Source organism: Macaca mulatta, chromosome 18 (assembly GCF_049350105.2).
Source record: "Macaca mulatta isolate MMU2019108-1 chromosome 18, T2T-MMU8v2.0, whole genome shotgun sequence".
NCBI lineage: Eukaryota > Metazoa > Chordata > Mammalia > Primates > Cercopithecidae > Macaca > Macaca mulatta.
In genome coordinates this window covers 13446005-13518093 of record NC_133423.1, presented here as the reverse complement: position 1 = coordinate 13518093, position 72089 = coordinate 13446005, and positions in this window count along the sequence as shown.

The window sequence follows — 72089 nt, the reverse complement described above, 5'->3', positions numbered from 1 at the left end:
ACTGGAACATAGACCTGGATGTGGTTTGTAACTCCAACACGTCTTTGGGCTGATTGTACTGGAATATTTTTTTCTCCCAAAGTGTGATCCGCAATCCAATAACACTGGCATCTCTTGGGATGCTGTTCAAAACACAGAATTCAACCTCTGTTTCATCACCACTGAGTCAGTATTAGCATTGTAATGAGCTTCTTGGGTGATTATTATTTACATTAAAGTTTGAAAAGACCTGCTGTATCCCATACATCAGGCTAACCTTCCAGGAACCATGAGCCACAGCCCACGCTGTCATAGAAACTCAGTCTACACTGCTTTTTTTCCACAGAAGAGCTACAGCAATTACACAAGCTCAATATTTGTGTGTCTGAAAAAGTTGTAAATCAACAAAAATGACTGAGGCAAGTCTCAATCATTTTTAGAACACTATTTTGACAGAGTGACGAACACACCTTGGAAAAAAGGACACATGAACACAGGGAACATTTCTGGTCCATGCTTTTCCCAAAGAGGACCTGGGGGCCTCAATATTTAAAGGGAAAAGAATGAACAGTAAGGGAAAGAGGAAAAGGAAAAAAAGAAGAGCAGATAAAAGAGGCAAGTGGTTGCATTCTTTTGAGCCTTTAGATTAGCTTCACTGAATCCGCATTTTTCACATGAAATGAGCTGACAGGCATAATCAATTATGCATTCGAGTGGCGCTCAGTGAATCTGCATTTTTACATAAGATAAAATAATCATAGATTATAAGAAGCAGTCAGATATGCATGTGTCTCAGCTGGACAGACGATGACTTTTAGTTACATCCTTTGTCCCGTACCTGTGAAGATAAGCTGTTAATGTACATTGTCGTGGTAAAATTCAACAGAGGCACTTTAGTGTAAAGATCTGGGAGCCCACAAAGAATTTCCTTGGAAGCAAAACGTAAGGGAGGTATTTATGAAAAAAATTTGTGGGAAAAATGAGAGGCAGGTTTCTGTTCCCTATTTTCCAGCTTGACTTTTCCTTTTTGCTTAGTGAGTTTTGGGGTTCCTTTCACAGAGTGGATGGTAAATGGATTTAGTTCTATTATGTGAACAGCAACAATACTTCTGGGAGGCCCCCGAGAATTTTCCCTATTTTCTTGAGAAAGACATTCAATCTGAGAGGGCAAAACGGGTTGGCCTCTTCATTCTAACACACCCCACCTTTCCTTATGCTAAAGATAGAGCTGAAATAATTATTAAAACATTGCTAGAAGCCCTATGTTCCAGGAGTGAAGATGGGGAAATGATAAAGAGATAATACAATAAACTTAATAGAAAGGAGATTGTCCTTAATTACAATTTGTGGAATTATCTCAAGTGGTTGGCTGGTATATTTTTTCCACCTTCTAACTGGCATAGCTCTTTACATTTTTTTTTTTTTTTTGAGACGGAGTCTCGCTCTGTCACCCAGGCTGGAGTGCAGTGGCCTGATCTCAGCTCACTGCAAGCTCCGCCTCCCAGCTTCACGCCATTCTCCCACCTCAGCCTCCCGAGTAGCTGGGACTATAGGCGCCGCCACCACGCCCGGCTCATTTTTTTGTATTTTTTAGTAGAGACGGGGTTTCACCATGTTAGCCAGGATGGTCTCGATCTCCTGACCTCGTGATCCGCCCGTCTCGGCCTCCCAAAGTGCTGGGATTACAGGCTTGAGCCACCGCACCCAGCCCCGCTCTTTACATTTTTTAATACAGTTTTAAAAATTTTCTAAACTAATTTTATTTCAATTAGTATGTTTGTACGTACATGTATGTGTTTGTGTGTATGTAAAGTTTGTGTTGTTTGCATTATATATGTGCCATTTTTATTACCTATTTAAATCTCTCTGGTCTTACTAAAAAAGTAAAAAGCTTAGGCGAGATTAGTTCTTAATCCTGGCTGCATATTACAAATATATTTTAATTTTTTTAAATATAGTAATGTCTGTGCCACAAGCAAAGCCAGTCAAATTTGAATGTCTATGGGCGGGAAACTGGATAAGAGTCTTATTATTTGTTTTTAACTTTTATTTTAGGCTTAGGGGTGCATGCAAAGCTTTGTTGCATAAGTAAACACGTATCACGGAGGTTTGTCATACATATTATTTTATCACCCGGGTATTCAGCCCAGAACCCAATAGTTATCTTTTCTGCTCCTCTCACTCCTGCCACCCTGGCCACCAAGTAGACCTCAGTGTCTCGTATCCTTCTTTGTCTTCGTTAAGTTCTTATCATTTAGCTCCCACGTATAAGTGAGACTTTCCTGGATGATTCCAATGCACAGCCAGATCGAGAACTACTGAGTCTGATCTATGCAAGTTTTCAAGCTTTGTTTGTTTCTTCAGTTTTTTCTTTTTTTTTTTTTTTTTGATATTTGCTATGATAATACTTTAATTAGAAAGAGGCATTTCTTTGGTTAAACCCAGGCAGAATTCTATCTTGTTTTCTTTACCGTACCCACACTTTACCCCCTACAGGACTTAACCCGCAGGGATCTACAGAGCTTGTTCAGAAATCCTGCTAGACTACCATGGATATTTTCTAAATTTAAAACTTCCATGATTTCAATCTACGTTAAAACGAAATAAATGATTAGAGAACATGTGAAAGACATATAATGTTCTAATCTTAAATTTAAAGTGAATTAAGGCAAACTATATCTCTTACACTTATTTCAATTTGTTTGACACAAATATTTTTCCGAATAATTTAAAGATCACAAGGAGTGGCCATCAGTTTTTTTATGTGCGTATGCAAGTTAGGTAGATTTCACTTGTCATTTAAGGGCACTCTAAGAAATATGTTAATACTCTAATGATGATAAATGCTTGGCAATGCCACTAATCTTCTGTTTTCTAATTCAGGTAAAACATCAGGCATAGGTACAACTTTGAGGAAGTCAGGCTGTTTATCACACACATTCCAAAGTACCAAGGCACACATTTTTCAACAAGGCGTAGTTCTCTGACTGCATCATTGTTAAATGACCATATTTTCCACTTATCCTCCTTACAGGAGAATATTTTTAAAATCTTTAAAAGTAAATCTGCTAATCTGATTCATTTTCAGAGTTTTCAAACTCAGAGTTGATTAAAGACATGAAAGGTTCTCCAACTAATAAGCTGTGTGATTTATGCACCTAAAAGATGAAAATAAAACCCAAACCCAACAGAAGTGTGATGACTAATTTGCCAGGAAATATTAAACATGATTCATCTTTCAAACATAGGGAAAATAATTATGAAATCAAACTTTTGAAAAAGACATAGGAGCTGATTCAAATGTTATTACTTTTACTTAATTAATTCAGGTCTCTATCTTCAAAAAAAAACATTTTAAGAGTGACACAAGTCAAAATTTTTTGATTGTTACGTAAGTTACAATTCCTCAAAGATTTCAAATGCTTATTTCTAAAAGTTTGCTTTTTGAGGTGGAGTGAGTTTATCAGAGTTTATCTCTAATTCAAATGTATTCCTTCTTTGAAAATTATAACCTCCTACTTAATAAATTGCCTGAATTAATTTAATCTTTTACATTCTAATAAACAGATATACTATTAAATCATTTATTGTTCAATTTAATATAAGACTACAAGAAACAAACAGATTGATCTACGTTGCCAACAGGTCATATTTGTTCAGAAAAAGAAATACGTTAAGGTGAGATGATCACTTGAGGTCAGGAGTTCAAGACCAGCCTAGGCAACATAACAAGACCTTATCTCTAGTTTTTTGTTTTTTTTTTTTTTTTTTTTTTAATTAGGCAGGTGTGGCAGCCTGTTCCTGTAGTCCCAGCTACTCTGGAGGATGAGACTGGAGGATGACTTGAGCCCAGGAGTTCAAGGCTGCAGTGAGTTCTCATCAGACCACTGCATTCCAGTCTGGGCAACACGGTAAGACCACATCCCTAAAAAAAATGTGAAAAAAAAAGAAAGAATAAAAGAAAGATGGATATTATAGCTCTGTTGAATGCATAGTTTATAAATATTTTATTCAATTCTGTTGGCTGTTTAATTTGCTGACAGTTTCTTTTGCTGTGCAGATGATCTTTAGTTTAATTCGATCGCACTTGTCAATTTTTGTTTTTGTTTTAATTGCTTTTTGTGTTTTCGTCATGAAGTCTTTGCCCAAGCTGATGTTCATAATAGTATGTCCTAGATTTTCTTCTAGGGATTTTAGTTTAAGGTTTTACGTTTAAGTCTTTAACACATCTTGAGTTGATTTTTGTATATCGTGAGAGGTAGGGGTCCAGTTTCAATCTGCTGCATATGGCTAGCCAGTTATCCCAGCATCATTGATTGAATAAGGAGCCTTTTCCTTATTGCTTGTTTTTCTCAGCTTTGTTAAAGATCAGATGGTCGTAGATGTGTAGCTTTATTTCTGAGTTCTTGGACGTGTTCCATTGGTCTATGTATCTGGTTTATATCAGTACCATGATGTTTTGGTTATTGTAGCATTGTAGTATAGTGTGAATCAGATAATATGATGCCTCCAGCTTTGTTCACTTTGTTTAGGATTGTTTTGGCCACTCAGGCTCTTTTGTGGTTCTAAATGAATTTTAGAATTTTTGTTTTTCTAATTCTGTGAAGAATGTTATTGGTAGTTTGATAAGAATAGCCTTAAATCTGTAAATTGCTTTGGGCAGTATGGCCATTTTAGGTCTAATATCAAGAAATCCAAACAAATCAACAAGGAAAAAACAAACAGATCCATTAAAAAAAATGTGCAAAAGATTTAAATAGACACTTCTCAAAAGGAGACATGCAAACACCTAACAAGCATGTGAGAAAACATTCAATACCACTAATCATTAGGGAAATACAAATCAAGACCACAATGAGATACCATCTCACACCAGCCAGAATGACTAGTATGAAAAAGTAAAAAATATAACAGATGCTGGCGAGGTTGCAGAGAAAAGGGAATGCTTATACACTGCTGGTGGGAATGTAAATTAGTTCAACAACTGTGGAAAGCAATCTGGAGATTTCTCAAAAGATTTAAAATAGAGCTACCATTAGACCCAGCAATCCCATTACTAAGTATGTCCTCAAAAGAATATAAATTGTTTACCACAAAGGCTCTTGCATTCATATGTTCATTGCAGCACTATTCATAATAGCAAAGACATGAAATCAACCTAGAGGCCCATCAGTGGTGGACTGGATAATGAAAATGTGGTACATCCACACCGTGAAAGACTACATAGATATAAGTGAGATCATGACCTTTGCAGCAACGTGGAAGGAGCTGGACCATAATTCTAGGCAAATTAATTCAGGAACGTAAAACCAAATACCACATATTCTCAATAGTGAAAGCTAATTATTAAGTACACATGAACACAAAGATGGGAATAATAGACACTGTGCCTCTTTGTGGGTGAAGGTGGGAGGAAGATGAGGCCTGAAAAACTGCCTATTGGGCATTTTGCTGGTTACTTGGGTGACAAAATTTTCTGTACACCAAACCCCCACTACATACAATTTACCCATGTAATAAACCTACACATGTACCACTTGAACCTAAAACAAAAGTTGGAAAGAAAAAAATAAAAATAAAAATTTATCACTGGCCTAAAAAGTATAAATAAGAATAAGGAAATATGGGAACAAGGGTAATGCACATGGTGTCTGAATTTCCTGATTTGATTGACTTCCCTGCCCCATTTCATGAGCTATTCCTGTAATTCTGTTTTATTAGTATTACACATGTTGCTATGGATGTTAACTTCTTAGGGAATAAAATAATTTTCTGGACTTATTATTTGGATGGTGCTTAGTTTTTAAACAAACTAAAGGTAAAATTATTTTCTTCTTTGGTAGAAAATCATTTCATCAAGACTATAAATGTACAATAGCATCTTTCTGAATTCAATTTCCTATTAAAACTTGGCATAAGTAGAATACCAAATAATATCATAGCTCTATATCAAATAGTAAACATAGATCACTTTCTGCTCCTCACATAATTAACTGTTACAAATTTGAAAGGTTGCAGATTCATTTAAATATATTCACAAACAAAAGAATGCACACATTCAGTTAATTTACATAATATGATGTGTCCATCTCCTATTCCCTAGAAGTGTTAAACCACTACAAGTGATAATAATCCACAGATAACATATATAACTGTTAATACTAACAAGAGCCTGGTGAAATAACCTTGGATGTTAAGACTGAATAAAAAGGCTTTTTTATTCTAGCAAAGTTCTTTGTTCAAGTAAAAGTTATTTGTTCTAATATTACCTCTTTAAAGTATTAGTATCAAAAAATAAATGTGAAATGAGGTAAAGTTATCAAATATTACACATTTCCCTTTATCTCACTTATGCATGCTATAAATTTCTTCTTCCAATTAGTTGTACACATCTTTTACTTCACCATTTAGAAATTTCCCAATGATTTAAGAAAAAAATAAAAACAAATGTGTGACTTTTAAATTGAGGTAATGTTGCTGAAATTTGAGGGTCACTTAAAAATAGTTGAATTGAAAAACTCACTTATAGAAATTTTGTTATAATTTGAATGCAATCGTTTCATACAACTTCTTATTTTTCTGAAAAACAGTTTAGCACTTTGATAATAAACATTTATTTTATACATAATTGTAAAATATAATCATTATTTATTAGAGGAATTACAAGGTATCAAACTGGTCTCAGAATTGGTAAAATATCATACGGTGTATGTTCAGTGTATTTCTGCTAAAATATCTCCTTCACAATGTCTTTCTGAATCTTCATATTTTCCCCATTCCATCCTTCTGTGTTATGTGTCCCTTCTATACAGTCTCATTAAAGTCCATCAAGCCTCCACCCAATAGCTGTGTGTTAATTTTTGGCTTAATTCTGTTGTTCCTCACAAAACTGACATCTCTTTGAAGTTAATGTCCATGCCTTTTTCATTCTTTATTTGCAGTGTACAGAAATGTGTCTGTTGCATAAAAAGGCATTTGTTGTATGAATGAATTAATAAAATATTCTAATTATTTAAAAATATATGTTCAGTTAGAATATCTGATTTTACACTTATCATGTTACTATTAAGTACTGAAATATAAACCACAGTGTATTTTTTAATGGAAAGGAACTATGTAAAACTTTACTTGACAAACCACAGATTCCCTTAAGGATTAATATCCATGATAGTCTCAGTAACAAAAAGCAAAAAAAAAAACTACTATAAAATGAGTAAAGAAATTAGTAATCAAGCCACAAAAAAAGTTGTTCAGACAAAAATGAAAATGCTTAAGAAAAATGGAAATTAAAATGTAATTTAGAGATTTCAATCTCCCTGCAAAAATAACAAAATTAACAATGTTGTCAATATCACATCAGCCTAAGTTGGGTAGAAAAGGTATGGGAACACTATTCTTACTCTTTTGGTGGCTATAAGATTTGATTAGGATCACTATAAAGGGCAACTTGCTGTTTTCTATCGAATTGTAAAATACACATATGCTTCAATTAATAACTACAATTCAGAGCATCTCTCTGACCAAATGTAAGTCTATCTGTAAGAATAAATATTAATATAAATATATATAGTAAAACATTGTTTAAAATGAGTTAAATAATTTGTCATCAACGTCATGTCCATTGATAGGTGATACTTAACATAAATCACAATATATTTCTTTATATATATAGAAAATTACATGTTTAAATAAAATATTAGTAATAAAATAGAAACTTCTTCATGATATATTTTAACTCAAGATTTCAAATCACATATATTACATATACTATAACTCAATTTATGTAAAAAAATATACATTCCCAAATTACTTGTGTGTGTGCATGTATATGTCTATTGAGATGTACTGAAAATGTTGGTAGAACACATTGCAAACTATTAAGTGTAATTATTTCTAACAGCGAGGTTGAATTGATGTGAGTATTAAATATCATTTTGTTTAAAAAAATTCCTTAAAAGTCTAAAAAGTAAGTGAAAAAAATAAAAATTCCCAAATTATTACTAAGAAAGAGATCGTGTCTTTCAATTTTCAGCAAAGAACATTTAAAAATTTTACCCTATACCTAGACAGAATATATCATTACTTTTTAAAGCCATTGTGGTTTCACAATTCCACACATGACAGCCCTGAAATAAGATAGGAAAATGCAATTAAAGCAACCATAAATATCCCTGCTATATTTCAACCCTAGTCTTTGCCATTTGACATATGTAAAGGCATGCATGGGTGGCCATGGTTATTTCCAAACAGGATGTTTATTGCTGACACAGTTTAAGTCAGTATGCCTTATATCTCCTACAGCAATATATTCTGGCATCATTAAGTCAAATGTATTTTATTCCATTCTAACAACACTAAGAAATATTACATATTACCTTTACATGTGCAAATTTTATTTCTCATAATTTCCTTAGTGTTAGCGTTTTCCTTTATTTATGTGATTCATTTAAATACCTTAAATGCAAAACTTCAGGGTGCTAAAAAATAAGATACCAGTAAAGAATATACATATATATATATTCTATATATACATTAGACATTCTGCAGCAATATTATTTAAATATAATACCTGAGACAAATAGTAGCAAAATTGTATCTCAGTGTGACTCCTCTGTATGTGATGTCCTGAGGTGATACATCTCACTCTCCACATATAAAAATATGTTAAAATGCCTAGATCATTGCAGTCATAAGTCAATATAAAATAATTCAATTCTGATTCTCATTTGACTCATGAAAATCTCAGCCAGTGAGTAGATAATAAGGTTTTCTTAAATCCTTGTGTCAATATCAGACAATAACATCTCTCACAGGTTATATGAAGGTGAAAGACCTACTGGGAGATAAAAAGATGAAGATATGATATGGGTCCAAGAGCTTGCAATCTAGGTGGAAATGGAAATAATATACAAATACATCTGTAAAATGTAAATGCAGATATGAAGTAAAAGGATCATTCAATTTAGTTTGGGAAAAGTCAAGAACAATAAATAGTATAGTTTGAGTAAAGGATACGTTTAAACCAGAAGCACAGTTTGATGCAAAATCAAAGTAATATTTGGATACAAGTTTAAAAGTTAGACTTTATTTGAACAGCAATAAAGATATAAGTGTACCTGAGTTCAGAAAATTTTATGTCAGAATGCAGGCAATGGAATGCAAAGAAATTGACAGATGAAATAAGGTTTTTTGAATGAGAATTGGCAAAAGTTGAAAACCACATTCACATTTACTGAAATTTCTCATCAATAATCTCTTTGCTATTTGTTGTAGAAACTCTGAGGAAAAAGGGGACACAAAAGAAGTGATACAATAGAAAAATATATATAAACAAAAGAGGACTAAGCAGAAGAGGTCTAGTTTCTTTATGTTGGGGTTTTTGGAACAGTTTTTGGTTCTTTTCTAATGATAGAATTCTCAAATAATAAAGCTATCTATCAAGATATTCATCTCTCGTCATGCTATTCAGATAAAGACACATGGAATGTAAAATAGAACATTTGATTGTTTTTACTTTGATCCAAGTTACAAAAGAGCTGATAAACTAGTAGCTAAAATCAATGGAAATGAAAAGTAGTTTTATTTTGGAAGGGATAACAGAAAGTTTATTTCTAGCTGGGCAGCAGCAGTCTGTGTGTCAACGTTGCTGAACAGATGTAGAGAATTTGTGAGTAGAGATGCTATGGAAGGGTGGTAGTTTGATTGTTTTATTTAAAATTTGTCAAAGAATTATGCGTGTCGCAAGGCTGTGAGATGTTTCTGACAAAGTATAAAATATTTCACTCTGCTTGAGAATGACGTAATGTGAACTGATCGAGTGCTGAATATATATAAAAAAGATTGAACAGAAAACATAGTATATTCAAGTTCAAGCAGAGTATAGCTGCTCAACATCCTTATCTTGTTATTATTTCCATTTTAATTGAATTGGTTGATTATGCTTCATATTGAATTGCATAGCAGAAATGAGGCAATTTTTGCATGTATGTGGGGAAGCAAACATACTCACTAATGTTACCTGATCAGGAGACATATATAATAATTTGACCCTTTTTTATCATTTTGGTCACATGTTTTTATTTCTTTTTATTTCCCAAGAATCAGAGCTTTGAACAGAAGTATTCACATATGTAACATGTCTTCTACCTTTATATAGTAGAAATACTGTACGCTTCAGCAGCATACAGAAAACCGTTATGTACAGAACACCTGTCTAAGTAATAAAGGAAAGTCGGATTAGAAAAAAAGGGATATTAAGAAGACTGCATAGCCTGAGTCTTAAAACCACCTAATAAACACCGGCTATACTGAAACGTTTGAGGCATGGTTGTTATTCTTATTGGAAGCTTTTTAGAATTCATAAAGATCTGTGCAACCTCAAGTTACTCATGAGGCAAAGAAGCGTCATAACATCAACATTACATGGTTGAGTGAGAATAAAATGAAGTACTGTGTGCATATGGTGTACATTCATTTCTTTCTTCTAATAAGGATATGCTATTGCAATAAAATTCATAATTTTTTAAATTAATGTATCTGACTAACATTTGCTTTGCCCTTCCTGTGGCTCTATTATAGTATCTATTGATATGGATATATTTTAAAAATCCTTGTGTTCATTAAAATGTTTGGGGTATTTTTGCTTGTTTGTTTTCATTCATTCTATATTTCAAATATGTTACAAGGTAGGCATTGACAACACAATGGAAAAAGAGAAAGATTTGGCAAAGAAAGTACCAACTCAGAAATATAAACTAGCTTAACTCCAGGGAGGTAGAAATGGTAAAAAAAAAAAAAAAAAAGAAAAAAAGAGAGAAAGAAAGAAAAAAAAAAAATGGAACAGCCTACAAGGAACAACCACCACCTCACTAGAGATTTGTCATTTAATGAATGAAATCAGAACACAACAGAACACTACCTCCTCTGGTTAGGAGGTAAATCAGGGAGGCTAGACATTTGTCATGTTCCAGTCTTGGAAACTCTCTTTGACTCAGTTTCTTCATCTGTGAAATATGGATACTATTAACTACTTCAAAGAACTGTTTTGTTGAGCTGATATTTGTTGATGTCAAATACTGACCTAAGAAACAGGCACGGTAATGTGTGGGTTGCGACTGCCCTGGACTCTCCTTGACAGCAGAAGACACTGTTTTCTTGTTAATAAACCAGCCATTGCCTCCGGGACTGAAATCATGCCTAGCCCGCAATAGGAATTCTATAAGCATTTGTTACATGAATGAAGAGATAAAGAGGAGTGACTGGTAATCTTTTCTCCCTAGGAAGACATTAAAACACCCAAGTAGAGTGAAGGAGCTTTAAAGAAAAAATAGAACTTTCAATATATTCTTGTGGTTATCTCTAGATTCCATAGCCTTAGGAGAAAGAAAACAACAACAAAAACGGCCATCACTTTTTCCATTTATCATTTGTCAGGTTCTCCAACTCAGGTTATCATGGTGAGTAGAGAAGCAAAGGTGCATTCTGTTTATTAATAAAGACGTACTACTGACTGGCTCTTCTCTCCATTGCAAACAAAAGTGTGACAGATTAAATACACAGTAAAAACTTAAATATTTAGTATAAAGCTTAAAATCTAAATGAATAATGTATTCAAGAAGAACAAAACATCAAATTTATATAAGTAATGTGCTATTGTGTGGACTAGAGATATATATAAATATAAACAGATATGTGCATATATTTTATATATGTGAGAAGAGAGATAAAGAAAGAGAGAGAAAGAAAGGAAGAGAGAGAAAGAAGAAGGATACGAAGAAAGGGAAGAGGAGGAGAAAAATAAAAGAAAGAAGAAAGACACAGTCCCATGTCTTCAAGAAATGCATTGCCCATCAGGGAAAGCAGACATGAATAGGCAAGCACAATAAAATATGATTAAAAGCAGAGTTTGCCTAGGGCCTGAGGAAAGGGGAAATTAACACTGCCGTGAGCATTTCATTTGTTAACCCACTTTTAAAGTTTATTTCCTGGTGAGTGATATTAAAAACACCATGCATCCTGGGTACAATTAAATCCAATTTAAAATGTATTAAGTGATACTTTCTGAAAAGTCCTTTACAAATAGCTCAGCTCTAGGGTACATAATGATCTTTAAGAAACAGCATTTATTCCGGAATTCTTGGCATATCATTAGCATAGACATCTTACACCTATAAGTATAGCACCAGGTATTAAAGAATGTTACCAGCAGTAACCTTTTTAGAAATTTAGACTGGGGGTACGACAATGTAATCTGGAGGAATTCCAGGAGCTGCATGTTGATCTGGGTGGTGAAGTGTGATATATGAACAGTATTTGTGTGGCCAATATGTTAATGGACATGCAAGGGTTGACCAGATAATCTGAGCTGCCCTCACGAGTGCCAGGGAAGATGTCTAATTCTGATATCCAGGGGGCATCATTGAGATGTGGTTTTTGTGTGATGGTGAATGTTTTTCAAGCTGTTCCCAATTTGAAAACTGCTTTCTGGCCAAAAGAGAGAGTGGGATGTAATTACTTCCAACTATCATCATTTAACACTGATGATCAGAGAGAAAGAACAATAGAGCACAGAACTGAGCAATGCGTAAGTAGAAGCCAGCTTGTTTGTTTCTTGTACTCTGAAAAATAAATGAAGAAGTGAGAAAGAATGCACAGAATGATGACAAATGTAATTGATATTTGCATGGATCTGTGCATAGCTGCTAGAAACATGGGAAGATAGTATTTTCTAATAGCTTATGTGGTTTACATCTTTTGTGGTTTGGAAAAGAAGATAGAATAAGGAACCATCCCTGAAATTAATAATCATGACCCTGAACCATGGCCATGGCACTAAGAGTAAAAGCAAGGCTACCTTTTAGCTATCAGAATTCTCTTTATTCCAAAAGTCATGAAGACTAGACTTGGAATGGATTGCAGAAGATTGAAATGGACTGAAATGAGAGAGCAATTACAGAATGTCCTAATTTTCAGTATTTCAAAGGCACTTGAAATAAGTCCAGGAGCCAGTCACATTTTTTATTGAAACAAGATGGACAAGAGTTGAAAAGAGCCAGGCTGACAGAGCACAGCTAGTTGGCTGACTTTCTGAAGAGATGCTACTGGGAGGCTCCAAGATTTTCACTCCAGTAGGTAGCTTTGTAATGTTCTCGCTGTGCCTTCTCCCTTTAATACATTAGCCTTTAGCAGATTCCAGTTATTGTTTTTTCAGCCTTTAATTTGAACTTCTATGTTACTCTAAAATTTGATTATTTTAGATTTTTAATTCAAATTCAAATTCATTTTACTTTCAAATACTGTTTGTATAATAACATACCAATATTACTCAAAATAAAGGGATAAGGGAACAACATTTAAAATATATTATACGTCAATTTCTGAATCATATAAATCTGGATGGTCATGTATCAATCTTAAGAGTATCATATAAGCGCCTACTTGAGTATATCCTCAGGAGAATCACAAAGTTCTGTACCAAGAGTGCAAACTTCAGACTCTTCCTTTCAAATAAGGATGAAATAAAGATCAAAGAAAATATTTGTCTAACTGAAAATTAGATGATGATGGAAAATAGCTTTTTTAATGTTGATAATCATACTTTCCATAAGTATAATATAGAGTGTTCTTCGATAAAAGATTTTGATTATACAACACATTCAATTACAATATAGCAGACATATGGAAATTTAACATTTTGTAGTGAAAATAAATCTCAACATGTTATCATAAAACATCAGCTCAATGCTCAGTGCTCAAGTAACCACTGCACTAAAAACAAATCTCATCTTCCCTAGAGACAATGCAGTTTTGTCAGTATGTGACACTAACAAGACAGTGTGGTTAATGAGAGAATTAATAGCTTTGAAAACTTTTATACAAGTTTAACAATAACAGCAGAAACAAATATTTGCTTTACCACGTAATAAATTACACTTCAGACACTTAGTATTTGGAAGATGAGAGTGAGCACTGGGAAGATATTACAAACTTCACAGAATCTGTGGCTTTACTGCCTGCTCCCCACTGCAGAATCCTCTGTTTGCGTGGTGGACTTGCAGGAACACTAGCCCCCAGTTTACTCACAGATCATAACAATGAAATCTCCTTCCTGAGGCCCATGCCAAACTCTACGGGCAAAGCCACAGCTCCCTCAGGAGGGTCCACAACCAATTCCCAGCTTTTATTAGGACAAGAACAACTACACATTCTCAGCGTTCTTTGCTTTTTTTTCCCTCTCAGAGTCAGTTAGAAGATGAAGAATAAAACTGAAATGAAATTCCAAACAACTGAAGTAATGAAATCCAAGAGAATGTCTTTGTAACCTAAGGTTAGGCAACAACTTTTCAGACAAATTTCCAGAAACATAACTATTAGTTCCACAATGAATAAATTAAATTACATCAAAATTTATGGTTTTTTTCTGCAAAAAAAAATCACATGGAAAAAGAAAACAGATAAGGAGAGGATATTTGCTCTACAAAATGCAACATATATCCTATAAAACACAATATGTAAAAATTCAAGGAGATTACTATCTACATTTTGGAATATATAAGAACTTTTGCAAAAAGTACACACATTCTGACTATGGCATTTCTATCAGAGAAAACTTGAAAGGCCAAAAAATATATGAGAACCTGCTCAAATTCATATTGTATTGAAAGATAAAGTAATATTTACCCCCTTCTTTCTCCATTCTTCCCTTCCTGTCTTCTTGCTTGCCTTTCTTTCCCTCTTATTTCCTTTCTTTTCCTATATTGACTTCCTTTCTGTCTTTCTAAAATATTCCATTCAGAAAATATTCCTTGAGGTTGAGCACAGCAGACATCTACATAGTAGCATTGGTCGGGGGAGAAGGGAGAGCAATGGCAGCTCTTTACGGGGTGCAGATCCTGGAAAAGGTAAGAAGGTCATTCATGCAAGTCAGATGTAATGACCACAAGCAGAAATATCAAGCCAGAAAAAGATAAGAAGCACATCTATGTAGAGGGGCCAGAGGCATTGGCCCGGAAAGAGGTGTCTGAGGTGGAAATGTATGTGACAGTGATAAAAAGGGAAATATGGTGAGGATAAGGGGAGCAGTTCCTTCACTGTGGGGGAAGAAAGTTACAAAGTTACAACAGAACAAAAGAGGGAAACTAGAATAAACACTTGTGCTTTGATTTGGAATTGGAAATATTCTTGTGGACTTGTGATATTTAGATAGACAGGCTGGCAAATAAAGAGATATAAATAGGTGTAAATGTCGCACTCTCTGGTTCTGTCCATGTAGAGGTCCTAAAGAAACAATGCCCCAATACCTATGAGCATATCTACTACTCATGCATTAAATTTAAATGTCATTCTCCCCTTCAGGGGACCAGGGATCCCCAGAGAAATGGCTGATTCCAGAGCCGAAGCAGGGAAAGTTTAAGATAAGCCTAGACCACCTGTTTTTCCAGGAAGACACATAGTGACAAATAATGCTGGGGAAGGATATATAAAACATACAAATAATACATAATGTATAAAAGGAACACAAAGGCTAGCTTGAAAGGATTCCTACTGTCCAAAAAAGGGGAACTTTGATAGATAACCAATATAGATAATGATAGTGGGAATTGACACCAACATAATTTACTCTACCTGTATTCAACAATATAAGGATTGCACGTACTTTTCTGTTAAACTATACCGAGATAATAAAATGCATGCATCTATACATACATAAAATAAGTAAAAAATGAGCAAAATGTTGCCTAATTTTTGAGACTAACAATTTGATATCAATACTCATTTCAAGATCTTCACGTCGTTGTGTTTATCAATCCAAAGCTATTTTTTCATAAACTTCCCCTAACCTTAACTATTTCTAGAAATTATAAAATATGTCTTCAAATTGCTGGATTTTGGTCATAAAAGGATATCAGTATTTTCTCCTGACTTTCTCTGTGTAATACTAAGACTTTGCCAATATGTCTTTCTCCCTTTTGTTGAAAGTTTACTAATTTTGGTATTGTTTGATAAATGATTTTCCTCAGTGGTCTGTTGGGTAATTATCAGCTCACAATATTAAATAATTAAAAGCCCTCAAATAAAATAGGAATCGCTGAATCCATAATGATCTAAATAAATTACAATGGAAAGTTTTTCTCTACAATACAATTTCAACTAATAAATGCAGATGAAGTAATGGAGAATAGGCCTAGTTAATACAGTAAGAAGATAAAATAAAATAAAAGGTATACATACTGAAAAAAACCACATTTTTTTCTGAATGATAAATTTTGAGGATTTTGTTTTATTTTTTTCTTTTACTTTTTATTCTTTTGACTTTTATTTGAGGAACGGTTGAACATATGCAGGCTTGTTATATGGGTAAATGGCATGTCATTGAAGCTTTGTATAAAAATGATCCCATCACCCAGGTAGTGAGCATAATATCCAATAGGTTTTCAACCCTCTCCCCCTCTTATACTCTGCAGTGTTTATGTTCTCATCTTTCTGGCCATGCATGTACAATGTTTAGCTCCCACTTATACGTTAGAATATGCCATATTTTGTTTTCTGTTCCTATATTAAGTTAATTCACCTAGGAGAATGGCCTCCAGCTGCATTCATGTTGTTGTAAAGGACATAATTGGGTTCATTTTTATGGCTGGGTAGTATGGTGTATATGTACCATACACCCATGGCGTGGTACATACACAAAACCATGGAATACGTTTTTCCAAGTGGTTTACTCTCTCTTCTTCTCTTTTAGGAATGCCAAGTCATAAGTTTGATCTCAGTATAATATCATATTTCTCAGAAGTTTTGTTAATTTTTCAAGTTATTTTGTGTTTGTTTTGTCTGTCTGCATCGATTCAAAGGAGTGGTTTTCAAGCTCTGGTATTCTTTCCTCAACTTGGGCTCATCTTCTGTTAATACTTCTGATTGAATTATGAAATTCTTGTAGTGAATTTTTCAGCTCTAGAATTTCAATTTTGTTCTTTCTTTAAATGGCTATGTCATCTTTCAACTCTTGGATGGTTTTGCTGGTTTTCTTCTGTTGGAAATCCTGTATCTCATTAGCTTCCTTGCCATTGGAATTCTAACTTTTACGGCTGTCATTTCAATTATTTCAATCTGGTTAAGAATCATTGCTGGGAAGCTAGTATGATCATTTGAACATAAAAGAATCTCTGGCTTTTAGAATTGCCAGAATTCTTGTGCTGGTTCCTTCTCATCTGTGAGGGCTGATGTTCCTTTATCCTTTGAAGTTGCTGTCCTTTAGAAGGAGCTTGTTATTTTTTATGTTCTTTTTTTCTCTAAAGGGTTTGAGTATGGTGTCAGTTGGGTTTAGTCGATTGACTCTGTTTCTTGATGCTTCAGAGGGATAAGTCTCAGCTTAGCACTCCTGAGCTGCGTGCTCTAATCCTGGGTTGGTAGCTTTGTCTCTGGCTCCCAGAGGTCAGGCACCAGCTGCACTGGGGACAAAGTGCTCCCAGGCTACAGGCAAAAGTTCTGTGCTAAGGGACACCAGAAAAGCACTCCAGCAAGGCAGCAGAGGCTGCTGCTAAAAGCTCTATTGCAATGATCGCTGCCAAAAGCACTCCAGAAGAGCAGTGAAAGCTGTGCTGTGTGCTGGCTCCCAAGGGTGTGGCCCAAGCAGGGACTCTAGAATAGGCTGGTAGACAAGGGGATGTGCAAATCAGACTCACTTTGGTCCTACTGGAAAGACAGCCCTGCTCTCTCTGACAGTTAACAAAGGTTAGAGTCTCTTAGAGGCATATGGAGAGCCTCTGCGGGGTAGGTACCTTGGTCCTTTGCAGCTGTCCCTGTGTCAAATGTCCGTGGGTTCCACGCAGACTCAGGCTCCATCTCTTCTGACTGGGCAATCACCTGTGTCAACTCAAATATTAATGGGGGTCGTGGGATCTTCTGCAGCTAGGATCCCAGAGGTTCATGGCAAGAGTGTGCCACTCCACAGTTATTTCACTCACCCCTTCCTTAGGGGTTGTTCAGGGCAAGGAACAAGTCCCAGAGCTCAGTAGCTCAGGCAGGGTTCTCAGGTTCCTTCTCCTTCATCCCTGGTGTCTGCGTCATTTCTCCATCCACTCTCAGGACATTCTCTTAGACGATCTGTTCAGAGTATGCTGGTCTATTCAATATTCTGGTCTCTTGTCCCATATTCAAAATTATTTTTATTCACAAATGACGTGATTGTTGATGTAGAAAATGGCAAAGCAGCAATAAAAGAAAACTTCCAGAACTAATAAGCAGTTATAGAAAATGACAAGATACAAGGTTAATATACAAGTCAAATGCTTTCTTATATTCCAGCAATAAACAATTTGAATTCAAAATAAAAAACAATACCTCCAACCTCTACAATATCATAAAAAGGCGAAATACTTAGGTATACACACATCTGACAAAATACATATGAATAATTACAAAACTTTGGAAAAATATGAGATCTGAATAAATGAAGATATATTTTATCTTCGTTGATTAAAAATTCCAAAATTATTAAAATGTAAGTTCTTCTCAATGTTTTATATAAATTGAATCCCAATCAAGATCCCAGCAAATAATTTTGTAGACATTGACAAACTTTTTCTAAAGTAGAAATGGGATTGCAGAACACCCAGAATAGCCAATACAATACTGAAGAACAAAGTTAAAGACAGATATCACCTGACTTTAAGACTCATGAAAAGCTACTGAAACAAAGATAGCATATTGCTAGTGAAAGAACAGGCACATAGATTAATAGAATAGGATATAGAGCCCAGAAATAGCCCAAAACAAATATAGTCAACTTGTTTTAATAAAGGAACAAAGAAAGATCAATGAAGAAAGGAGTCTTTTCAGCAAATGGTGCTGGAACAACTGTATATCCAGATGCAAAACAGTGAATCTAGACACAGACCTTATACTTTTATAAAAATTAATTTAAAATGTATCATAGACCTGAGTATAAAACTCAAAACTAAAAAGCTTTTAGAAGAAAGAGTAAAAGAACATCTAGGTAACTTTGTATTTGGCAATTCGATTTTACACCTAACATCAAAAGCAGAAACCATTTTTCAAAATTTCGATAATTTGGACACTATTAAAATGATACACTTCTGCTGTATGAAAAACACATTAAGAGACTCAAATAACAAGACAGAAACTGGGAGAACATATTTGTAAAATAAATATAACGAAAGACTAAGATTCACAATTATAAAACACTATGAAAATTACACAGAAAAATGAACAACTCAATTTTTTAAAAATTAAGCAAGCAATCTGAAAAAAAACACATCACCACAGAATATATGCAGATAGAATATAAGCATATGAAAAGACTCTCAATTGTATTTTCATTAGAGAATTACAGACTAAAACAACAATGAGATATCATTATGCACCTGTTACAATGGCTAACATTCAAAAATCCTGGCAGTATCAACGGCTGGCAAAGGTGCTGTAGCAACAGGAACTCTCATTCGTTGCTATTGAGTATGAAAAATTGTACAGCTCCTTTGGAAGAAATTTTGACATCTTATCACAAAGATAAACATAATTTTACAACACTTTACAACAATTGAGCGTCTAGGTATTTATCCAAATGGCTTGAAAACATATGTCCTCACATCAGTTCAAAAAGATTACACAGAAAATGGTGTTTTGAAAAAACACAAATGAACATCTTCTAACCTAAAGAATATTTTTTATTTTACATTTCCCATGATCTTTATATTGTTAGGTTTTGACTTAAAATGGGTGATAGGCAGATATGCCAGCAGGGCCCTTTGAATTTAGTTTAGATTTTTATTTGTTCACTTGTTGAAATATTCTGCATGCTGTTTTCAGAATCTAGAAGGCTATAGCTTTTTGAATAGAAAGGGTGCATTAAGTCAGTTTGTACATTTTAAGCAGACGTGAGGAAACTGCCTAAAGAAAGATAACAAGGAAGGGAGGCCTGTACCTCTTCTTTCTTTTGTTGGCTTTCCTTAGTGTCAGAATCATATTTTATTATAGCAAGTGCACAGATGATTTTCTAAATTGCTTTTATAAGGCTTGAGTCGGAGATGGAGACCTTGTTTATGGAATAAAACTTTGGTTATAAAAGTACTCAAGAAAAGGGACACAGAAAGGTATAAAAATATTAAATTTGAAGGTCTATTCCAGAAACTGAGGGAGAAAGAAAAAGAAAAAGTTGTTACCCTGGGGTCATAACAAGAAAGCATCTCAATAGGCCTGTTCCCAAACTTTGAGGACGAGGATTTCAGAGAGCATCAGATATTCCTGTTGCAAAGCGGGCACATGGTCCGGGCACGGTGACTCATGCCTGTAATCTCAGCGCTTTGGGAGGCCAAGGCAGGCAGATCACTTGAGGTCGGGAGTTTGAGAACAGCCTGGCCAACATGGTAAAACCCCATCTCTACTAAAAACACAAAAATCAGCCAGTTGTGGTGGCACGGGCCTGTAATCCCAGCTACTCAGGAGGCTGAGGCAGGACAATCCCTTGAACTTGGGAGCTGGAGGTTGCAGTGAGCCAAGATCGCACCACTGCACTCCAGCCTGGGGGACAGAGTCAGACTGACTCAAAAACCAAAACAAAATAAAACAAAACACAAAGAGCGCATATGAAAACTATTTATTTAAAAAATACGGATAAATATGCTTTTAACATATAAAATTAAAATGTTTAAAAGATGTGGTGCTGACTGTTCATTAAAGGGGAACATTGAAGAGTCCATTTCTCAATTGTGAGATGTTCCAAGCAAAGCACGTTTGTGATCACCCTCTCAACTCCCGCTCTTCCAACCTCGATGATAACCCAGGTGCTTTGTACTGCAGAAAACTCAGCAATTAAGTTAATTTATGTTCTTTTATTGCCTTTGCAGTTTATGTTTTATGGCTTAATTATCTAGAAATTTAGAATATAATGAAATAAAATTTTTCAATAAAGTGCATAGATACATTGTGTTTCAACTCCATTCTATAATACCTCATCAGAATTAATTTTATGTATTCTTTTTCAAACTTAGTGTCCAGTTTTCTTCTGTATTGGAAATATACACACAGCCATTGTTTTAAAATGCAGTCAATATAAGAGTATTTTTCTTGTATTTCCAGGAATAATAGCAAGTTTCACATAACCTTCAACAAAACACTGTTTATGTAACTGTAAAGCTTAGAATTCTATTCAAAGCAAAAAAAGTAAACTGAAAAATAATTCTCAATACCCATTATAATGTTTTTATTATAATTTGTTATTTTTATTATTGTCAGCCTTGTAATTATGTAGTTTTAAAGTGACATTAATTCCAAGTCTAATGCCATATTAATCAGAAGTTACTAAATTGCTGAAGCACACAAAAAAATCTATTTGGCTCCAGAGTTCATTGAAGTATATTTTTTTTCCTTGTATAAAAATGTCTTAATGGATAGAACATATTCTAATCAAAGTTTTGGGCATTAACTTGTGTTCTTAAAATAAATCTCTGCTATATGAGTCATTAGTATGTTTCCTTTGAGGAAAAATGACTGATTTAAAAACAAAAAAAAAACATTTCTAAATAGATCATGAAAAAATATAGTTACATAATCTATGACTAAGATTTTTAAGACTAACCATTGTCTTATTTCTATACAATTAGTGCTTTACCTGTGTCTTGACATATAAATCTTTTTTTTTTTTCTAAGATGGAATCTTGCTCTGTTGCCCAGGCTGGAGTGCAGTTGTGCCATCTCCGCCCACTGCAACCTGCAACCTTTTCTACCCAGGTTCAAGCAATTCCTCTGCCTCAGCCTCCCAAGTAGCTGGAACTACAGGCGCCCACCACCACACACAGCTAATTTTTGTATTTTTAGTGGAGATGGGGTTTCACAATGTTGGCCAGGCTGGTCTCAAACTTCTGACCTTAAGTGATCTGCCTGCCTTGTCCTCACAATGTGTTAGGATTACAGGCATGAGCCACCATGCCCGGCTTTGACATATAAATCTTATTCTGCAGATTTGGAATAATATTGAAATATGACTAGTCCTTTTTATTTATTAAAAATATTTAGTATGATAAATGGTAGCCACTTGTAAAGGGCCTAGTGGATATAACTAATTGCCTTAGGAACTCAAAAAAATTGATACTATGAAGGAGAAAGAAGAGAGAATGAAGGGGAGGGAATTGGAAGGGAGTGAAGGGACGAGATGGGTAAATTAACCAACCCAAAGTTGCGTAGATATTAAGCAGCCAGCTGAAAGGTATGTAGACTGGTGGTGGTTTGGCTATGATCTTGATACAGGGTGATCGAATCAGGAATGCCTAGTGTGTACCACTATACTGTGGCATCATCTGTCATACATTCTTCATCGAATGCCATGCTCTTCATTGCATAACGGGTTTCAGTAACCTAAATTAAACCCTACTCTGTTACTTGGGACATTTGTTGATTTCACATCTAATTCTATTCTATTTAAGCATGGTCATTTGCAAAAGTATTAGGCAAAGAAAAAATAAAGCAATGGATTAAGAATGAAAAAAATAGAGCAGTTAGCAAGGGAACAGTATATAGCATTAGATCTTCGCACTTTATGCTTTTCAATAATATTAAAAACAGGTAAATCATATAAATCTAATATAATTGGAATTTAATTCCTCCAACTAAGTTATATACTGTCTATGTATAGAATATATGTAGGAATACTTTTTTAGTATGAAATATGATAATAATTCTGCTCTACTTATTTAATGTAATCCCACTGATACTCATTTTGGTGTTTTCAGTTCCAATGATTTGTGTTCTTTATAAATCCAATTTAAGCAAAGCTTCTGTCTTTATTATCTAACATCAGATTAATTTTACCAAACTTTCATGCATTGCATTAAAAAAACATATATTAACCTTTACATGTAGCAAATATCTGATATAGTTATTGTGCCAGGCAGAGTTGTATGCATTCACATACACATTTATATTACATTTTCCCAACCTGGGAGAGGGACTTCATTGTTTTGCCCATTTTGCAAACAAGGAAACTGAGGCATAGAACAGCAAATACCATCTTAAGGGTAACACAGAAAGAAATATTTTAAGATTCCCTTGTTCACCAGGAATATTCACTCTTTGTTAGAAAAACGTTTCATAATCAATTCACCCTTTGTAAGAAACACGTTTCATAATCATGCCAAGAGCAATGCTAAATTTTGTTACTGTATTAGGCGTATAAATATTATTCATGAGAAAAGTTTTTTATCCCAAGTTAAAGCAGCATAAACTTATTTATTAAAATAAATTATAGACATTTATACATGTTTACAAATAAAAGATGAATATGTGCATATATAATGCATATTAACATAAATTGAATACAAATTTTTATTTCAAGTTAGAAATAAAAAATTAGACGCTGAAAACATTAATATGTGCTTTCTTTTCATTTATGAAAAAATCAATAAATATTAAAGTGAATACACCGGAAAATAAAGGATATTACTTAAGAAGATTGTTAGAAGCCACATTTTTTCTTTGACTATTATTACCTTCAAATATTCCTTTTAAAAAATTTAAATTCTAGTATAGTCTATCCATAGATAATTTACTGAGTATATCCTGTAATGTGTAGTACAGAAAATAAAGACAATGTAAATTTTACCCCTTTTCAGCATGCAAGATTTAAGCTCATTGTGTGGATGGGGGAAGGAGGATAATAAGGGACTCATAACCAGACACATGACAAAACCAGTGAGACAGAACAAGGGCCACAGGATGGGAGAGATGTCAGGTGTTCCTGGAACGGTCTTCAGAGGGGAGGCTTTGTTTTTGTTGTTGCTGTTTTAACTGAGTAAGGAACGTGATGAGGAATTGCTGGGAGCATGAAAACACAAATATTTGTGCCACTTGTGTTAACAAGAATTTAGCTCAGTGGACGAGGAGATACAAAGTTAGTATCTAGAATAATAACACAAATGAATTCCAAGATGATGATGATGGTGATTATTATTATTATTTTGAGATAGGATCTCCCTTGGTTGCCCAGGCTGGTGCAGTGGTGCATTCATGGTTCACTGTAGCCTCAGCATCCTGGGCTCAAGCAATCTTCCCGCCTCAGCCTCCCAAGTTGCTGGGACTGCATGCACATGCCACTACACCCAGCCACATTTTGTAGTTTTTTGGTTGATATAGGGTCTCGTTATGTTGCCCAAGCTGGTCTTGAACTCCCAAACTCAAGCAATCCTCCCATCTCAGCTTCCCAAAGTGCTGAGATTACAGGCATGAGACACTGTGCCTGGCCTCGAAGATTAATTTTGAAACATTAAAATAAATTTTAAAAATTCAGTGAATCAAATCAGTGGAAAGTCAGTTGGTCCAGGAAATATGTTTAAGATGAAATAATAAACAGCTTCCACAAAAAGTATTGTTTCAACGTTTAATATGTTTTTTACTCTACTGTGAAGAAAGATAAAGATTAGCAAAATACGATAAATTTGCCATAAAATACGGAGACAAAAAATCAAAATCATCAAAAAGTCAACATAAAATAATCAATGACATCTATAGATAATACAAAGGGCTAGGGGAGATGACATATAAAATACGAACAAAATTTTTTTTTTTTGGCTTAGTAAGATAACTGTGATCATAGGAATATAACCAACCAGTTCTAAAACACCTCCGGTTATTCAGCAGCAACCCCCCAGGTCTTAAGTGAGAACTCTGGTCATAATCACTTATTTCTCTCTATTCCTGAACTTCCATATCTGAACCACTGGCCAGTCCTTCCTTTTTACTTCCCATGGACATATATCTCACATGTTTATTCAGTACCCTGAGACTATACTAGTTTAAGTTATCATTTTATCTTATCATGCCTCTCTCACAGCTTCCTTACTGTTTTCTCACTTCTAATCTTCTCCAGGTCTAACCTTTTGTACATACAAGGACCAAAGTAGTTTTTTGAAAGGGCAATTTCTTCCTTCCTTCCTTCCTTCCTTCCTTCCTTCCTCCCTCCCTCCCTCCCTCCCTCTCCTTCCTTCCTTCCTTCCTTCCTTCCTGCCTCCCTCCCTCCCCTTCCTTCCTTCCTTCCTTCCTTCCTTCCTTCCTTCCTTCCTCTCTCCTTCCCTCCCTCCTTCCTTCTTTCCTTCCTTCCTTCCTTCCTTCCTTCCTTTCTTTCTTTCTTTCTTTCTTTCTTTCTTTCTTTCTTTCTTTCTTTCTTTCTTTCTTTCTTTCTTTCTTTCTTTCTTTCTTTCTTTCTCTTTCTTCCTTCCTTCCTTCCTCCCTCCCTCCCTCCCTCCCTCCCTCTCCTCCCTTCCTTCTTTCCTTCCTCCCTCCCTCCCTCTCCTTCCTTCCTTCCTTCCTTCCTTCCTTCCTTCCTTCCTTCCTTCCTTCCTCTCTCCTTCCCTCCCTCCCTCCTTCCTTCTTTTCTTTCTTTCTTTCTTTCTTTCTTTCTTTCTTTCTTTCTTTCTTTCTTTCTTTCTTTCTTTCTTTCTTTCTCTTCTTCCTTCCTTCCTTTCTTCCTTCCTTTCTTTCTTTTCCTTCCTTCTTTCTCTTTCTTCCTTCCTTCCTTTCTTTTTTTCTTTCTTTCCTTCTTTCTTTCTTTCTTTTCCTTCCTTCCTTTTCTTTCCTTCTTTCTTTCTTTCTTTCTTTCTCTCTTTCTTTCTCTCTTTCTTTCTTTCTCTCTCTCTTCCTCCTTCCCTCCCTCCCTCCCTCCCTCCCTCCCTCCCTCCCTCCCTCCCTCTCTCTCTCTCTCTCTTTCTTTCTTTCTTTCTTTCTTTCTTTCTTTCTTTCTTTCTTTCTATTGTTTACCTTGTTTTGCATACTGGTGAGTGGTGGTCAGTAATTAGCTTTAGATTCCTTTTAAAAAAGAATGCAGAAAGGTTTTTAAAACCATTATATAAGTTTCTGAAATCTGTAATCAAATAAGTTTGGTACACCAGTTAGCTGAAAAATATTTTTGCCTCGAACCTCTGTGTTAGTTGTGTGTTCAGGTTGTAAGGAATGGAGATCCAGATTGCCTGAATGAATGGTACTTTTTTTATAATTGGCACATAATAATTGTGTGAAAAGACAATTTTCTCATATTATTCTCATGCTCCAAAGGTTTCTGTGTTTTCATTGCATCCCACTCTCCATTGCTTTACACATCTTTAGCTACAAAACCAGTTTATTTCCATTTTAAGACAGTTTTTTACTCTTTAAAACCATCGGGCCTGCAGTTTTGCCTACTTAGATAGACCCTTCACCTGCCTCCATCAATTGACTGGATTCTCCTTATCTGACTGGCTTCAGCTTAAATGAGACCTTGGAACATGAGATTTATGGAGATTCTTCCACTTTCTTCTATATTGCTTCCTCCTCAGAACTGGGACAGAAGAGTCAAGTAAGGTATTAAATTTTGTTTTGTCTTTGCTGATATAGAAAGAGACCCACAGCACTTGGGAAGGATTTGCTATTATCATTATTGCCGATATATCCCCAACATCCTAGAAGACAAAGTAGGTACTCCATAAATATTTGTTGAGTAAATCAAAATAATAATATAGTCAATAGTTTAAAATTTCCTTTCAGAAAAACTTCTCTCTTCTTTTACCTCCTACCCCACCCCTGCTAGGAAGCCTTTCAGACTTAGATACATGCAATGGAGATGGGAGAGAAGAAGGTTGAATTCTTCTTTCATTTCTATTTTTACCTCCTCAGATTCTCACTAGTCCAGAACCTCTCACAACTCCTGGTGTATCAGAATTCACCTACAATTTCAATTTTTAATTAGTTTGCTCAAGTTGCCATAACTGAAAACTACATCGTGGATGGATATCTTAAATAACTGAAATGTATTTCCTCATAATTCTAAAGGCTGGAAGTCTGAGATCAAGGTGTTAGCAGATTTGGGTTCTCCTGAGACCTCCTTCCTTGACTTGCAAATGGCCACCATATTCCTGGGTCCTCACAGGGCCTCTTTTGTGTGTGCACACATCTCTGGCATCTCTTTGTGTGCCCACATTTCCTCTTCTTACAGGTATATCATTCAGATTAGATTAGATCGCCTCTCATGGTCTTATTTTAACTTGATTTCCTCTTTAACAATATCTGTCTCCAAACGCAATCACACTCTGAGGTCTTGGGGATTAGGACTAGGAGACAGAGTGTTTTTGTGTATGTGGTGGTGGACCACAGTTCAATTGACAAAAGCTGAGGTTATTCTTCTGTAGCCTGTATTTCACTCCAACAAGTTAGACTCTAGGCTTTTGTGTTTCCTTCCTGAGGATTTATGAAGAAAACTTCCCTTCCTGGACGTCATGAACTTTTCATGGTGATTCCAGCTATAGCACTTATCAGAACTAGACATTATTTATCTCATTACAATTAAACTGCATTATTTCATTATAATGTTTTAAATTATCCTTTCAATTATGTAACAGTAGTTAGTATTTTTGGAATATTGACATATTCTACATATAATTTAAAGGTCTTTTCAAGTGTTAACACATTCTCTCTTTCTAATAACATTCAGCATTAGAAACTATTATAATAGAGAACCCACAGATGAAAACACTAAGAAATAAAATTAGTAGATTAAACCCCTAGGATTTAATCCCAGGCAGTCTGACCCTCAAGTTTAGGTGCATAATAACTACATTGTACTGCTTTTCTTCTTTAGTATTTATATTGCAAGATTTATGAAGTTAGATGCCTGTTGTCATGTAACAGGTTAACACCACAATCTTTCCATAATAGAGATGAAAATCATTGACTCTACTCTTGTATTTTCTTGACGAAACCAAACTGAAAAATGTAATTTCCCTCAGATTGTACTTGTTCTCTAAATTGCTTACACTTAAACTCTCTTTCCAGAAACTAAGGGATCTTAATTAATCTGACCATTCACCTCGTATTACTAATTTTTGACTCTCTTTTTCTGATTGAGTACCTAAGTGCCAGTAGCACACACACTATCTATTAACTTCTAGAAGGCTGAGATAATGTCAGTCTGAAAGAAACCTTTGTTTTTCTTACCCGATTTGTGTGTGTGTGTGTGTGTGTGTGTGTGTGTGATCTTACTCTAGGACTCCTGACATTCAATAAATAATTGTGTAATGAATGAAAGCATTCCAATTCTTCTTCTATGAAATGTGCCCATCATTGTGAATGAGTTTCTTGACAGCATAGACTAAAGCATGGATTTTTAATTTTTTTTAACCCAGAGTGCCTCCTGAGAACACTGTAAGTACACAATATTTATTTTCAAATGAATCCAAACTTGAGTCAAACAGTATGATTAAATCGTTGTATACCTATTGCATAAATGTCAAAAAACGGGTATGAAAAAATTTCTTAGCAGAAAAATATTTTTACTGTCTTTGTGTAAGAAAAGAATGGCTTCTGTTATAATGATGTGTGTGTATTAAATATATGTAGCATTTTTATTAAAGAAGTCACCCATTGTACAAATTCTAAATACAAAACAACTTTACTATTTCCCAACATACCCTGTTAAAATCACTTTTCAGTTTCTTTCTGCTCTTGAAAAAAATCTTAGAATAAATCTCATTGATTTTCCAGGGATTCAAAGATGATAAAAGTCAAACTCTTACAGCTATCAACACGTTTTGATTCATTTAGGTGTTACTTCATTTAGGTTTCTTTGCAAATATCAGCCTTCTTGGGCAGAGAAATATTTCCTGACCAGTCTGAGTGCAGTAGCAAGCTCATACCTTCTTTATTCTCTTTCTCTGTTCCATATTTCTTCTTAGTGTCTTCTCTTTTTTATTCAGCTAAAATTCTCAGCCAGAACCTTTTGCGTTTGATTAGGGAACTGGCTGAGGTGCCTGGCTTTGGGGGACACTGGATGACTGGAGGCCACATGGAATTGGCAATCCACTGGTCCCCCATCAATGTACAGCAGGTGCTGGTGCTGGTACCCACCAGCATAGATTGCAGCCTTGTTAATGGGAACCCAGATAGGTTTCCGGGCAAGGCTGCATTCATTGATGGTTATGGAGGCCAGCCAGTCAAAGTGAAACCTATATCTTTGCACCTTGACATCGGCCGCTTGGCTCCCCACTTACACACTGTGTATTATCTCTCCCAAATCTGAATACATGCTGGAGTTGGATGTTTTACACAGCTTGGCAGCTGTGCCGTTTATCACAGATTGGGTGGACCACTTGATGATGGAATTGAGACAATACCACTATGTGGTGAACTTGGCTAATGCATTCTTCTCAATTGACATTGCTCTAGAGAGCCAGGAACAGTTTGTCTGCACGTGGGAAAGATGACAATGGGCATTCACAGTGTTGTCACAGGGCTATGTGCATAGCTCCACCATATGTCATGGTCTCATTGCCATGGATTTAGCCAGCTGGAAATCTACAAAGGGGGTGCACCTATTCCATTATAATTATGACATTAGGTTAACTTCTGATTCTCTTGCTGATTTAGAAACAGTAGCATCCCTCTTGCAACAACATTTGGCAGCACGTGGTTGGGCCATCAGTGAATCCAAGGTTCAAGGGCCTGGATTGTCTGCCAAATTACCGAGAGTTATCTGATCGGGTAAGAGGAAAGTCATACCAGAGGCCATCATAGACAAAAGTCAGATATAATCCTGACCCAGCACAGTGAGGCAGCTGCAGACCTTTGTGGGCCTCTTGAGATATTGGCAGGCTGGCTCAGGTGACAAAACTGGTGTACTGGTTGACAAAAAAGGGGGGCTACCAGGGATTGGGTTGATGTGGCTGAGACCACCTTCCTGGCAGCCAAGTAGGCTATTCAGCAGGCACAAACCATACAGTAGTTGACCAGGGATACCAGTTTGAGCTGGATGTGCATGTGACCAGATGGTTTCAGTTGGAGCCTGTGGCAACACATGGCGTGCCTGAGAACTCCAGTAGGTTTTTGGCCACAACTATGGAAGGCAGCTGAGCTCTGGTATTCACTGATAGAGAAGCAGTCAGTAGCTGCATATGCTGCCCTTCAGTCTTATGAGAGTTGACAGGACGGGCTATAGTCATTGGGTGGATGACTTACCCAATAGCAGGATGGGTACATTCATGGGTAATGACCTCCCAGACTGGAACAGCACAGACATCCACTTTAGCAAAGTGGGGTGCCTACTTAGAACAGTGAGGTATACTGAGCACAAGTCCCTTAGCAGCAGAATTACAAGAAGTCTTGGAACCTGTAGCTCTAATGCAAGCTAACTCCATGGGGCCTGAGGCACCTCTAGACCCTGAGCTATCATCGTTTAAGGAAAGGCGCCCCCCCATCCCTGATGGGGCATGGTATACAGATGGGTCTACCTGGGGTGCTGCTGCTGCCTGGACTGCTGTCACAGTCCAGCCTAGTATTGACATCATATGGTTTAATACTGAGTGTGGACAAAGTAGCCAATGGGCTAAATTCAGAGCAGTGTGAATAGTGATCACCAAGAAGGTGACACCTATGGTTATCTGCATCAATACCTGGGCAGTTTATCAAAGCTTAACCTTGTGGTTAACTACCTGGAAGTTACAGAATTGGCTATTTGGTCACTAACCCATGTAGGGACAAGTCACGTGGCAAGACCTATGGGAGGAAGGATGACCTCCTCTGACCCTCTGACCAGCTATGGGAACAAACAGCAATTTGTTCTTGCCTGCCCTGATACCCCTAAAGGTAGGGGAACAAAAAACCTGGCTTTGGCCATGGACTTTCCAAGTCCCACACCCCCATTGCAGGTGGTTGGTTAGCCACTGTAACTCCCTGGGGGGAGGACTGGCAGTATTACTTACATGTCAGTCCTTGGGTATTAAATGTATGGCCTCCATGATTAACCATTAGTAGAGGAATGGCCAGAAAAGGAACCCTCCTCCAAGGAACATATATATTGTCTTTGTGTGTCCTGGCACATACATCCACTTTCTATGAAGAACTGGACATGGCTAGAGACTTGGAGTCCCCTGGCTGATGCCTGGAATGCAACATGCCAAGGGTTGAACAGAGAATGCCACAGAACTAATGGCATACCTGCTCCCTGGATGACCCATAGAATTTATGATGGATAGGTCTGGCTGATAGAAATACACCTGATGCCCCCACCACAGGTACCACAATGTATAGAGCAACATTAGGGTAATGTTACTATGGGGTGGTTGCCCACCATAGCCTGAAGTTGTTGTTCTCTGTATGGTTGTTATGGCCTATGGTTTCAGTGTTTCACCTCGTGGACGCTTCTCCCCACTAAAAGAACTCCCTCAGCCTAAGGGGCGAGTGTAAAGAAAATGAATGTGCTTCCATCAAAAATAGGTTGAAATAGACATTCAGTACAGCATGACACAGCAGGTTTGGAGTGCAGGTGCACAATCCCATGCATTATGTGACCTGTTTGTGTGAACTCATACCTGGCTTTGAGCCACTATTGTCTGTAAGGTGCATGAACATATCACCGATACTGTGAGAGGGCATGTGCATAATGGAGCTGGCCACCTTGCAGGCAAATAGGGAGAGCCAGGAAATGGTGAGCACAACACCAGGGAAGAGCTGCAGGCATGGGGATGAACAGGAACCATGAAGCTGTGCTGAGAGGGTCGGTGGCTGGAGCGGGCAGCCAAGAGAAAGCCTCGCAACTGGAGAGAGAAGCCATGTTGCAACTGCCTATGATTCCTCAGGTGTTTTTCCAACTACCTGCCACCTGCCCACCAACTTCCCATGGATCTCAGTGTGGGCTAGAACCTGACAAAGAGTACATATGACAAAGTAGATACTCAATGAATATTTGTTGAGTGGATTGAAATATTAATGGAGTTAGTAGTTTAAAAGTCCTGTTCAGCAAAACTTCTGTCTTTTTCTACCTTCTACCTGATGCTTTTATGGAGTTTTTCAGGCTTAGATGCATGCAGTGGAGATAGGATGGAAGAAGTTGGAATTCTTCTTTTGTTTATATTTTTGCCTCCTCAGATTCTCACTAGTCCAGTACCTCTCACACCTGTTAGTGTATGAGAATTCACAGAACTTTACCCACACTTTCAGTTTCAACTTATCAGCCTTAGGTATTTTATAAAGTGCCTCAGGACCTTGGTTTTAATGGGTATTGAGCAAAAATAAAAAATAAAAAATAATGTCCATTACCAAGGTCCTGAGTCAGACTGAGGGGCCCTGCATTAAGGGATGTAAACACTCTTGCAAATCCAGAGCAACTGTAATCTAGAGGTCATTCCCTCAGGAGATGAAGAAATCACAACTGGTTGGATCTATCAGTCCTGGATCCCTCTCTGAGGGAACTTACAGTTGTGGATTTCTGACATCCATATTCTAGGTGCTGGCTGCGGACTCCTCTCTTTGCCTCAGGCCATAGGTCATCCTCTTTACACAGACTCTATCTCCACCAGCACCACCTCTCTCACATCAACAGGCATCAAAATCACTCAGAGTGCTTGCAAACCACAAGCTTCTGATTCAATCATCTGAGCTAGGGGTCAATAATTTGCATGAATAACAAGGTCTCAGCGGATGCTGCCGCTGCTGGTTCACACTTTGAGAACCATTACTCTAGTGATTTTCTGGCTAGGCGGAAGCCTAACATGAATCTACTTCCTATCACAGGTACATTTTGTCAAAATAAATCTTACAGGTTTTGTACTGCAGTTGGTTTACAACACAGCCATTTTGTCTCTGTTATCAACTAAAAATTCCAGGAAGTAAGTATTTTCCTTGAAGATTCTTTCATCTGATGAAAGGGAAAGGTGCCTTCTTTTCTCCCCATGGCAGTAGGGCTTTAGGAACAGAGAACACATGGAAAAGTTTTTCCAAAGAAATCCTCACTCTAATGTCTACTCTCTTTACTAGGTGATGACTGATGGGGTAAAACCAGCTTTCTAATCTCTAGCTCCTTTGATATCCCAGCCAAAATAGGGAGAGAAAGTATCTCTAGTAAGGCTTCTTTACACTTATCATGAGTCATAACTTTGAAAGAAACAAAATAAAATAGTTTTGGGCTTTTAAAATGTCTGAATTGAATATAGACTACACACTTGAAAATATTAAACATATTTCCTATAGTGGTCTACAAATTTTTCTTTCTGAGTTGATATAACTTATCTTTTTGTAGCAGAGTAAGATCAAGGATATAAAATATTTTGTTATTACACAACATAGAGTTTCTTACTTGTATTAGAAATATTAAAGAAAATTATAACTGTAGGGCGAGTTTGTTTATTTTAGACATCTTCCCATATGTGCAAATTTTAAAGAGTTTAGTAGGCTCTGAGATAGATCTATCCCTTTGAGGGTTTCAAGATTTTGCATCAGAAATCTAGTGCAGTAACTGTCAAATCCAGAGCTAAACAACTACTCTAAGACTATGTAAAAAACAAAACCAAGAAACAAAAAAGCATACTTACATACAAACAGGTACAGAAGACCTAAAAGTCTATTTCTTTCATAGGTGTAGCAAATTAATATGAAATTTCTGTATGCATTAGCTTTTCTTTTCGTTTCTACAGAACTTTTTCATTACTCTAAAATGAGGCTACTGGATTTTATTTCCAGCTCATTTTTCTTGTGCTTTTTCAAAATTTCATATTTCATATATCATTATATTTCAAAATGATACCTTCCTTTTTAGGCATAAAGAATTAGAGGGTTTCAGACAGGAGCATTCATGTGCTTATTATTTTTCATGCTTAGATTATTCTTAGCAAATAAAACTATTTGCAATCATCTTTCACTTATCTTTAAATTCAGAGATTGACATTATAAATTATAAGTTTAAATATTTTTTCTATTCATTGCTTCTGCAATTTCATAATTCATATTCATGATAAAAACACAGTAAGACAGGACTGAACAAGGAATAAAATAACTCAATAGATTTACTAGGAGAAATTGCATTTTCATAGTTTTGAATGTCTAAGATATTAATAAAAATTAATCTGTTATTCAAGAATAATTAATGTCTGACAAAATTTGAGGAAAGTGACTGTCTCTAGGCTTTGAGGGGATTGACTAGAAAAGGACATGAAGGAAATTTCTGGGATAATGGAAATGTTTTGTATCTTGGTACAGATGTATATAGTTTGCCTTATGCTTTTGAAAACCGTCATGGAACTGTATAAAATCTGTAGAGTTTACTGTGAGTACTCATACTTCAGCAAAATAAAAAAAAAAAATATATATATATATATATATATATACACAGAAATAATCAATTCTATAAAAATCTATTGCCAACATTTCTATATCACTTTATATTTTTATATACGATGAAGTTAAATAAATCAACTTTTCAACAAACACCTTTATAAGAAGAAATTGATAATGATTGAAGCAATATTTATATTAATACAAGTTTTAAATAATCTCACTCTGCACTAGCATTGTAATTTGAAGAATATTTTAATTAATTTTTTCTAAGGATAATTGCTGAATTTACTTGTCACTAAAACTTATATGCCTGAGGGACTACTTATTCTTTAAGATATAAAAAGAAATCTTTATTTAACTTTCTTAGAATCTGTTTCATTTTGACAGTCTCTAGGAAACCAAGAGATCAACACAGGAAATTATTCTAAAGAAAATTTAGAAGAAGAAAAATGTTTTTATTTATCTTGATTTCTCTGTTGGTAAGAGAACCAGATCTCTTAATGTAATTACACTAAGAAATGAATATGTGAGACAGAAATACATGGGAATTATTTCTTCCTAGCATGTCTTGATATTTAACTTCACTACTTGGAATCAAATTCTACATACATACCCAAAAGGAGTAATGTCTATATGGATTTGAGATGAATAGTAACTGCTAAATGTTATTGTAAAAGCATTTTTAAAGTTTGAATGAGTTATAATTTATATACAACAAACTACACATATTTAAAATGCACATGAGTTGTGACCTTTGTACACTTCCTTGAAACCATGACTAAAGTCAAAACTATAAGCAAATTCTCATCTCTCCAAAATGTTTCTCTTAGTCTTCTTAATTTTTTCTTTCCACTTTTTTCCTACCTCTCCTCCTCAGGCAAACACAGATTGAGCTTCTGTTACTATACAATAGTTTGCATTTTTGTGAGTTTTTGTATAAATAAAATCATACAATATATATTTTTTGGTATGGCTTCTCTCATTTACTATAATTGTTTATAGATGCTGTTTCATGTATCAGTAGCTTATCCCTTGGTGTCAAGTAGTACCCAGTCATGCGTATATACCTCTATCTGTTTATCCACTCAAATATTCATAGGCATCTAAGTTGTTTCTTCCAAGTTATGGCCATTAAAAATATAGCCAATTTGCATATTCATGGACACATCTTGGTATGGGCATATGCTTTACTTTCTTTTAGGTAAATACTTAGGAATGAAATAGCTGAATCAAATGAGAGGTATATATTTAAATTTTTAGGCTATCACAAACTGTTTTCTGTAGTTTTCATACTATTTTACAGTCCCACTGGTAGTGTATAAGTTGTCCAGCTACCCCAGATTTTCACTCACACTTCATATGGTAAGTCTGCTTTTAATTCAAGCCATTCTAAAAGGTGCGAAGTATCTCATTATGGTTTTTATTGTGTTAATAACTAATGATTGATGACCTTTTCCTGTGTTTATTTGGCATCTATTTATTTGATGAAGTATTTATTCAAATTTGTTTCATCATTTTGTAACTTTGTATTTGACCATGAATTTCCTTAATAATAAGTTTTGTTTCTTAGTTTTAGGTATGAAGTCTCACAATGCTTCCCAGGCTAGCCTTGAACTCCTGAGCTCAAGTGATCCTCCCAACTTAGCCTCTTGATTAGGTTGGATTACTGTACCCTACTCCTATTGAGTATTTTAAATAAACTTTTAATTTTAGGATAGATTTATATTTGCAGAAAAACTGCAGTCATATCCCAGCACATTAGATATACCTGGCACACAGATTTCCCTATTGTTAACATTACTATGGTGTATTAGTCACATCTGGTGTAACTATATTCATTCTCAATTATCAGCTAAAGTCCATGTTTTATTGTGATTTCCTTGGCTTTTAATACAATGTCTTTTTATCTAAGATACCACATTACATGTAGTTATCGTGTCTCTTTAGGCTACTCTTTGGCTGTGACAGTTTTCTCGATTTTACTTACTTTACTTGATGATCTTGACAGTTAAGTCTGCTTAACTTTGTGAGAAACTTACACTGTTTTCCAAAAACCAATTGCACCATTGTAAATTCCCACAAGTAATGTGAGAGAGTTCTTATTTCCCCACATGTTTGCCAATACTTGTCAGTGACCAACTTTTTTATTATAATTATTTTAGTGGCTGTGAATTGGCATTTCATAGTGAATTTGTTTTGCACTTATCTAATTATTAATGATGTTGAACATATCTTCATAAACTTATTGTACATCTTGGGAAAATGTGTATTCAAATATTTCATGTATTTTTAATTGGGTAGTCTATTTATTATTGAGATATACAATTTCTATAAATATTCTATATACTGGACTCATATGAAATTTGCAAATATTTTCTCCATTGTATGAATTGTCTTTTGACTTCATTGATACTGCTCTTTGAAGAACAATAGTCTTTAGTTTACATGAAGCCCAAATGATCTTTTTTTTTTTTTTTTAGTTGCTTGTGCTTTTAGTGTCAGGCCTAAGAAACTAATTACGTAATCCAATGTCATAAAGATTTACACCTATATTTTCTTTAAAGAGTTTTATAGTTTTAGATCTTATATTTTTGTCTTTATCCATTTGAGTTGGTTTTTGTACAGAGCATTAGATAGGAGTCCGACATTGTTACTTTTCTCATGTGGGTTTCCACTTGTCCCAGAATCATTTGCTGGAAAAAAAATTCTTCTCCATTGAATTGTCTAGACACCCTTGTCAAAAATAAATTGACTATAAGTATAATAGTATATAAATATAAAAGTATATTTATTTCTCGTTTCTCAATTCTATTGTCTATATATATCTAATTCTAGTACAATACAACATTGATTACTGAAGATTTGTAGTAAGCTTTGAAGTTAAGAAATGTAGTAAGATTTAAAATTAGGAAAAGTATCCTCAGATTTGATTCTTTCTTATTATTGCTTTGGCTATTCTGAGTTTCTTGCATTTTCATATAAATTTAAGGGGCCGGGTGCGGTGGCTCAAGCCTGTAATCCCAGCACTTTGGGAGGCCGAGGCGGGCGGATCACAAGGTCAGGAAGACCACAGTGAAACCCCGTCTCTACTAAAAATACAAAAAATTAGCCGGGCGCCGTGGCGGGCGCCTGTAGTCCTAGCTACTCAGGAGGCTGAGGCAGGAGAATGGCGTGAACCCAGGAGGCGGAGCTTGCAGTGAGCCGAGATCGCGCCACTGCACTCCAGCCTGGGCAACAGCGTGAGACTCCGTCTCAAAAAAAAAAAAAAAAAAAAAAATTTAAGGATCAGCTTGTCAATTTTTGCAAAAATAAAAAAAGGTCAGTTAAGGTTTTGATAGAGATGTTGGTGAATACAAAAACTAATGTGGGGGACATTGTCATATTAGCTATGTTAAATCTTCTAAACCATAAACATAGAATATCTTTGATATAGATAATTATTCTTTAATATCGGCTCATATATTTAAAATACAATAAAAGATGTTTGTACTACTGGTGTAATGTGTTTATATGGTAATAGTATAGAGTTATCTTCTGGTGACATTGAAAAATTATAAACTTGCCTATAAGATGATAAAATTAATAATAGGTGTAGTAATTGCTGTATTTAAAAAACTTAAATAACATAGCTGAAAATTTATAAAGACAGATTTCATAGGAAAAAGGATAAATTGATATATATATATACACACACACACACACACACACACATCAGAATATACTTCTGATTTTTAAAAGTTAAAATAAATACCATAGCTGAAAAGTTATAAAGAAAGGTATTTCATAGGAAAAAGGATACACACACACATCAGAATATACTTCTATCTGTATATGTTTTCAGACTTCAATATTTATTTATTTACTCTTAGATAGGCTCGTACTCTGTTTCCCAGGCTGGAGTACAGTAGCATGATCACAGCTCACTGCAGCCTTCAACTCCTAGGCTCAAGCAGTTTCCCTGCTTCTGCTTCCTAAGTAGGTGGAGTTACAGGCTCACGGCATCATGCCTGGCTAAATGTATTTTTTGAGGAGTTGGAGTCTTGCTATGGTGGCCAGGCTGATCCCAAACTCTTGGCCTCAAATGATCCTTCCACCTCAGTCTTCCAAATTGCTAAGATCAGACTCCCATATTAAAGAAATAGCTCTGGAAAAAGCAACAAATAAGTTATAACATTTTCACAAATTACAATTTAACTAATCTTTTTCTGGAATCAGAGTATTTTACAAGGGATCAGTAGAACCCATGCAGAGAGTGTGTATTTTCTACAATCTATTTTTCCTCTGTGTTCAACTGTAATCATTTAAACACTCAGTCAAGAGCCTCCCAAGAATGAAAGAGCAGCTGAAATGTCCTGAGAACAATCATATCTATATTGCACAGGCCACAATAGGACGTAGGCATGAGCATGGCTCTAATGTCCTATAACTTCCACCTTGTTAAAGTTATCTGGCAAAATAAAGAAATACCAGCATCAGTTCATAAAGAAGAATGTGCAATGTTTATAAAGAAGAATTGTGTAAATTAGCAATGTTAATTTGTAAATAAGCCTGCATTCTTAGTGACAGAGGCATAGCAAAAGGAGTGTTACTTTAGCAAAAATAACAAGAAACTAGATTTGAATCCCTGTTAGTTTATATATTCATGGTGAAACAAAGGTGAGTTTTATTGTAGCACATACTTTTGATATACTGGTCATGGCTGCTAAATTAACTGTGGTGATGTCTAAAGTTTTCAAGTCTCGTGACAGACTGATTCTCGTCTGCTCTGAAGCTGACAGCTGCCATGACTGTTGGCTCTACAAGTCTTACTGACATTCTGGGTGTTAAGACTGGCAAGCATTACTTGCTATGATTTAAAGGGAAAAGAAATGCTTGTCCTTTGTAAATAAGTATTAGATATTGGAAATATACTGTGTTTATTAGTGGACAGAAACACATTGGAATGGTTAAAAAGTTTAATTAATAGTTTATATCTACATACAGTAGTTCAAAATTTGGATTAAATAGCATACGGATTAAGTTTTAGGAAGCAAAATCAGAACAGAAGAAATAAAATGAGAAGAAAAAACAAAATGTGGTTCATCTCAGGAACTCAAAGCTTTTAGTGTGTGTAATTTATGGCTTTCAAAATTGCAAGATGTTTAAATATGTTTAATAACATCCAGACTAAGACAAAAAGTAAAAATTGTCAATATAAAGTTTTCCAAGCCCATAAATATTAGAGTTGAAAAGTACCTTGATGTAATTTACTTCATCCCTCAGCTTTACAGAGGATGACGCTGAGGACTACAAAAGTAATGTGAGTACCCAATACAGCAGAACTAATAGGAAAGAGTTCTCCTGATTCCCATGACTGCCGATATTGACAAAAGATATTTCTTATCCCTCAATATGCTATGATTAATGAATGTTATATTAAGTATAGTATTCTTTTAGCCTTTGTTCTGGACCAAATGCTTGTGTCTCCCTAAAGTTCATGTGTTGATGTCCTAACTCCCAATAGGATGGTAGCTGGAGGTGGGGTCTTTGGAAGGTAATTATGTTTAGATGAGGTCATACGGAAAGGACAGCACGATGGGATTAATGCCCTGATAATAAGAGGAAGAGAGACCAATGTTCTCTCTTTCTCTGTGATATGAGGACCCAGTGAGAAGGCAGCCTTTTTCAGGCCAGTAAGTGTATCTTTACCTCACCTGAAACTGAATTTACCAGCACCGTAATCATGGATTTCTCAGCCTCCATGACTGTGAAAAATAAATAACTGCTGGGCGCTGTGGCTCACGCCTGTAATCCCAGCACTTTGGGAAGCGAAAGCGGGCAGATCACGAGGTCAGGAGTTCAAGAACATCCTGACCGACATGATGAAACCCCGTCTCTACTAAAAACATAAAAAGCCGGGCGTGGTGGCAGTTGCCTGTAATCCCAGGTACTCAGGAGGTTGAGGCAAGAGAATTGCTTGAACCCGGGAGGCAGAGGTTGCAGTGAGCTGAGACCACGCCACTGCACTCCAGTCTGGGCGACAGAGCGAGACTCCGTCTCAAAAACAAATAACTAAATAAATAATAAAATAAATAAATAAATACCTGTTGTTTAAGTCACTCAGTCTGTGGTATTTTGTTATAGCAGCCTGAGCTATAACAAAACCTAATAGCACTTATGCTTTTCTAAATTGCAGAATTATACTTCTAAGTATAATTAATTCAGGGGTTACTGAATATAGTGTTCATGATTGAACTGAGAAAACAAGTAATTTAAATCTACTAAAATCTACTAAAACAATATTGAAAATGCAATAACCTAAAATATCCTGAACAGAAATCTAACAATATTTCTAAAACACAGTGAGAATAATATCTTCCATTGCTATCAGGATAATTGTCTTCTTTTTCTTTCACAACACTTTCCTATTCCACTCTTATTATTTCTGAGTCAGAAAGGTGGCAGAAATGTTTATTCAAAATGTAAGTTTTTCATTTTTAAATTTGAATTTTTATATTTTGGTAAAAGCCTGACTTTCCTGTCCCAAAATAATTATTTATATAATAATGATATTTACTCCAAGTATTCCAATAACCTTGGTAATTTTAAAAGGCAAAATTGTATGACTAAATTGACAATAGATTTTTAAGATTTATTAATATATTATAAGAGAAAAGATAAGACCAGTAACAAACATAGAATACCTTCTCAAGAAAGTATTGTTGGTATTAAAATAACAAAGAATGGCAATTCTTCACCAAGTTGATAGTTTAAACTGCTTTGAGATGGTATGGGGAGGAAATTATTAAGCTATGATTCAGAGGGCATCAGGGACCTTCAGGGCAGTGTGACCATAGACTTACGTTATGATTCATGAGAATATGTACACAATTGTGAATTTATTGAAATTTTAAAGAACTGCATCTTTAATAAAATTTTAAAGAACTGCATAATATAATGAAATATGGTTATATGGTTTTTATACTGTGAGCCAGAAAGAGTAAATTTGTATTTTGAGATTTATTTCAACACATTGTGCTGTAAATATTGGGTTTTATTACTTTTTTATGATATAAGCCTCAAAGAGGCACTTATCCAAATATATTTTTAGTTTCTCATATATTTAATAAGAACCTATTCAAACTTTTAAAATAATAAATCTGACTCCTATAAGTGTGAATCATGACATTAAAAACCAATAAAATACAAGAAACAAATGGCACGTGAGACCTGCTGTATCACTTCACAAAGAATATAATTCTAAGAAATTATTCAAGTTTCATTTCTAAAATGTGTTCCCTCATTAATTATGAAGTTCTTGATGTATTCGTTTAGGTCTTTCAGATGCAAAAAAAATAGCTGACCTGAGAAAATACTTTTCAGCAGAAAGGATAAACTAATATTTTAATAAATATTGGTTTACTTACTAGTCGGTTGTAAAGATTTAGTTTAACTTGGCAAGATTATCTTTTCATTGTATTTTGACAATAAAAATGGTGCAACTGAAAACTGAAGTTTTATTTCAACACTACAGACAAATTCAATTTGGCAATTTTCACCAGATGTTTGAGTAGATGCTATAACATACAAAACAGTGTAAGCATTCATAAAATAATATTTATCATGCAAATTAGTATAAAAAATCCTCTTTTGCTAGCTAATGTTTGTTATTAAAGTAAATACATTTGGAATAATTTATTTAATCAACAGAATTTATTGTTGAAGAAAATATTCTAATTATCAAGACAATTTATAAATATGTATTCAAGATGTTTGAGATGTTTTAACTTATGTTTTGATACTAAAGAAACTAATTTCATCAAATCTGTCACTACTGTATAAAGGCATTGAGGGCATGTTTTCATATAAGTATTCTCCCTGATGTTGTGGTCTGTTTATTCCAATCTATTGAAATATTCTTTCTAATTCTGATACTAAGTTTTACATTGTTAGAGAATTTTCCTTGGTATCCTGTATTTAAAAAATCACTACTTCGCTACTCTTAAAAGTGCAGCTGACTATTTCAGAGTGTAATGGACCCAGTAATAATTATTTTTAGACAAAATTATTGTTATTGTTGTTGTGCAAAACCCATTTCTCAGGTACCACATCTGTTTCAGGCCAGATTCTAACATTTGTATTTTTTTACCTCGTTTTGGAAACTAGATGGTAATTCCTGACTTATTTTTTGGCTGGAAATTTTGAGTTTGTTTCATGGTTTTGGTCTGTCCATGCATGAATCCAGAGTCTAATTAATCCATTTCTATTTTCTTAAACCCCTTCTGAAAAATTGTAAAATATAACAGAATAAATAAGCAAGGTGCTATTTGTAAACGTGTTAAGGGGATTTACATGATACACATCATCTAACAGGCATGGAAAAATCATATTTAGCAGCAGACTGACAATTTGCTAGGCTGTATTGGTAAGAAATCCCTATGTGAGTGAAAACAAAATTTCCTAAAATTCAGCCTGTTTTTTTATTATCAAGCTAAATAATAATAATTGTGAAAAAGTGCAGATTCTGTACTATTTATTTTCCAACTGATATAACCAAAAAATTGCATCTACTAGGGGAGAGAGTGGTATTAATCTTTATTTGTATCAATAATTGATTTTGTTTGCATCAGTAGTTAATCATAGCAATCAGGTGGGCCAAGTCATTTATTAAGTAAAATTTTTCATATCTCAGCAGCATCACTGTATATTAATTATTTATTTATATTTGATTACATTAATTTTGTTTGTCTAATAGCCATATAACGATAACTCAACAATGATACTATGCTCTTTGTATACAACAAAAGACTATTCAGTTCTATTTAGGGAAAACAGGGTAAGGCATTCAGTTTACTGTAAAATCATAACTTTATTATCAAAACAAAGAAAATTTAAAAAATTGAAGACATAAAAATGACCACAATATGCATATTTTGTTATGAAATTCTGTTTTTTCTTCTATATAATACTATTTCAAAATTTATTTGGTATAATTTTGGAAATAACAAATTTAGAAAAGGGAACAAGTTTGTCTTGAGTTTTGAAGAGAGTGGAGTGTTTAGTATATATTTGTGCATCTATAAATAGAAATATTCTAAATTTAAATGTTAAACTGATAGTGAAAACATACTAGAAACATTCCAAGAAAGATTATAAAAAGGATATTATCATACTTCATATTTTTAAAAGTTGTTATTATGACTCTGACCAATAAAATAAATATGAAATGAATGCTGTAATTTGGGAAAAGAAAATTAACTTTTTACTTGAAAACATTTTAAATACAGACTCAAAAATTTTAACGGACTTAATTGAGAAATTAATGTACAGAAAGTTCAGTAAATCTTCTAAGTACAAGATAAATGCTAAAGAGGCCTACTTATAATCCTAGATAGAAAGGCTGAATCTTGTAAAGATGTAGTTTTCTAAATTAATTTTAATGTATCACAAGTGTCCAGGTGTATGTAATAAACATAAGGGAAAAAAGCTAATATTTGTAATGAAACCCAGAAAGATTTCTGGGATATATCAGAGATGAATTATTAAGTTAAGAATATATTTTTAATAAACTAGAAATGCTCTGTCCTTGACAAATAATAAGACAATAAAATTTTACTACTAACATTATTAAGATAATTATCTTTATTATATCAATTATTACAATATATGGGACTTGGCAAATGAGACTGATCATGGAAATATACTTTAAATAAAATTACTTAGAAGAGCCATGTGTAAATACCCAGTGAGTAGTAGACAGTATAAGAGCAGCAATTACAAATATAGATGTCTACTCTACAGGAACATTTGTTCATACATGCACAAGTAGATATTATAGGACTGTTTATAATATTTAAAAGAGTTAACAGCATCTAAGAAACCATTATCCAGTCTTACTAGGGACTATATAAACACACTGTGGTTTATTATTTAGTAAAAAATAAACTATGTAACATTAAAAATAAATGAAATTGTTCTATATGTAATATTGTGCATGAATTTCAGAAATCCAATATTAAATGATGAAAACTGATATACAACATGATATTTTAATGCAAATGTTTAAACCCACAAAGCAATAATGTATGTTACATGGATATATATGTTGGTAATAAAAGTTTTTTTAAAAAATCATATACATGAAATATACCAATTTCAGAAAAGAATTCATATAAGATTTTAAAAGGAGGCATGCTATATCTGTAATAATTTATTTCTTAAAAATAAACTCTGAAACAGAAATGAAGCTTAGTAAGTATGCTTAATTTGGTCATACATGCTTAGATTGTTACCTTTTAAAATTTCTTCAGGAGTGAAAACTTTTATAAATAAACACATTTTTATTTAAAAATTTTCTCACATTGGTTCCAAAAGTAACATTAAAGAAACAAGTGCAGTTTAAATTCAGTTTAACCAAAGCATGAAGTTTAGCAGAAGGCTATTTAGTGCCTCTTAAAATCAACAAGAAGGCCAGAAGTGTGTTCACAGAATTGCAGGAAGCAAGACCAAGAGGTACTCACAGAATGCACTGGATACAACCAGCCTAGAATAGACCCTGCTGTTTCCAGCTCCTCTATCCATGGGTGTCCCTATTCCTTGCCCATGTCATACTGATTAGGGGACAGAGCAAGGAATTGTTACCCATTTTTCACTTCCATAGTGACAGATGAGAGTTTCTCCTACCTATCTTTGGAAAGCTTTCTCATGCATTGAAAAGGCAAAATAAGAAATGCCCTCAACAATAGACTTGCTCAAGTTAAATAAGAGAAGATTTAAAAGATTAAGACATAGGGTCACGCCTGTAATCCCAGCACTTTGGGAGGCCGAGGCGGGCGGATTACCTGAGGTCACGAGTTCAAGACCAGCCTGGCTAACTGCTGAAACCCTGTATCTACTAAAAATACAAAAAATTAGCCAGGCGTGGTGGCGCGCGCCTGTAATCCCAGCTACTCGGGATTTTGAGGCAGGACCGGGAGGCGGAGACTGCAGTGAGCCAAGATCGCGCCATTGCACTCCAGCTTGGGCAACAAGAGCAAAATTCCATCTAAATAAATAAATAAAGACATGCTTGGTAGATATGAACAAAGATTCGGCAGAAATGGCAATGCTAAGATCAATTAGGACATGGCGTGAATACATTGTATGAAGCAACCTAGCACAATAGTTGAAAGCAGCTACAATTCCCGCATTGAAACCTGACTGCCACTTCTCAGCTTATTACCACGGGTGAGTTGCTTACCCTAATTTTGCTTCAGCACTTTTATCTACAAAATGGCATTAAAGATAGTACCTATCTCAGAGTTCTTGTAAAGTTTGTTTAATAGTAAGAAAACATTTTGAACAGTCCTTGGCATCTAATATATACTCCAAAATAATTAATTATTAGATATATTTTTGAAAGTCAAAACTATATTACTGATTAGAATCTTAGGGTATAAAGAAAATGATATAAACGTATTTCTGGTAGAAGTGCATCTTTATGCCTATTACCTATAGCACAATTTCTCAATAAATACCAAAATCCTTTAAAATTCACCTATGTTTTGTTCAACTTCATAATTAAACTTTTTGGAATTGATCCTTGGAATTTGCTATGAAAAATGAACAATACATATGTTCAAGAACACCTGTTTTTATTATTTATACTTTCAGATTAAAAATAATAGTATGATTTAAAAGGCATAAACCCCAAAAGATATATATAAGGAGACAAATTATAATTTGAAAGCTGAAAAGCAGATGGGCAAGTTGTAATTTTTCTCAATAAGCCAGGAAAAGCTGAAATGTATGATTTCAGGAAAGTAACTCAACAAGAAGAAACTTGATTTCTGTCTGCTCTGGTTTGGAACTGTGTTCCCCCCCGACAGGTCATGTCGTTTTGTCATCCCCAGTGTTGGAAGCAGGGCCTGGTGGGAGGTGATTGTCGGAGGCAGTTGCTCATGACTGGTGTAACAACACCCCCTTAGTGTTACTCCCGTGATGGCGTTTTCATGAAATCTGGTTGTTTAAAAGTGTGTGGAATCTCTCCCTATTGTCTCTTCCTCCTGCTCTGGTCATGTAAGATGTGCCTGCTTCCCCTTTACCTTCCTCCATGATTGAAAGTTTCCTAAGACCTCCAAAAGACAAGCAGATGCCAGCACCATGCTTCCTGAACAGCCAGCAGAACCAGGAGCCAATTCAAACTCTTTTCTTTGTAAATCATCTACTCTCACGTATTTCTTTATAGCAATGTGAGAACAGACTATACACCACCTGTGTTCCCATGAAAACCTCCAGAATTGAAGATACCTACGAGGGGAGGGAGAGGGAAAGGATTGAAAATGGAAGGATTAGGAAAAAAAATCCAAAGAAAAGATAAATTTGCAGATTCATTCCCTCATTTTGGTTCCTCTTACTGCCTGGAACAAGCTATGCTCTAGAGAAGTTTTTTATTATGTTCTCTGGCCTTAGAGAGAGTAAACACCATTGAAGATATGTGTGTAAGAGTGTGTGTGTGAGTGTATGTGTGTGTGAGAGAGAGAGTGAAAATACAGGAACTAGGTAAAATTTATATGGAAAAGTTATATTCCCATTTCCTGCACATGATTTTTAGAACACTAATGGCCAAATTATGTGTTCTGTAGGAGATAGGAGACTTCTTGGGACTGAAGCGTGCAGATGCAGGAAGATCATAACCTGCACAAGAGAAAATCCCACCAATCACCCTAATGCATTGCTCACAAGTGAATAGGCACCACACATATAGACCAAGTTCCGAGTTAGTTTTAAGATGTCCTCATCTTACATGTGAATAAATAGCCAAAACTCAGGGAATGCTTGACAGAAGGCTGAGATGGAAAATAACCTCAGTGTGGAAGGTTGAGGCTGCAGTGAGCCAAGTGGTGATTGCATCACTGCACTCCAGCCTGAGTGACAGAGTGAGACCCTGTCTCAAATTAAACAGATAAATAAATACATAAATATTTCCAACCAGTTTTAAAATGCTTTTTAAAAATGCTTCAGCATAAAATGAAAGACAACCAAAGTGAAGAAAGATCATAGAAGAAACAGAAAATTGGGAAGACCAGAGCTGGTGTGGATGTGTGTGTGCTCATTAACACAAAGATCAGATAATCAAACCAGATGCAGATGAATCTGAGATTTTTTTCAATCCTATTTACTAATAATTTACGACTAACAAGGAGTCTCACAGGCAAGCTAGGAGGTCTAGGACATTGAGTGTGGCTCTATAGGTCCTTTCGCCTCACATTCCACCTGTGCTTTTGGTCTGAGGTTCAAAAATGAGGTCTCTAATCATATGTCCCATCACCTTGGGTGAAAGGCAGCATTCTATTTTATGAAATCTTCATTTCCATCTACATAAGCATATAGCTTACATGTCATTTTCCAAGGAGCCTTGTCCTATAAAACCAAAAACTCTACATTTGTTTACCATAACCAGTCCAATAAAGGGGCCATCCTGCTAAAACAATTCTATGGATAAAAACTGCACCTCTTCTATTATCAATAACTTGCTGTTTGTTAGAAAGTTTGCAAGAAGATTAGACAAGGCCACTTTTGTTTCCATCCTCTTCCCTCATGTTGTAACGGGAGAAAAATTGATTGCAGGCAAATGATGGCATGATAGACATGTATGTGTACAACTAAAAACAAATGACTGTGTCATTATGTGATAAACTAATATTTCTGAGATTGAAAAAATTTAGTATTTTTTGAAAAGTGGTTTATTTAGGTGGATTATTATACATAAAATAATGAATATGTCATAAAACTCATAATGAAATTTTTTTCTTAACTTTAAAAAGTTGAATATTATTTCTGTCATCTGTATGTCTTTCTTTTTGTTCTTTGATACATGTATCTCATAAATTAAATGTTTTATATTATGCATAAGGGAATAATAGGTAAAAAACACAAATCTTTACATAATCTAAGAACAAATGCAGAACATTAATAAAGATATTCAATGCTATACAATCTTAATATTATGATTACTTAGTCTGATTTTTTTAAAATTTCTAGTTTATATCTTCTCAAAAAGTAATCCATACATGTGTTTTGAGATGTAATGTGTCATCCCTAGCAATAAAATCACTTTTATCCCACATTGCACATACTAAATGAAACTTTCCTTATATTAGCCAATTGTTTTAATATGTTATTTAAAAAGTTACTGATTTTGAGTAGGATTGAGAGATAGAATTATTTAATTATATTCTACAGAAAGCCTGATTTCTGCTGTGTCCTTTATTAGATTTCAGTTGAAGAAAAGCTAAACTGATGGCAGATGATCTTTATTCAAGTAACCTTAATAACACTTTTCATCATCATAGCATGCATTCTCTTCCTTTCTGTTGGGATAAGACAATACATTTTCCTTCATCTTCATTATCCTCTTCTTTCAATAAAAGTAACTTACACTATTCCCTTTAACAATGCCTTAGGAATAATGACAAGAAAAACTCAACCATGTAAAGAAGAGGAAAATAGAGCTCTATCTTATCATTATACAGTAACGTTAGCCTCATTCATTGCATTTCATCTCATGGATTTGGTTATTCAGTTACAGGCCGAGTGGTCAAAACATTTAGCACTTACTTGACACACAGAGCTTGGCACGTCACTTGGCACAACATATTAGCTGTTATTAGAAAGTGCTTTTTAGAAAGGACAGCAATATTAACTACTGATATAGTTAGCAGAGCAAACAAGATTTTAAGAGAAAATTATTTTGAAATCTTTTTGTTTACAATTTGACAGAGATTTCTTGTGGTGATTGCAACTCGTTATGTTCAGAAAGGCTGGTTTGCAGGTGTCGTGTGTTGAGAAGATAATGCCCTTTTATTTTAACCCTGGTTAATTTTATTAAGACCTAGAAGAGCATAGCTAAGTCAAAGGTTATCCTAAACAAATTCCAAATATTTTGACCATTTATTTTTTATTTAAGCAACCCAGAAATTTCCTTCAAAGTGTTAAGATATGAGCCAAGGGAGAAAAATGCAAGCAACTGGCTAAAATGTATTTCCTGTAGTTTTGTGACCAGGGTAGCCAGATGTCAGCCTTTTATAAATTAGTCAGTGAGACATCAACAGGGGAAAGAATGCCAGACCATGTGGGAGAAGGCATGACTTCAGCCATCTTTCTCCATGTTCTATGTGTTGCTAACCCTCCAAGAATAGTGCAAGTAAGTGGCTGGGGAATATATAATACTATTTTATATAATTCAATGGCAAATGCCAGAAATCCTGGCTTATAACTTTTTAGATATCTGCCTGCCAGAAACAACTAAAGGTTTCAGGCTTTCTTTGAAAATTTTTAAAAGACAAGAAATCTACATCAGATCTCCATATTCCCACTTGAGTCCAGGAATTGAAGACCATCCTGGGCACCATGGCAAAATCCCATCTCTACAAAGTAAAAAAATAAATAAACAAATAAAAAGTTGTCAGGCATGGTGGCATGTGCTGGTAGCCCCAGCTGCTCAGAAGGTTGAGATAAAAAATAACCTCAGTGTGGAAGGTTGAGGCTGCAATGAGCCAAGCGGTGATTGCATCACTGCACTCCAGCCTGAGTGACAGAGTGAGATCCTGTCTCAAATTAAACAAACAAATAAAGAAATAAATAAATATTTCCAACCAGTTTTAAAATGCTTTTTAAAAATACTTCAGCATAAAACGATTAAATGGACAAGTAAGTAACAGAATAGTCCTAATGGTTTTTGTTCATTTTGAAACAAATATTAAAAATTTGTGGTATGTTTTACAATGTTGGGAAAATAGACCAACATTGATAATTGGCCAGTCAGATGGATGATTCTTCTAGTCAAAATTGTTTTAGTTTTGTTTTGCTTTGATTTATTATTTTAATGCACATTAAAATTTAAGATTCTATATTTGGAAAATTCTTATATTTGAGTTGCTTTGTGTACTTGAAATAATGTGTCAATTGTAATTTTTTAAATATTAGATTTGGTTTTTTTTCCACTTGGCAGATTCGCTAAACATCCACAGGATATCAACATGGCGCTATGGGGCTGTTATATGGTGAACAACACCGATATCTCTTCTAGCCTCCTCACTGGAGCTTTAATTCCTGTTTAGGAAACAGTAATCAAAACACAGATATAAAATTCAAAAGTGTAGTAAATTCTACAGAAGAAAATAGAAGTGTTCTAAGAAAGTATAAAAGGGAAGCCCATTTACTTCATAGAACTTGAAGAATTCTTACGATGTAGGCTTTTCTGAGAAAGGGACATTTTAGTTGACATTTGACAAATGATTAAGACAGACTAAAATGGGACAAAAAGCATTCCATGAAATGAAAAAAAAAAATTGTGCCTGCTATAGAAAAAAAAAAAAAGGCTTGCTTTGCTGGAGAACTGGAAGAGGAACATGAGGCTGTAATTTGAGTAAGATCAACAGAATAGTTTACAATGTCAGACAAGCTTCCGGGCTTGTACAGTAATCAAGCATGTCTTACTTTATCCTTAGTGAAATGAGAAATCTTTCTATTGTCCAAAGAAAGACAATGACATGCTCACTTTTAGTTCCTAAATGATTTCTTGAGTTGCTGGATGGAAATTTCATTGGAAGCAGACAAAGGGAGGATGGAGATTCTGTTTTGATTCATTACAATAATTTAAGAAAGATGTATTGTTAAGTTAAACGCAGGGAGTGGCAATGAAAGAATAATTCATGCACATTTCAGATATATCCCTCCTACTCAGGGTTTCTTTAATCATTAAAATATTATAAAATTTACATTTTAAGAATTCATGTATATTTTTTCAAATTTTTATTTTATTTTAAGTTCCGGGATACATGTGCAGGACATGCAGATTTGTTACTTAAGTAAACGTGTGCCCTGGTGGTTTGCTGAATCTATCACCCCATCACCTATGTATTAAGCTTCACATGCATTAGCTATTTATCGTGATGCTCTCCATCTCTCTGAACACAAGACAGGCCCCAGTTTGCGTTGTTCCTTTCCCTGTGTCCATGCGTTCTCATTGTTCAGCTCTCACTTACAAGTGTGGACATGCCATGTTTGGTTATCTGTTCCTGTGTTAGTTTGCTGAGGATAATGGCTTCCAGCTCCTCCCATGTCCCTGCAAAGGACATGATTTTGTTCCTTTTTATGGCTGCATAATATTCCATGGTGTATATGTACCACATTTTCTTTATCCAGTCTATCATTGATGGGCATTTGGGTTGATTCCACATCTTTGCTCTTGTGAATAGTGCTGCAGCGAACATACACATGCATGTATCTTTATAATAGAATGATTTACATTCCTTCGGGTATATACACAGTAATGGGATTGCTGTGTCAAATGGTATTCCTGGTTCTAGGTCTTTGAGGGATCACCACACTGTCTTCCACAATGGTTAAACTAATTTACATTCCCACCAAAAGTGTAAAATCATTCCTATTTCTCCACAACCTCACCAGCATCTGTTGTTTCTTGACTTTTTAATAATCACCGTTCAAATTGGCATGAGATGGTACCTCACTGTGGTTTTGATTTGCATTTCTCTAATGATCAGTGATGTTCAGCTTTTTTCATATACTTGTTGGCCCCATAAATGTCTTCTTTTGAGAAGTGTCTGTCCATGTCCTTTGCCCGCTTTTTAATGGGGTTTTGTTTTTTTCTTGTAAATTGGTTTAAGTTCCTTGTAGATTATACATATTACACCTTTGTCAGATGGATAGATTGCAAAAGTTTTCTTCCATTCTGTAGGTTGCCTATTCACTCTGATGATAGTTTCTTTTGTCTTGCACAAGCTCTTTAGTTTAATTAGATCCTATTTGTCAATTTTTGCTTTTTTTTTTTGCAATTGCTTTTGACATTTTCATCATGAAATCTTTACCCATGCCTATGTCCTGAATAGTATTGCCTAGATTTTCTTCTAGGGTTTTTGTAGTTTTGGGTTTTACATTTAAGTCTTTAGTCCATCTTGTGTTAATTTTTGTATGTGGTGTAAGGAAGGGGTCCATTTTCAATTTTCTGCATATGGTAACCCTTTTTTCCCAGCACCATTTATTAAATAGGGAATCCTTTCCCCATTGCTTGTTTTTGTCAGGTTTGTCAAAGATCAGAGGGCTGTAGATGTGCAGTCTTATTTCTGTGATCCCTATTCTGCTCCATTGGTCTATGTGTCTGTTTTTGTACCAGTATCATGCTGTTTTAGTTATTGTAGCCTTGTAACATAGTTTGAAGTTGGATAGCATAGGGCCTTCCAGGAAAAGGAGATGGTATGTTAAAAGCACCAAATCCATCTGACAAAGGTCCTTTACCCACTTTTTAATGGGGTGGTTGTTTTTGCTTGTTGAATTGTTTAAGGTTCTTATAGATTCTTGATATTACACCTTTATCAGATGCATAGTTTGCAGATATTTCCTGCCATTCTGGGGTTCTCTGTTTATTTTGTTGCTAGTTTCTTTTGCTGTGCCAATGCTCATTGCTTTATTTAAGTCTAATTTGTAAATTTTTGTTTTTATTGCAATTGATTTTGTGGACTGTGTCATAAATTCTCTGCCAAGGCCTATGTCCACAATGGTATTTTCTAGGTTTACTTCTAGGGTTTTTAAGTTTGAGGCTTACATTTAAACCATTAATCCATCTTTAGTTAATTTTTGTATATGGTGAAATGTTGGGGTCCAGTTTCATTCTTCTGTCTATCCAAGCACCAATTATTGAATAGAGAGTCTTTTCCCCTTTACTTGTTTTTGTTGCCTTTGTTGAAGTTCAGATGATTGTAAGTGTGTGACTTCATTTCTGGGTTCTCTGTTCTGTTCCATTGTTCTATGTTTCTGTTTGTGTACCAGTGCCATGCTGTTTTGGTTATGGTAGCCTTATTTACTTGCCTTATTGTGTTGGTGAGAAGCTTCAGTTCAATGTTGCATAAACGTATTGAGAGTGGGTACACTCGTCTTATTCCTGATCTTAGGCAGATCTTTCAATATAAGGTGTATAATTAACCATAGACTTTTCACAGATGGCTTTAATCAGAATGAGTGAATTACTTTCTATACCTATGCTTTATCATGAATGTTTACTTTTTTTCACATGTCTATTCTACATGTATTGAAATGTTATATGGTTTTTCTCCTTTATTATTTTAATTTAATGAGTAATAATGATTGATTTGCCAATTTTATATTGTTTGCATTCCTGGATAAATAGCACTTGGTCATAGTGTATAATCCTTTTTATATACTGTTGGATTTGGATGCTAAAACTTTGCTAAGGATTTTTGTATCTGTATTTATGAGGTATATTTTCCCCCTTATGATGTATTTTTCCATTTTATTATCAGAAAAATGCTGGCATTATAATATTTAGTTTCTGGAAGTTTGTGTATTATACATTCAGTTGTCTTTTAAATTCCAAAATATTATTTATTTATTATTTTTTCTGGAAAAATTTTATTCATTTATTTATTTTAGAGACAGAGTCTGGCTTTGTCACTGAGGCTGGAGTGCAGCAACATGATCACAGTTCACTGCAGTTTGGAGCTCCTGGACTCAAGTGATCTTCCTGCCTTAGCAGCCAAGAAGCTGGGACAACAGTCACTCACCACTATGCCTGGCTATTTTTTTTAAAATTGTTTTTTGTAGAGACAGGCTCTCTCTCTGTCACCCAGGTTGGTCTCAAACACCTGGCCTCAAGTAATCCTCCTGCCTTGGCCTCCCAAATTGCTAGGATTATAGCTGTGAGCCATCACACCTGGCCTTATTTATTTATTAAATATATGATAGAGTTTCCCAGTGAAGTGATGTGGGTGGTGATGTTTCTTTTGGAATATTTGAAATCATGGACTAATTTTATTTAATTAATATAGGTATATTAAAGCTTTCTATTTCTTCTTGAGTAAATTTTGGTAGTTTGTATTTTTTTTTTAAGCTTTATCCATTTCATGGTAAGTTGCAAGTTTTCTTGAGAGGAAAAATTGAACATTAAGTGTCGTAAATTTTAAAATATTGCAATCAAATAATACATATTTGAAAGTGACAGCATAAAATTATATTAATTACAGCTTTAGCCAATCGTTACTACAACCACCTTATAGACAAGATTTATTAAGATATGAAAACACAGAATGCCTCCATATTCTGATGGCATCCAATATTGAGCAAAGCCCTGGTTCCTTGAACTCTCCCCAAAATTATCTAGCACAAGCCCAAATTACATAATTAACCTTTTCTAACAGTCTCTTATTGTGATGCGTTCTCCTTCACTGCAATGAGTTATCAACCTCACTTCTTCACCTACAGGTATGTTCCTGGCAGTCTTTGAGTGCTGAGCACTGACAAATCCAATTAAACTTTAAACAGAAATCATATTTCTGTTAGCTATGCAAATTATATACTGAAGTGTTTTGGTAATCCCTCTAATGGCAGTTGGGATGACAGCACTACATCATGTTTGGCAATGAAAAGTAAAATAGGCTAACAATAGCTGTGAAGAGTTCTTTGAGCTCACACAGTGATAAATCTACTTTTAAGTTCTCCCTTAATGTATTTTAGTAAAATTAATTAGTACTGTAGAACATATAAAAGTTTATCTGTGTTCATTTTGTTTACTTCTAAATATTAATAGTCACACTAACATTGATTTATTGTGACTTAGTATTATAGTACATAATATTTATTATAAATTAATGAGTTTTTGGTATATAAATATGTTTAGCAGGCTATTAGTAGCAAGATGGAATATATCAGATGATTATTGCATTTGCATTAATTTAGAGTTATTAAAAAATGATCTGGCTAACTAGAGTACAGCATACAGGAATCAGATTTTAAAAAATAATATTAACATTCCAAATGTTTTTTATATACTCTCAAAATTCCACTAGCTTATGGAGGTCAAAGTGGATCATATGTAGATTAAAAGCCTGATATGGAAGAAATGTATTACATACAAGAAATCATGAAAATGGGCTTCATTAGTAAATGTTTACTCAAGTATAGATTTGTATAATTTTTACATCATGATCAAATGTGGATACTTTGAATGCCATTGTAATTTTCAGTAAATGTTGAATTTTTTTTCCTAAATGTTTGAGTCATACTTTAACTTCAACCTATTTAAGTTTGGAATTTCTTAACATTCTAATAAACTGTTGAATTTTGAACCATTATATTATTTTGCTTCTATTGAACAAAATGTCTTTACCATTTGAGGTCTATTTTAACCTTCACTAATGAAAATAATAATAATCGGTGTTTCCTCCTATCTTAGTCAGCTAAGGCCTACCACAATGCAAAATAGTTGTTCTTTTCATCTATATTTATTTTTTAACCTAATTTATAATTTTATCTAATTATTATATTTTCTGTAATCAAGACAATCATCAAGTCTCTAGACTTTATAGCTCTACCATTATTTTCTCATCATTCAAAGATGAACATTTTCAATGCATATGTCTTCAGATTGGACAGATATGCATACTGACTCAACTTGAAATATAGCACATACTTTTCGACTTAAATATATTGCAGTCGTTACTTCTTTCATCATTTTACTTTTTCACTTTCTTCCATATTTTTAACTAATTTAAAATATGTTCAATTATTTTATTAGTAATAATCTTTCTATTTTGAGTACTTTAAATCCTCATTTCTTGAGTCAGAAATTTCTTTTGCCTGTATGACGAGAAATTTTATAGAAAACCGTATCATATGCTTTTATAAAAAGAAGTCTATTTAAATATGTTTACAAATTTCATTCAGCATACACTATATTTTTCTAACTCTATTGGAAAAAATTGCTATTTTAAAAGATAGCAATCTCCAAAACCTGTTGACTTTATATCTGCTGCTAGTTCAGTGAGAGATGGTAGGTAAACAATTGAAATAAATTAAACAATAAATATTTAAAGCCTAACATAAATTTGGAATTATTAAGAAAGCAACTAATACTGATTCTGAAAACAAAACATTAAACAAAAGCAAGATGATGTTATTAATGATTTGTCCTAATTCTTTCTTTACTTGTGTCTAACTATTAAAGTTTTCTTTAGTAAAGAACACTACCTTCGAAGAATGCTAGCATGCCAAGCAATAGACTCTCTTTCATTGAATTATAGTAATAAAACATCTCTTGTTGATGGAGTGAAGAAAAGTTATATTTACTTTTCGGAAGAGTGTTGGTTTGTGTGTGTGTGTGTGTGTGTGTGTGTGTGTGTGTGTAATTTTTCACTAAGCAAAAAGAGGATGAGATAATGTTGTAAACAGGCATGTTTTATTTCCCAGTTATGTTTAGGAATGAATACAGCTAAGCTGCTCTCACAAAGATATACAAAAATGGAGATGCACAATAAAAGTAGAAGTATATTTCTGTCTCATGTCATTGCAGTCAAGTAGATAATAGTCTAGAATAGATAGGCAATTACTCTCCACTGGGTTATCATGGGAGGCACTGTAGTAGCTACTTGCTTTTCTTTAAATATATCTCCAAACACCATGGTCTCTCAAACATAATACTGGGTAAAAGGAAGTTTATACTAAACAGCCATACCAAGTAATTAAATCTGTGTGACACATAGAAACCCTTTTTGTTTCTCTGAATTTAACTCCTAATGGTATGTTTTATCAGAGCATTTTTATTTAGCATTTTTAAAACTTTGTCCACAAAAATTCCATATTTATTTTTACAACCATAATTTAGTGAAGATAAGCAAATGTCTTTCTACTAAACTTTGGGAAGTCTAGCTAAATGGTTCAACTTGAAAATATTTTACTTAAATTTCCAAACACAGTGTTTGGAATGGAATAAGTAACAACTTGTCAACTGAACAATGACAGTGTAAACCTGAGAATCAGTTATAAAGACTTGGTAACATATAAGAATCACACTTGTTCTAATGTTATTCTTAGAAGCTATTCATCTGACATTTGCCTAATTTTCACTTGTCCTCTAAAGGGAAAGATCTTATTGGTTACAACAACACATATATCCAATTCAACCGAATGTAATGTGTCCTTGTAAATTACTATATTAGCAGTGTAGGTTATGTAACTTCTCCTCTCAGATTAGATACTTTGAGTTTACCTCCAAGAACCTACTCTTGGTGTATATACAAATGTATTTTTTGATACTGCACAACTCAGGAACAAATTTGGGATCATAGTGATTTTATTGACAAAAATTATCTCATTAACATTTATTAAATACCATCTATGTGCCAAACATTATATGAGGGACAGAGTGAGGCAGAACTGAAGAAAATATATAGTTCCTGCTCTCAGGGAATTTAAATTTTTAGATGTGAAAATTCAAATTACAACAAATCTGTATAGTATTCTCATTTCCAAGTCTCACTTATAAGATGACACATGAGAAAATACCTGGGAGAGATGAGGACTTGAGATATACTAATATCCTGGGAAGGGGTACAACAGAGAGGAGCAGTTAGAGCTGACATGCTGAGGTTGGCACAGGGTAAGAATACTTGAGGAGAGGCAGAGAGACTGGGATGGCCACAGAAAGCAATGAGAAGAGAAGATGACATCAGAAAGGTGACAGAAACTAAACATATGCCACTGGAAGGTATTTTTCTTTCATTCTAAATAAAATGGGATGCTGTTGGAGAGTTTGGGGAAAATGGAAACTAAAAACGTCACTCTGTTGCTTTGCAACATACAATCACTCTTCAGTGTCAGGTGCGGGATGGGTTCCAGGATCCCCCTGAATACCAAAATCTGCAGATGCTCAAGTCCTTGGTATAAAATGGTGTAGTATTTTCATACAACCTATGCACAGCCTCCTCTATATATTAAATCACCTCTAGACTACCTGAAATACCTAATACAATGTGAATGCTCTGTAAATAGTTGTTATACTGTGTTGTTCAGGGAATAGTGACAAGAAGAAAAAAAGTCTGTGCGTGTTCATTAAAGACTCAACCATCATAGACTTAACTATCGTTTTGATCCACAGTTGGTTCCAACAACAGAGATGGAGGGTCATCTATATATTGTAACAGAACATGTGGGCAGGCAAGGCAACCAGTTCATAGGTATTATAATAATGTAGAAAAGAAGTGATGATAGACAGACATGACAATAGATAGACAGATAGATTAAAAAGATAGCAGAGAGAGAGAAAGATACAAATATAGATAAGCTTATGTCATTAGAGAGGCCTCTAAGGAAGTGCCAAAATGATTTTCAAATGTTGCCAAATGTTTTTTAAAATATATACTAATCAAATTTCTTTAGTTTTAATCGTAACTGGTCAATTTTCTTTTATTTCTTTCATTAGGCATGCAATAATGAAGTTTTAGTTTCAGATTTTCTGTTCTGGAGTTGTTTAATTATGAGAATAACACTACCCAGTAGAACTTTCTCTGGTGACAGAAATGTCTCCTGCACTTTCCAACATGTGAGCCACTAGGCATGCATGAGCACCAGGAATGAGGCTTGGTGTGAATGAAAACTAAATTTTTAATTTAATTTAATTTAATTTAATCTATAGTAACTTAAATCTAAATACACACATGAGGCTACTTATTGGACAGCATAGTTCTAGAACATAGTGGCAGGTACGGAAAGACTGTTATTGGAAGAGTAAGACATTGGAGGAGGAATTCTGAAGTCCTATTCACTTTCTTTTTTTAATTTGAGTAATGATTACAAGAATGTTCATGTTATAATTATTAGTCAAACTACATAGGTGTGCTTTATAACTTTTTCTGTGTTTTGGTATTATACACACAAACATACAAACAGCCCAAATTAACAGAAAGAGAGAATAGGAGGTAAGGGTGTGAAGACAAGAAATGCACATGACTTTTTGAAGAAACTGAGCCGTAAAGCCCAAAGTAATTAGAGCCTGAAATTGAAAGGGATATATCAGTCCATCTGATAAATAGTTGCTATTTAATTAGGTTGAAAAATCTAATGCTAATTAATGGATATTTAGTTAGGAAAGACGATTTAGAACTACAGAAATTCAGATTAAGCTATAGAGCAAGATGCATGACTGGGGGAAATTATGTGGCGTGTTCAGTGGTAGATAGGTTTAGAGGTGAGTGAACCCAACAGAAAGTGAATCTCTTATTGCTCGTGACTAATTTCTCTATATTTTCTCTAGGTCCAGTGAGCTACATTCTATTAATCTCTATTTTCTTTTTCAGATGGGAAACCGTGATATCTTGATAAGAGGGAAATTAATGAAGTAGAATAAAACTACAAGCATCATAAAATCTTCCAAAACTGTGAGGAATGCCAGAAAAGGTTTAGGATGACAGAAATGGATTAGGAATTGGCCCAATTAGTTTTAGGGGAAAGTATGAGCAAAGAAAATGATTTAGAATTTGTGTGAAACTAGATGAACAGAATACTTGCACACAACAGTAACATTAGGCTGCATTTGTCCTGTGTATTAGAAATTTCAAGGAATTCCACGTGTATTATTATTTGATTCTTATAGTACATACTTCTTTGAGTAAGGCAATAATTTTATTCCTAATTAATTCAATGATGGTTAAATTGGAAATGATTTAACTTGCCAAGATCAAATACCTGGTGTTAAAGCAAATTACTCATGCCATTCTGCTGATAGAACTGCTTATACCACATTAATTATATAACATCCACTAACTAAAGAAAAATCAAAAGCACCAAAATTGAATTCTTCTTTTATTCTCTTTCTCCTTCTCCTTCTCTTATTCATCTTCTTCCTGCTTTGGGAAACACATAACATGATTTTCACATCAATGTAATCAGAAAGTACTCAGAAAAGTGTATTTCTAGAGAGAGTTTAGGTATGGCTTTTTTCCCCCCATTATAGTAATCAAAACTGCCTGCAACTGTCTTTCTTATATCTAATTACAAACTGTTATATTGGACTGTAGACCTAGGGAACAAGCAATGGAGGAAAGACAAAGAATTAATGTTAACCAGAAATAGAAAAGTATATTAATTTGGTGAAAATGCCATTAAGTAGTAGAAAAGAATAGTAACCTCTGTTATTCAAAGGTTTTCTGCTTATAATTTCATAGAAAATCTTCAGAAAATTACTTTATATTGTGCCTCCATTTTCTTCCAACTGTTAATTTATTACTTGAATACTCTTCCTTTTTTAGTGACACTTAATGTGTCCCAGATTTGAAGGTACCTGTGCAGACATTCAAACATATATTAAGTTCATATTCACTTTGAGAATAATATCAACTTTTTCTTTCCTGCACATAAAACCAGTTTTTCAATTCTTAGAATATGAAAAGTTGTTTAGAAACTCCTAGAGATAATTTAATTCAATATGCACATTATTGATCGAAGGATCTAAAAGTGATTAATCAGAAAATTTTATATTAAAACTGTAAATAGTCAAGACAAAAGTTTTATTTTTTAATTGGATAATAAACTAATAGACTTAGACATTAATTTTTTCAGACTCAAGTAAAACCAAAGAAATGAACAATGCCAGCAACTGCACAATCCTGCTCATAGCACACTCTTGGTTTAGAGTTTATTTCATTTAGTAAAATAATTTTTTAAAAAGTTTCAGCACTTTGGGAGCCTGAAGCAGGCAGATCATCTGAGGTCAGGAGTTTGAGACCAACCTGACCAACATGAAGGAACCCTGTCTCTACTAAAAATACAGAATAAGCTGGCAGTGGTGCCACATGCCTGTAATCCCAGCTACTTGGGAGGCTGAAGCAGGAGAATCACTTGAACCCAGAAGGCGGAGGTTGCAGCGAGCTGAGACTGCACCATTGCACTCCAGCCTGTGTAACAAGAGTGAAACTCTGTCCCAAAATAAATAAATAAAATAAAATAAAAAAGTTTTATTCACATTATACAGTTTCCTTATATTTAAATTCTAAAAATTTATTACTTACTCATCGTAGTTGAAAAATTTTCATTTTACCAGCTAAAAATCACATTTCTATGCACTGATGCCCAATTCGCTTTGCAACAATAGCAAGTGTCTCCATACATTACGCTTAGTGTTGCTGCCAACTCATTGTTTAGTGGAATTAGCTGCAGATCTGAGAATCCATAATGGGATAACACTTATAAGCAACTCGCATTCAAATGTGATATTATTTGAAGTGAAGCAATCAAGTCTCAGATTTGTTTTTCTTTTTCTTCTTGTTTCTATTGTTTGTCTTCCCTTTGGCAAGTAAGAAATAATTTTAATTACAGAAGCAATTACATTACTAAGTCTAATAATAGTATTATATTAAAAAAACAGTTTCAGAAGAGCTGTTATGGCTTACACTGTAAGTTGCCGCTATGCAAGTAAATGACCTAAATGAAAACAGGGAACACTCCTGGATAATAGGCTTTATGAAAATGATTATATGGGTGTGTTTAATCTCTAGATCATATTGGTTGTAATTCTCACTAGAAATGTAAGAAGGTGAGTTTAATTTTTTTAAAAAAAGAACAAGAAAGAATGCCTCACCATGTAAACAACTTATGCCATCTGTAAATCCCTATGATTAATATCTTAATTATTGTTTATGACATAATAACTCAATGATGTGTGAAGGCAATGTTAACTTTAATCAATGAGATGCAAAAGTCAATTTAATTGTCACAAGGCATTTGCTATTACCATCGTGTTGATGTGGTATATTTCCATAATGACTCTTTTAAGCAAAAAAGTACCTTTCTGTTTTAGTTGAATAGAGTGACTTCATTGTGTGAAAATCATGTTATGTGTTTTCAACCTCTACTGGCTTTTAAAGAATATACATTTAGTTTGCACAGGAATGAGTGAGCAATATTTTTGCCTGTGATTGCTTAAAGCACTCCTACAGTAGCCAAGATAGTTAAATATTCTTTTCATTTTTATATTTACTCATTCAACAAGTATGCCTCATTGTGCCAAGTGGAGAGGAAAGAGAAGTGAGAAAGGAAATATGATTGCTGAATTAATAAAACTCATAGTCTATTGGGGGATAGAGATAATTGAAAAAGCCTCATATACATTTTCTAGTTAAAATTGCATTAAGTGCTATGAAGGACAGCAACTAGGGACTGTTAATGCAAAATCAAACTCTGTGAAATACTTAAAGAGGTTTATTCTGAGCCAATATGAGTGACCATGGTGAGGAACACTCTCAAGAGGTCCTGACAAAGTACGTCCAAGTCAGTTGAGTTATAGTTTGGTTTTCTCCATTTTAGGGAGATAGAAATTATGGACAAAGATATAAATAAATACATGTAAGTTATATATAGGCTTGGTGGCCTCAAAAGGCAAAACATCTCAAAATGGGGTTAGGGTGGGGTGGAGGAATGTTGGAGGTATTACAGATGGTCATAAGTGAATTCAAAGATTTTCTTGTGGCAATTGGTTGAAAAAGTTAAACTTTGTTAAGGACTTGAAGTCAGTGGAAAGAAATATTTGAGTTGAGATGGGGCGAAATGTGGAAGCCAAGTTCTTTTTGTTGTTGTTGTTATGTAGATGAATCCTCCAGGTGGCAATCTACCAAAAGAATAGATAGTTACTATCTTTTTTAGACCTTAAAAGATGTCAGACTCTTAGGAGTCAGTCTCTCCTAGATCCTAGAAAGGCTTGGCTGTATTAATGGAGATTCTCTGCAGATGTGAGTTTCCTCCACAAAAGACAGCTTTACAAAACCATTTCAAAATATGTCAAAGAAATATATTTTGGGGTGGTCTGCTATTCGTCTTGTGATGCTACACCAGAGTCAGGTTGGAATTGGTATTTTATTGCCACAAAAAGTCTGTTTTGTCCACGTTTTGACCTCTATTTTAATGTTAATGCTGTTTTAAGTTGTGCGTAAACTTTAAAAAGGGAGGATGTTTGATGCAATGTGCCCAACCTCCATTCCCACGATGGCTACAAATTTTATACTTTTGAAGTTTCTCTGAAGTCCCCTTGGCCCAGAGGCCACAAAGACTGTTAAGTTCTCTTACTTAAGGACTAGTTATTGTTTACCTTGAAAACTTGTGTGGTCCATTCAGATGGTTGTGGGGCTTAATGTAACCAAGTATTTAAACTTTAAAATAAATTTTAGAACTTATTTTTCCCCATTTCTCTCTAGTTTTATAGAGAGAACACTAACTGAGACCCTAACCATAGGGATGTAGCCTGACTAGATCATTATAGGACATACATCCTAGCAGATTTCAGAAAGGGAGTACCCAAAACAAAAAAGCTTAAATGAAGTTCAAACAATTATCCAAAGATTGGCTCTTCTAAATATTTGGAATGTGTTTATCAGATGTACCATAAATATACAGATATAGGCCAGGTATGGTGGTTTTCACCTGTAATTCCAGCAATTTGAGAGGCTGAGGTGGGAAAATCACTTGAGTTCAGGAGTTTGAGACACTCTGGGCAATGTGGTGAAAACCTGTCTCTAAAAAAATATTAAAAAATTAGCCAGGCATGGTGGTCCACACTTGTAGTCCCAGCTACTTGGGAGGCTGATGTGGGATTGCTGCTTGAACTCAAGAGGTCAAGGCTTCAGTGAGCCACGATTGTGCCACTGCACTGCAGCCTGCGTGACAGAATGAGATCCTATCTCAATAATAATAATAATAATAATAATAATAATAACTGATATAGACCAAGAGGCTCCTTGAAATTTGAGAATGATATATTACATAACCACCTTCATCCAGCAGAGTGCTTCTGACATGAAGAAGAAATTAGAAAAACAAGAAGAGACACTGGGGATGAATCCCTCCCAGATAGTAGACATTGCCTTCAGTGTATACTGTTCTTCGGAAGCTAAGAAGTTAAGGCCAGGCACTATACATTTAGGAATGGTAGGAAAAATCCCACACCAAAGAAAGGATGGAAATCCAGGTAAGGCTTTGGGTTACAGTGTGCATACTGTAATGAGAAAAATCACTGAAAGTTCATTTGCTCCAAAAAGAAAGGACTCAAGGGCCAGAAGAAGAAGAAGATGCCAGGGAGAAGGCCCACTGGCAGACGGTGGAAGAGGATTGTGATCCCAATAAAGAATGAGAATTCCCAGGGGCTCCCCTAAATCTTTGAAAGCCTATTAAAATGTTCCCACAGGAGCCCTGGGTGCAACTGACCTTACTAACCGCTTAAAGGATGCCCTCTTTTGCATTCAATTTGAGGAAAAGGCCCACATGTTCTTTGCCATTGAATGGCAAGACCCAGACAAAAAGATGACTTTCCAATAGTGTTGCCTCAAGGATTTAAAAATTTACCCATCCTTTATGGTGAAATACTGGAAAAGGACTTAAGCTTATAAGGAGATAGAGGAGTACTATTACAATACACAGATGACTTGTTCATAGCAAGCTCAAACTAAGACCAATGTCTGTCCAACACTATTTTGGTTTTGAATCATTTAACACAATGTGGATAAAAGGTATCCCTCTTGCACAAGGCTCAAGTCTGTAAGCAGGAAGTGACCTATTTTGGATTACAATTAAAGCAGGGGAAGAGGGGCATATTGCCCTACAGGAATTAGCCAATAGCCACTATGAAAGCCTCCAAGAACAGGAGGCAGCTACAGGGATTTGGGGCATGGTAGGCTTCTGCCATATTTGGATCCCCAACTTTGGACTTATGGCTAAACCCCTCTTATGAGGCCTTAAAAGGGCTGGACTCAGAGGCCCTGCAGTGAACAGCAGAATGCCAACAAGTGTTGGACACTATTAAAGAAATGTTAATGTCAGTCCCAGCTCTGGGACTGCCAATCCTCAGAAGCCATTCAAGTTTCTATCTATGAGAAAGAGAACATAGGACTGGAAGTGTTGGTCCAGATGTTGGGAACACCCTGTAACCAATGGATCTTTTTTCTAAACAGCTGGATCAAACCACTAAAAGATGGCCTCCCTGCCTCTGGGCAGTGGCTGCCACCTGTGAGATGCTAAGAGGGGCAGAGATGTTCACCCTGAGGCAGGCTGTCACCTTTTTTTTTTCCCACATCAGGTGCTAACCTTGCTGGAGTAGAAGGGAGGCTATTGGCTTACTGCAGGGCAAATGGACAAATACCAGGCCATCCTACTGAATGACTCAAATATCACCTTGCAAACCATCATTGCTCTAAACCCAGTCACCTTGCTCCTGGCCACTATAACCAACCAAGAACTGAAACAATTGCCTGGAAATTCATGATGCATTTTAATCTGGCAGGCCAGACCTGTCAGACCAAACATTGGCCACTCCAGACTAGGAGCTTGACACCAACAGATGGAGCTTCATGGAAGAATAATGATGCCAAGCTCAGTACGCTGTGGTGACTGCAGATAAGGCAGTAAAGGCCCATGCCCTTTCTGCTGCCATTTCAGCACAGAAAGCTGAACTGAATGCTGTCACCAGAGCTTTGGAACTATCCCAGGTAAAACAGGTAAATATTTTCACTGACTCTAGGTATTCGGTTTTGGTAGTGCATGCTCATGGGACTATGTGGAAGAAAAGAGGCCTCCTGATCTCAGGAAACAAGAACACTAACCATCTGACGGAGATACTCACCTTATGAGATGCAGTCACATTACCAGCCCAGGCTGTTATTGTGCACTGTCCAGGGCATCATAAAGTTGCTTCACAAACATACAAAGGGAACCAGGTTGAAGCCTTCCCCACCAAGTCTGAAAGAGTCACAGAAGTAGCTAAAGCTTTACTAAAGGAAATAATTACATGGCCTGGACTTCCTTGTTCTATACAATGTGGCAGTGGCCCTTCTTTTATTTCTGAAATCACACAAAACGTAAGTCAAGCTTTGCAGATCAAATGGAAGTTAAACTTGTGAAGACCACAGGTGACAGTGAGATGGAGAAAATGAACCACACCTTAAAGAAGACAGTGGCAAAACTCTGTCAGGAAACAGATTTAAGCTGGAATAAAGTTTTGCAAATTGTCTTATTCCATGTCAGAGTAGTGCCCTGAAGTGTGCTTGGGTTGATCGTTTTGAAATCATGAAAAATCCTTCTAGACCCCCTTCCTGAAAATTCCACCTGTAGACTGAATACACGAATCTAGAGCTAAACTGTATGTACAATTGGGGCAGATATTACTAACAGCACAGCAGTTTTCTTTATTTGGGTCTACACATTCCATGTATGAGTCTCTTCACTCTTTTACTTAGGAGATAAGGTGCTGCTGAAGTCTTGGAAAAACCTAGGACCAGATCAGCAGCTAGCCAAAAAGTGTACGGGACTTCTTGGGGTCCACTGCATTTTTTCCAGGTAACACTCATTCCTCTGTCAAACTATGTGGGATCAAGTCATTGCTACATCAACTTCAGGCAAAGGCAGGTCCTTCTCCACCTGACGCCTCAGACAACAAGCCTACTTAGTTTTGCAAACCAAAGAAAGATATGAAGTTATTGGCAAGGAAAAATCACACAGATAAATAATATCCTTCTGTTTGCATGAAGTCCTTAACAAATATTACATTGATCAGTACATTCTTTATCCTTGCTAAAACTAACCTTTTTGGCTAAATGAGTGTATGTGGTAGCTTCTCTCCAAAGTGAAAAAGACTGCTGGTTCTGTGGGGAGCCACCCTTTCTTCCACTTCAGCCTTGCCATGGTGCATGCAAGTTCTTGCTGTTTCCCTTCTGTGATGATAGTACCACTCACCATGAGTCCTCCAACTCTGAGGAAACCTGGAAAAACATTTTTCCTCTGGTTTATAGACAGGTTAATGTTACCCCCATTATAGGATAGTACTTGCTGGCTTAGGATGGCTGACAGCAGTCAGTGTGGCATGTCAAGCACCTGTGTGCATTGAAAAACAATAGTAGCACACCCCATGCTATTGGCCATGATATGGGATGGTGACCTCTTCAACAATGTGGCCAAACCCTTCAACTGACTGATATTATGTGGCTAGGATGTCAGAGTAATATCTATCTACCTAGAAGGGCCCATTGTTCTCCCTGGGGTGGCTATGAGCGTACAGCACTCATGATTAGCCCTACTTATCTTACAGCTGGACCGGAATGTGTACCTTGGGGCACCATTACCTGCCAATATGTATTCTGTCCTATCTAGACTCTCTTCCTGCCAACTGGGAAAGTGTTAAGGCCAGATGCCATCATAAAACATGAGCATCCTGGTGGATCCACTCACAAGCTGCCTTTTCCCCCCAGATGGTGATCATAGATGTAGAATTACAAGTAGAGGCCATGGCTAAGCATACAGCCACTGCCTTTAATAGCACAGGAGACTCAAGGCCTGCAGTGGCCTAAGGCTGGTTCTTTTGATTTGGATAAATTAATATATATGTGAAAGTAAGAACTTCATCTCAAGCAAAGGAGTTACTGGTATTGATGGAATAAATATCATTCTTGGAGAAATGTTCAAAACGATTTGGATATTCAGAAGAAAAAAATTAAAAATGTAAGAGGCAATGCAATAATTAAAGGTACTTTTCCTTTCACAGAAACCGCCTCCTCCCTTCTCTGCTCTCCCAGCTCTCTCCACTTCCCCTGAATGTTGTTATTCCTCCCTGCCTCATACTGACTCCTGAATGAATTCCTAGCTCCTGTTTAAGGATGCAGGATTGTGTGCCTGGTAGGCTCTCACAGGGTCCACTTCATGTCTTAGATCAGGTTTCACCTCTAGGAGTCCCTTGTTATTTACATACCACAGAGCAAGAAAGGCAGAAATATTAAAGAAATAGGGTCATGGAATACTTGAGAGCTTGGATGAAACACTGTGTCTCCATATGAAGACAGCAGGATGGAGAGTAGTTCCACTATTCACTTGGAGAGAGACAAACAAATGAGGCATAGGGCTGATGAATGTCAACAGAGATAGTGAGGAAAAAGTGACATACGTTTTTTTTCTTTCCTCAATGTGACAAAAACCAGCCCTTCTCACTTGAATTTTCAGCAAAGCTGGTGCCGTTGAGAATCTACTCCAGACACTTGGCTAATTTGGACGGATTTCTTACCAGTTGATGTTACTCATTTAAAGGACACCTTTCCCTGTGCCCCCATAAATTTTCAGAAGATACTCTGCAGTGTGTTTTCAGTTTACAGCCATATGTATGGGGATGTGAACTGGCTACTGCATTGTTGTCAGCTAACTTTTGATGGGATCCAGAAGAACACTTCCATCAAGATGTTTGGTGTCAGTGGAGCCACCTATCTATCATCCTCCACAACTATGAATGATTTCAGGTCATTAGAGACCTATTGAGAAGAGTGGATAACACCAGTACTTTTAGTCTTTCTGGTAGAGTTGAGTTGGGAGATGTTGCAGTGATGTGCAGAAGACTGGTGAGTCTTTTGCTGATTACATCAGTGGTTTGATGAGGCTTTCTTAATAAATTATTGCCCTAGGTCCAAGAGCAGATCAAAATTTCCTCTTATCCTGATTACCTTTGTTTTGGCTTTCTTGCCAATTATCTAAACTCAAGTAAAGGAAAAGATGGTAGGATGGCAAACATAAACTATCCTCAAATCTTGATAGTATTTATTCATTTGGAGACAATTTAGAAAAGATAAAGAAGAAGAGAAGAGATTAAAGACTGCTGTGTTGGCTGCTGTGTTACAGTTCTTTACTAAAGTGATTCTTCCTTATTCTGGCCAACTTAAGAAGGTAGCAAAGTGCTTATAGAAAGAGACTGTATGCTGTTCTTGCAAGTGGCCAGGATGTTGGAAGAAGGGTTGTAGGAAGAGACTCAACAATGCAAGGATTGCCAGGACAAGAGAATTAAGGGAACCTAAAAGGACAAAACACTCAGCTAACAAATACTTGGCAGTGGCTCAACATTAACAGTTTGAGAGACTATTAGAGATGGAAAATGATGGACAAATGTAACAACATATTTTCCTCAGGCTACTTTATCTTTGCCTTTTTCTGGCAGACACTGGTGCTACCTGTTATGCAAATTCCTTGGAAATATCTTGCTTTACAACTAGTAACAGATCAATACAGAGGATGTTGGTATTTTGGGCCAGACTTTTACTTACCCCTTTCCTCCACAATTCCCACACACATAGGTCCCCTTATTGAGGAATGTGTGTTCTTACTTTCCATTGAATCTACTGTAAACCTCCTGGGGAGAGATCTGCCATGCAACTTAAAATCGGCCATGCTTTACACTCTGGATGGAGGGTTTGTGGAGCAGCTTGAGGAAAAGAAGGTGATTTGTTTAGTATTTGTCATCTGAAATAAACGGGGTATGGCAGAATGGCAGTCTCAAAGCATGCTAAAAAGCACCTTAGGCATCATTTTGGGACTTAGGAAATGATTGTACTGGCTAAATTTGAGATATAGAAGCAATAAAAATAGCCAAAAGAACAAGCCATGGTCACATATATTTTATTAATAAAACTATTTTCTTTGTTGGGAACTCAGTTATAAAGAATAAAATCAGATATAAAAGAATTAGAAAAATAAGAAATATTTAAAAAGGGACACTCACTCTATAATACTCCCCTACTTTAAGTTAAGAAGAAGGTAAATATAATACAAATGGTCAATCACTAAGACACAGTGTTCTTTTGGTGCATCTTCACCAGCTGGAAATCTCCACAGCTAGTGGGGCCCCTGCCTGGGCTTTTGTCAGCCCTGGGAATGTCACAACCTGCTTCTGCCTTGGGCACCTACATCTGGACAAGGGGAAGACGATGGTGCCTGTAATCTTGGAGATGCTAGCAACTGGTGAGCCCCAAGGGGTGTTATGGCTCTTGCCTGGGAGTCCCAAGGTCTGAGCCCCAAGGACCATTACAGCTCCCTCTCCTTCCCTCCATCCATGGTGCAGCAAACAGGGGGCCATGGGAAGAGTGTGTTACTGCGCATTTGTGTTACAGTTCATGTTCATTCCTACCACCTGCTGTGTGGCAAACAGGGGGCACATTACAGCTCCTTTGTTCCCACCAGCAACACGCTTCAGCAAACAGGGGCATGTCACAGCTCACTAAGTCCCACCACCCTGCTCCAGCCCACAGCTCCCGTGCTGGCCAGGCCCACCACCACCATCACTTCCCGTCACATGGAGCATCTGCTTAGAACTGGTGGAGGGTGGAAGGGCTACAGTGTTACAGCTCCTTTCACACCTGGCATTTGGCAGGTCCAAGGTTCTTGTCCCACATCCAATAAAAATGAGGTTACACAGACATTGGAGAGTGAGAAGGGTGGAGAAGGGGTTTATTGAGCAACAAAACAGCTTTCAACACAAGAGGAGACCCAAAGTGGGTAGCCCTCTGTGTGAGAAGGGGCCCAAAGTCACGTAGTCCCAACGTGTAGCTGAACCTGGGTTTTTTATAGGCTCAGAATAGGGGAGTGCATACTGATTGGTCCATGGGTGGGCATGGTAAAAGCACCATTCAACTGACTAAAAGGCGTTGAAGAAGTTCTATCTCTGATCCTGGACTCTGGCAGCTTAGTTCTCAGGCTTTAATCTGTCTTTGGCTTGAAGGTCAGGTTTCACTGGGAACCCACTCTATCTGCCTAGGAATTTGTCTGCCTTCTGCTGCTATTGACTATATATATTTTATACAAATGTTATACACTATTCCCTGTAACTCTGTAACTACTCTGACTTTGGTACTGATGTCTTCAAAGATATTCTCTGTAATTAACCTACATTTGGAAATCTTTATCTCCTTTTCTTTCCTTCTTTCTTTACCCTTCTTCCCTCTCTCCCTCCTGTCCTCCCTCCCTTCCTCCCTTCCTTCCCTCCCTCCATCCCTCCCTCCTTTCTTCCTTCCTGCTTTACTCCCTTCCTTCCTTCCTGCTTTACTCCCTTCCTTCCTTCCTTCCTTCCTTCCTTCCTTCCTTCCTTCCTCCCTCCCTCCCTTCTTCCCTCCTTCTTTCTTCCCTCCCTCCCTCCCTCCTTCCTTCCCTCCTTCCTTCCTTCCCTCCTTCCCTTCCTCCCCTCCTCCCTTTCTACCTTCCTCTCTTCCTTCTTTCCTTCCTCTTTTTGTTTCTCTAGCCGATGAGTTCAAATTCTCATTAGTTTTCATTTATGAAGAATTCCACTATTTGTGGGAATTGTTTTGAGATTTGCCCACTATTTTATCTAGTCTTTCAAGTAAAATCTTACAAAAGTTTGTCCTATTAGATAAATTTATTAGAATTCAAAATGTAGCTTCAAATTTGCTGGTAGACTCAGAAACTAAAAAGCAATGCAAAACTGATACTTTGGCTTTATTACAATTATTTGCCACTAAGGGGCATAATGTCCCACTGGACCAATTCCATTATCTGAGACAAAGTATTTATGATATGTGTTGTCAGTTGTAGGACACAGAGTATTACAATCTGGGACTCAGCCCATTTTTCAGATAAAAGGCCTACTACAAAAAATAAAAACACAATTTTCGTGACTACCATACTACTACAGATTGAGGATTCCAGCTTATGCAGGAGAGGCAAAAATCTATGACAGACCAATTATGTGTTAATCCTCCAGAATCCCTAATTTGTTCTCTAGAACCTGCATGGACTTTTGAACAACTAAACTTGGTGATAACCTTTCTCCCTGCTTGGGGACTCCAAATTTTGAAACATGACCTCATATTCCCGTTCATATCACATATTTAATAATGAAGGGGAAATCATCACTACATATTCAATGGACATTAAGGATACAATTAAGCAATACAATTAACAACTGTATGCTTCTAAATTTGATAAATTAGATGAAATGGTTGGTAGGAATGTAGATTGGTGCCATATTATGGAAAACAGTATGGAGGTTCCTATTAAATTAAAAATAGAACTTTCATATGATCCAGCAGTTCCTTTTTGGGGCATATACCTAAAGAAATGAAATCACTACCTCATAAAGATAACTTCATTCCCATTTTCATTGCAGCATTATTCACAATAACCAAGGTAGGGAAATAAGCCAGGGGTCTCCTGATGAGTGAATGGATAAAAAATGATGAATATGTATATGTGTGTATTTACATATAATATATTAGATAGAATATGTATATTTATATAAAATAAGTCAAATATACAGAAATAGAGAATAAAACTGGTTACCAAGGTCAGGGTGGGGGGGAGGAAATGGGTAGTTGTAGGTCAAAGGATACAAAGTGGTAGACATGTAGGAAGAACAAGTCTAAAAACCAAATGTACAACATGAGAACTATAGTTAATAAAAGTGT